The sequence below is a fragment of the Pseudophryne corroboree genome, chromosome 1 (assembly GCF_028390025.1).
Source record: "Pseudophryne corroboree isolate aPseCor3 chromosome 1, aPseCor3.hap2, whole genome shotgun sequence".
Classification (NCBI taxonomy): domain Eukaryota; kingdom Metazoa; phylum Chordata; class Amphibia; order Anura; family Myobatrachidae; genus Pseudophryne; species Pseudophryne corroboree.
The window spans coordinates 1,227,447,616-1,227,519,704 of record NC_086444.1 but is presented as its reverse complement, the minus strand read 5'-3'; the positions used below and the strand labels follow the sequence as shown (position 1 = coordinate 1,227,519,704).

General features: G+C 48.9%; 1 protein-coding gene across 1 annotated transcript; it reads left to right on the top strand.

The window, feature by feature from the left end:
- Window positions 1-29,356: 29,356 nt before the first annotated feature.
- Window positions 29,357-57,888, top strand: SMYD5 (SMYD family member 5). The gene is made up of 13 exons (XM_063925386.1): window positions 29,357-29,521; window positions 33,023-33,131; window positions 45,590-45,729; window positions 47,984-48,105; window positions 48,487-48,556; window positions 48,887-48,991; window positions 49,608-49,670; window positions 49,841-49,911; window positions 50,052-50,158; window positions 50,246-50,302; window positions 54,376-54,470; window positions 54,703-54,773; window positions 54,862-57,888. Exons 1-13 carry the CDS (start codon window positions 29,429-29,431, stop codon window positions 55,010-55,012), a joined length of 1,254 nt encoding a protein of 417 aa, XP_063781456.1. The 5' UTR covers window positions 29,357-29,428; the 3' UTR covers window positions 55,013-57,888.
- Window positions 57,889-72,089: the final 14,201 nt, after the last annotated feature.

Sequence of the window (72,089 nt, the reverse complement as noted above, 5' to 3'; positions counted from 1 at the left end):
ATTTAGATGCGTTCGGGTTTTAGCGAAGCGTAAAAGTAATACCAGGGTGATGAGTCTAAGGAGCGAGGACACTGTACTAACAACGACTAATTTGATGTATGACCCAACGATAGAGACAATGTTGTGATGAAAATGTGATTCCACAGTCCGTTTCTTTCACCCGTTTCTCCTTTGTTTTTCCTCCAAGGTACAAAGACATCCGCTTGGAAGAAGAATTTGACAACCTCTTTTATACAGACCATTGATGAACTATGCTACAAGCCCCCAATATCCCTAGTGACTTTAACTTTTACGATAGCCCAAATATTTTAGTAACTAACTTTCTGGACAATGGAAAAACTTTTGCCGTCATTTATAGCAAAAGCATCAGGAGACTACAGTCAACATGTACATCGAGACAAGACACAAGACAAGACCTCAATCAGCAAATGTATATTAAACTCACATAGTTTATGACTGCATTTACCATAATTGCTTCTTATCTTCATTTCTACAATCTTCAGGTAATGACACACATAGTCAATAGGGAATATAGGCACAGATATCAGCACTCACATATCCCCCCAATCATGTATCATCAACTAAAATGTGCTCCCCCATTTTGTTACAACTAAAAGCCGAAAAGAGCTCGGTAAAGTTTGACAGCCCATCCACAGACCCGTAATACGGGATAAGAAAGAATTCAAATGTATACTTCGCAATACCTCGAAGCTTGATCTAAAACACGTACGGCACGATGATACATGACCCCTCAAACATGGATTCATACACACATGCTTCTACTATCTCACTAGGTCATACCTTTTTCCCACCTGATCCTCTCCTCCCTTTACCCAATCATAAAATGGTATTTACATTATGACATATATTTTTTCTTTTTTGAACTGTTTTAGGAAGTGGCAGTTATTGATGACTGCCAAAGGGTGGACTGTTAAAGTCGGAAAAATATCATGCTACACGTTGCCATATATCCACTCTATGCGCGGGCCTGCTGCACGTGCACATTCTCTCCCGTGCGTGCGGATACTCGCAGCCGCGTGATGGCGCCTCGGCCATGCGCTCGAGCGCGTGGTATGTGCATTTACGGTAGAGTTTGTGTGCGTCTAGCGGGCGACTCAATTGTTAAATAATAAAACCAAATAGTATGTTTTATAGATAATGTTCCCCTTAATAATGACTGTAAGTTTGTTTTATGTAAATGGTCGCTGGACAGAGGAATTCCTCTTTGTATGGTACAAAGGGTCAGACAGGGTTTGAACAGCTGTGTCTGGTACCTAACTAAAGAACATTTTATTAGAAACAATCCGGTGCTGGTTAGGTAAAGATTAATCGCTCCAGCCCACCTCTTCAAACTAACCTATGACCTTTTGTTATGATGCAGGGAGACATTCCTGTGTCCAATGAACAATGAGATTGTAGGTTCCTTTGTAGTGTACTGTACGCAGTGTATATAAGATCAGCCAGCCTGGGCAGCTCTCTCACTCTCCACAAACGGTTTTCATCTTGACTAACTTGGAGCTGGTACCAGAAAGCTGCGCAGCGATCATTCCCAGTGTGTGTAAGTAATTCTCTGTAATCAACTTGTTCTCTGTTTGTATTGGCCATTCCCTCTCTCTCTGTTATAGTATAAGTTTGTGACGCTATTGTATATTTCTGTCTAGATATTCTGTTAGAATTATATGTTAGCTTGTAGTGTATGACTTGTGAACTATTTTCCCTTTTCGATATTACTAAAAGCTTGTTAGTAAAGGTGTTGGAACCTTAGCAAGGTATCGTGTGTTCATTACATTGCAGAGGGTAATAGGAGCGTCTCGATCGCTCAAAACAGCTTTAGTATTAACAAGGTTAAGCAGCGTTATATCGCTGCAATATTTCAGTACAAGGTTTACAGTATAAGAGTATCCTTTCGGTGTGTTACATTCAAGGTTTACTGATTGTCATCCTGTGAGCGTCTGCGCCGCTCGTGATCTCCTCGTGGTCTCGAGCGTCCGCTACGCTGGTAGCGTAGCATTACGGTAGTCAACCGCCTATAGCGTGCTCGACACCACGCATTAAGCTGTGAACGAGCGTGTCGCATGTGCGTCTCGATCACGGCCGAGCGTATGCTACGCTAAGTGCGTACCCTTACGGTACCCCATACGCCAATTGCGTACTGTGTCTCTTACCCATTTATTGTGAATATTATAAGATAAATAGTTAGCTTTATCAGGGTCAACTTGCACAATCGGTGGCTGTCCAAATACTTTTTTGCCCCACTGTATGTGTATGTATGTATATATATATATATATATATATATATATATATATATATAAAAAAAATAAGAATTTACTTACCGATAATTCTATTTCTCATAGTCCGTAGTGGATGCTGGGGACTCCGTAAGGACCATGGGGAATAGCGGCTCCGCAGGAGACTGGGCACATCTAAAGAAAGCTTTAGGACTAACTGGTGTGCACTGGCTCCTCCCCCTATGACCCTCCTCCAAGCCTCAGTTAGGATACTGTGCCCGGACGAGCGTACACAATAAGGAAGGATTTTGAATCCCGGGTAAGACTCATACCAGCCACACCAATCACACCGTATAACCTGTGATCTGAACCCAGTTAACAGCATGATAACAGAGGAGCCTCTGAAAGATGGCTCACAACAATAATAACCCGATTTTTGTAACAATAACTATGTACAAGTATTGCAGACAATCCGCACTTGGGATGGGCGCCCAGCATCCACTACGGACTATGAGAAATAGAATTATCGGTAAGTAAATTCTTATTTTCTCTAACGTCCTAAGTGGATGCTGGGGACTCCGTAAGGACCATGGGGATTATACCAAAGCTCCCAAACGGGCGGGAGAGTGCGGATGACTCTGCAGCACCAAATGAGAGAACTCCAGGTCCTCCTCAGCCAGGATATCAATTTTGTAGAATTTTACAAACGTATTTGCCCCTGACCAAGTAGCTGCTCGGCAAAGTTGTAAAGCCGAGACCCCTCGGGCAGCCGCCCAAGATGAGCCCACCTTCCTTGTGGAGTGGGCATTTACAGATTTTTGGCTGTGGCAGGCCTGCCACAGAATGTGCAAGCTGAATTGTACTACAAATCCAACGAGCAATAGTCTGCTTAGAAGCAGGAGCACCCAGCTTGTTGGGTGCACACAGGATAAACAGCGAGTCAGATTTCCTGACTCCAGCCGTCCTGGAACCATATATTTTCAGGGCACTGACAACGTCTAGCAACTTGGAGGCCTCCAAGTCCCTAGTAGCCGCAGGCACCACCAATAGGTTGGTTCAGGTGAGACGCTGAAACCACCTTAGGGAGAAACTGAGGACGAGTCATCAATTCTGCCCTGTCCGAATGGAAAATCAGATAAGGGCTTTTTCAGGATAAAGCCGCCAATTCTGACACGCGCCTGGCCCAGGCCAGGGCCAACAGCATGACCACTTTCCATGTGAGATATTTTAACTCCACAGATTTAAGTGGTTCAAACCAATGTGACTTTTGGAACCCAAAACTACATTGAGATCCCAAAGTGCCACTGGAGGCACAAAAGGAGGCTGTATATGCAGTACCCCTTTTACAAAACGTCTGAACTTCAGGGACTGAAGCTAGTTCTTTTTGGAAGAAAATTGACAGGGCCGAAATTTGAACCTTAATGGACCCCAATTTCAGGCCCATAGACACTCCTGTTTGCAGGAAATGTAGGAATCGACCCAGTTGAATTTCCTCCGTCGGGCCTTACTGGCCTCGCACCACGCAACATATTTTCGCCAATTGCGGTGATAATGTTTTTGCGGTTACATCCTTCCTGGCTTTGATCAGGATAGGGATGACTTCATCCGGAATGCCTTTTTTCCTTCAGGATCCGGCGTTCAACCGCCATGCCGTCAAACGCAGCCGCGGTAAGTCTTGGAACAGACAGGGTCCTTGCTGGAGCAGGTCCCTTCTTAGAGGTAGAGGCCACGGATCCTCCGTGAGCATCTCTTGAAGTTCCGGTTACCAAGTCCTTCTTGGCCAATCCGGAGCCACGAATATAGTGCTTTCTCCTCTCCATCTTATCAATCTCAGTACCTTGGGTATGAGAGGCAGAGGAGGGAACACATACACTGACTGGTACACCCACGGTGTTACCAGAGCGTCTACAACTATTGCCTGAGGGTCTCTTGACCTGGCGCAATACCTGTCGAGTTTTTTAATCATGTGGACGACTTCTGGGTGAAGTCCCCACTCTCCCGGGTGGAGGTCGTGCTGAGGAAGTCTGCTTCCCAGTTGTCCACTCCCGGAATGAATACTGTTGACAGTGCTATCACATGATTTTCCGCCCAGCGAAGAATCCCTGCAGCTTCTGCCCTTTGCCCTCCTGCTTCTTGTGCCACCTTGTCTGTTTACGTGGGTGACTGCCATGATGTTGTCCGACTGGATCAATACCGGCTGACCTTGAAGCAGAGGTCTTGCTAAGCTTAGAGCATTGTAAATGGCCCTTAGCTTCAGGATATTTATGTGAAGTGATGTATCCAGGCTTGACCCTAAGCCCTGGATATTCCTTCCCTGTGTGACTGCTCCCCAGCCTCGCAGGCTGGCATCCGTGGTCACCAGGACCCAGTCCTGAATGCCGAATCTGCGGCCCTCTAGAAGATGAGCACTCTGCAACCACCACAGGATGGATACCCTTGTCCTTGGTGACAGGGTTATCCGCTGATGCATCTGAAAATGCGACCCGGACCATTTGTCCAGTAGGTTCCACTGGAAAGTTCTTGCGTGGAATCTAACGAATGGGATTGCTTCGTAGGAAGCCACCATTTTTACCCAGAACCCTTGTGCATTGATGCACTGAGACTTGGTTCGATTTTAGGAGGTTCCTGACTAGCTCGGATAACTCCCTGGCTTTCTCTTCCGGGAGAAACACCTTTTTTCTGGACTGTGTCCAGGAACATCCCTAGGAAACAGAAGACAAGTCGTCGGAACCAGCTGCGATTTTGGAATATTGAAAATCCAATCGTGCTGCCTCAACACTACCTGAGATAGTGCTACACCGACTTCCAACTGTTCCCTGGATCTTACCCTTATCAGGGAATCGTCCAAGTAAGGGATAACTAAAATTCCCTTCCTTCGAAGGGATATCATTTCGGCCATTACCTTGGTAAAGACCCGGGGTGCCGTGGACCATCCCTACGGCAGCGTCTGAACTGATAGTGACAGTTCTGTACCATAACCTGAGGTACCCTTGGTGAGAAGGGTAAATTTTGACATGAAGGTAAGCATCCTTGATGTCCCGAGACATCATGTAGTCCCCTTCTTCCAGGTTCGCAATCACTGCTCTGAGTGACTCAATCTTGAATTTGAACCTCTGTATGTAAGTGTTCAAAGATTTTAGATTTTAGATTTAGAATCGGTCTCACCGAGCCGTCTGGCTTCGGTACCACAATAGTGTGGAATAATACCCCGTTCCCTGTTGCAGGAGGGGTACCTTGATTATCACCTGCTGGGAATACAGCTTGTGAATGGCTTCCAAAACTGCCTCCCTGTCAGAGGGAGACGTCGGTAAAGCCGACCTTTGGAAACGGCGAGGGGGAGACGTCTCGAATTTCAATATGTACCCTTGAGATATTACCTGAAGGATCCAGGGGTCTACTTGCGAGTGAGCCCACTGCGCACTGAAATTCATTGAGAACGGGCCCCCACCGTGCCTGAGCTTGTAAGGCCCTAGCGTCATACTAAGGGCTTTGCAGAGGCGGGAAAGGATTTCTGTTCCTGGGAACTGGGTAATCTCTTCAGCCTTTTTCCTCTCCCTCTGTCACGAGCAGAAAAGAGGAACCTTTTGTCCGCTTGCTAACAAAGGACTGCGCCTGATAATACGGCGTCTTATTTTGAGAGGCGACCTGGGGTACAAACGTGGATTTCCCAGTTGTTGCCATGGCCACCAGGTCTAAAAGACCGACCCCAAATGTCCCCTTTCAAAGGCAATACTTCCAAATGCCGTTTGGAATCCGCATCACCTGACCATTTTACTGGTAGAATTGGACAACGTACTTATACTTGATGCCAGTCGGCAATTATTCCGCTGTGCATCCTGCATATATAGAAATGCATCTTTTAAATGCTCTATAGGCAATAATATACTATCCTTATCTAGGATATCAATATTTCCAGTCAGGGAATCCGACCATGCCAACCCAGCACTGCACCTCCAGGCTGAGGCGATTGCTGGTCGCAGTATAACACCAGTATGTGTGTGAATACATTTTTGGATACCCTCCTGCTTTCTATCAGCAGGATCCTTAAGGGCGGCCATCTCATGAGAGGGTAGAGCCCTTGTTCTTACAAGCGTGTGAGCGCCTTATCCCCCCTAGGGGGTGTTTCCCAACGCACCCTAACCTCTGGCGGGAAAGGGTATACAGCCAATACTTTTTAAGAAATTATCAATTGTCATCGGGGGGAAACCCACGCATCATCACACATTTTATTTCTCAGATTCAGGAAAACTACAGGTAGTTTTTCCCTCACCGAACATAATACCCCTTTTTGGTGGTACTCGTATTATCAGAAATGTATAAAACATTTTCCATTGTCTCAATCATGTAACGTGTGGCCCTACTGGAAATCACGGGTGTCTCTTCACCGTCGACACAGGAGTCAGTATCCGTGTCGGCGTCTGTATCTGCCATCTGAGGTAACGGGCGCTTTAGAGCCCCTGACGGCCTATGAGACGTCTGGACAGGCCCAAGCTGAGTAGCCGGCTGTCTCATGTCAACCACTGTTTTTTTATACAGAGCTGACACTGTCACGTAATTTTCAACAGTACATCCACTCAGGTGTCGACCCCCTAGGTGGTGACATCACTGTTACAGACACTCTGCTCCATCTCCACATCATTTTTCTCCTCATACATGTCGACACAAACGTACCGACACACAGCACACACACAGGGAATGCTCTGATAGAGGACAGGACCCCACTAGCCCTTTGGGGAGACAGAGGGAGAGTTTGCCAGCACACACCAGAGCGCTATATATATACAGGGATAACCTTATATAAGTGTTTTTCCCCTTATAGCTGCTGTATAGTTAATACTGCGCCTAATTAGTGCCTCCCTCTCTTTTTTAACCCTTTCTGTAGTGTAGTGACTGCAGGGGAGAGCCAGGGAGCTTCCCTCCAACGGAGCTGTGAGGGAAAATGGCGCTTGTGTGCTGAGGAGATAGGCTCCGCCCCCTTCACGGCGGCCTTTTCTCCCGCTTTTTTAGGAAAACTGGCAGGGGTGAAATGCATCCATATAGCCCAGGAGCTATATGTGATGTATTTCTTTAGCCATATAAGGTTTAAACATGTTGTATTGCGTCTCAGGGCGCTCCCCCCCAGCGCCCTGCACCCTCAATGACCGGAGTGTGAAGTGTGCTGAGACCAATGGCGCACAGCTGCAGTGCTGTGCGCTACCTTATTGAAGACAGGAACGTCTTCTGCCGCCGATTTTTCCGGACCTCTTCGCTCTTCTGGCTCTGTAAGGGGGCCGGCGGCGCGGCTCCGGGACCCATCCAGGCTGAACCTGTGATCGTCCCTCTGGAGCTAATGTCCAGTAGCCAAGAAGCCCAATCCACTCTGCAGTCAGGTGAGTTCGCTTCTTCTCCCCTTAGTCCCACGATGCAGTGAGCCTGTTGCCAGCAGGTCTCACTGAAAATAACAAACCTAAACTAAAACTTTCACTAAGAAGCTCAGGAGAGCCCCTAGTGTGCACCCTTCTCGTCGGGCACAGAAATCTAACTGAGGCTTGGAGGAGGGTCATAGGGGGAGGAGCCAGTGCACACCAGTTAGTCCTAAAGCTTTCTTTAGATGTGCCCAGTCTCCTGCGGAGCCGCTATTCCCCATGGTCCTTACGGAGTCCCCAGCATCCACTTAGGACGTTAGAGAAATAAGAATTTACTCACCGGTAATTCTATTTCTCGTAGTCCGTAGTGGATGCTGGGGACTCCGTAAGGACCATGGGGAATAGACGGGCTCCGCAGGAGACTGGGCACTCTAAAAGAAAGATTAGGTACTATCTGGTGTGCACTGGCTCCTCCCTCTATGCCCCTCCTCCAGACCTCAGTTAGGGAAACTGTGCCCGGAAGAGCTGACACTACAAGGAAAGGATTTGGAATCCAGGGTAAGACTCACACCAGCCACACCAATCACACCGTACAACTTGTGATAACCTTACCCAGTTAACAGTATGAACAACAACTGAGCCTCAATCAACGGATGGCTCATAACAATAACCCTTTAGTAAGCAATAACTATATACACGTATTGCAGAAGAAGTCCGCACTTGGGACGGGCGCCCAGCATCCACTACGGACTACGAGAAATAGAATTACCGGTGAGTAAATTCTTATTTTCTCTGACAGCCTAGTGGATGCTGGGGACTCCGTAAGGACCATGGGGATTATACCAAAGCTCCCAAACGGGCGGGAGAGTGCGGACGACTCTGCAGCACCGAATGAGCAAACTCAAGGTCCTCCTCAGCCAGGGTATCAAACTTGTAGAACTTAGCAAATGTGTTTGAACCCGACCAAGTAGCAGCTCGGCAAAGCTGTAAAGCCGAGACCCCTCGGGCAGCCGCCCAAGAAGAGCCCACCTTCCTTGTGGAATGGGCTTTTACTGATTTCGGATGCGGCAATCCAGCCGCAGAGTGAGCCAGCTGAATCGTGCTACAGATCCAGCGAGCAATAGTCTGCTTCGAAGCAGGAGCGCCAACCTTGTTGGCTGCATACAGAATAAACAGCGAGTCAGACTTTCTGACTCCCGCCGTTCTGGAAACATAAATTTTCAAAGCCCGGACTACGTCCAGCAACTTGGAATCCTCCAAGTCCCTAGTAGCCGCAGGCACCACAATAGGTTGGTTCAAATGAAACGATGATACCACCTTAGGGAGAAATTGGGGACGAGTCCTCAATTCTGCCCTGTCCATATGGAAGATCAGATAGGGGCTTTTACATGACAAAGCCGCCAATTCTGACACACGCCTAGCCGAAGCTAAGGCCAATAGCCTGACCACTTTCCACGTGAGATATTTTAGCTCCACGGTCTTAAGTGGCTCAAACCAGTGGGATTTCAGGAAATCCAACACAACGTTAAGATCCCAAGGTGCCACTGGTGGCACAAAAGAAGGCTGAATATGCAGCACTCCCTTTACAAACGTCTGAACCTCAGGCAGTGAAGCCAGTTCTTTTTGAAAGAAAATGGATAGGGCCGAGATCTGAACCTTTATGGACCCTAATTTGAGGCCCATAGTCACACCTGACTGTAGGAAATGCAGAAAACGACCCAACTGGAAGTCCTCTGTAGGGGCCTTCCTGGCCTCACACCAAGCAACATATTTCCGCCATATGCGGTGATAATGCTTTGCTGTCACATCCTTCCTAGCTCTTATCAGCGTAGGAATTACATCATCCGGTATACCCTTTTCCGCTTGGAACAGACAGGGCCCCTGCTGCAACAGGTCCTGTCTGAGAGGCAGAGGCCATGGGTCCTCTGTGACCATCTCTTGAAGTTCTGGGTACCAAGTCCTTCTTGGCCAATCCGGAACAATGAGTATCGTTCTCACTCCTCTTTTTCTTACTATTCTCAGTACCTTGTGTATGAGAGGAAGAGGAGGAAACACATATACCGACTGGAACACCCACGGAGTTACCAGTGCGTCCACAGCTATCGCCTGAGGGTCCCTTGACCTGGTGCAATATTTTTTTAGCTTTTTGTTTAGGCGGGACGCCATCATGTCCACCTGTGGCCGTTCCCACCGATTTGCAATCTGCTCGAAGACTTCTTGATGAAGTCCCCACTCTCCCGGGTGGAGGTCGTGCCTGCTGAGGAAGTCTGCTTCCCAGTTGTCCACTCCCGGAATGAACACTGCTGACGGTGCTTGTACGTGATTCTCCGCCCAACGAAGAATCCTTGTGGCTTCCGCCATCGCCACCCTGCTTCTTGTGCCGCCCTGTCGGTTTACATGGGCGACTGCCGTGATGTTGTCTGACTGAATCAGCACTGGTTGGTCTCGAAGCAGGGGCTCCGATTGACTCAGGGCGTTGTATATGGCCCTTAATTCCAGTATGTTTATGTGCAGACGAGTCTCCTGACTTGACCACAGCCCCTGGAAGTTTCTTCCCTGAGTGACTGCCCCCCATCCGCGGAGGCTTGCATCCGTGGTCACCAGGACCCAGTCCTGCATGCCGAACCTGCGGCCCTCGAGAAGATGAGCACTCTGCAGCCACCACAGAAGAGACACCCTGGCCCTTGGGGAGAGGGCGATCAGCCGATGCATCTGAAGATGCGATCCGGACCACTTGTCCAACAGATCCCACTGAAAGATCCTGGCATGGAACCTGCCGAAAGGAATGGCTTCGTATGACGCTACCATCTTTCCCAGTACTCGCGTGCAGTGATGCACCGACACCTGCTTTGGTTTCAGGAGATCCCTGACCATGGTCACTAACTCCTGAGCCTTCTCCTCCGGGAGAAATACCTTCTTCTGTTCTGTGTCCAGAATCATGCCCAGGAAGGGCAGAAGCGTCGTAGGAATCAGCTGCGACTTTGGAATATTCAGAATCCAGCCGTGCCGTAGCAACACTTCCTGAGAGTGCGCTACGCTGACCAACAACTGCTCTCTGGACCTCGCCTTTATGTGGAGATCGTCCAAGTACGGGATAACTAACTCCTTGCTTCCGGAGAAGTACCATCATCTCCGCCATTACCTTGGTAAAGACTCTCGGTGCCGTGGATAGACCAAACGGCAACGTCTGGAATTGGTAATGACAGTCCTGTACCACAAACCTGAGGTACTCCTGGTGAGGCGGATAAATGGGGACATGCAAGTAAGCATCCTTGATGTCCAGAGATACCATAAAATCCCCCTCTTCCAGGCTGGCAATGACCGCTCTGAGCGATTCCCTTTTGAACTTGAACTTTTTCATGTAAATGTTTAAGGATTTTAAATTTAGAATGGGTCTTACCGAACCGTCCGGTTTCGGTACCACAAACAGTGTGGAATAGTAACCCCTTCCCTGCTGAAGGGGGGGTACCATTATTATCACTTGCTGGAGGTACAGCTTGTGAATAGCCGTCAGGACCATCTCCCTCCCCGTGGGAGAAGCTGGCAAGGCGGATTTTAGGTAACGGTGAGGGGGCGTCACTTCGAATTCCAGCTTGTATCCCTGAGATACAATTTGTATAGCCCAAGGATCCACTTGTGAGCGAACCCACTGGTTGCAGAAATTTCGGAGACGCGCCCCCACCGCTCCTGGCTCCGCCTGTGGAGCCCCAGCGTCATGCGGTGGACTTAGTGGAAGCAGGGGAGGACTTTTGTTCCTGAGAACTGGCTGCATGGTGCAGCTTCTTTCCTCTACCCCTGCCTCTGGCAAGAAAGGCTGCACCTTTGACTCTCTTGCTTTTTTGAGAACGAAAGGACTGCATTTGGTAATACGGTGCTTTCTTAGGCTGTGAGGAAACCTGTGGCAAGAAAGTCGACTTTCCAGCTGTCGCTGTGGATACGAGGTCCGAGAGACCGTCCCCAAACAATTCCTCACCCTTATAAGGCAAAACCTCCGTGTGTTTTTTAGAGTCGGCATCCCCTGTCCATTGCCGAGTCCATAAGACCCTCCTGGCAGAAATGGACATTGCATTTATTCGAGAGCCCAGCAGGCAAATGTCCCTCTGGGCATCCCGCATATATAAGACGACGTCTTTAATATGGCTAAGTGTTAGCAATACGGTATCCCTGTCCAGGGTATCCAACCCCTCTGACAGAGTATCTGTCCATGCTGCAACAGCACTGCACATCCAAGCTGAAGCAATAGCTAGTCTCAGTAGAGTACCAGAGTGTGTATACACAGACTTCAAGATACCTTCCTGCTTCCTATCCGCAGGTTCCTTTAGGGCGGCCGTATCCTGAGACGGCAGGGCCACTCTTTTAGATAAGCGCGTCAGGGCCTTGTCAACCCTAGGGGAGGATTCCCAGCGTAACCTATCCGTTGGCGGGAAAGGGTACGCCATTAGTATTCTCTTGGGAATCACCACTTTCTTATTAGGGGAAGACCACGCTTCTTCACATAACTCATTTAATTCATGTGACGGGGGAAAAGTCACTGGCTGCTTTTTCTCCCCAAACATATTTACCCTCTTGTCAGGGACAGGGTCAGCCTCTGAAATGTGTAATACATTTTTCATTGCAATAATCATGTATCGGATGGCCTTAGTCATTTTGGGCTGTAATAGTGCCTCATCCTCGTCGACGCTGGAGTCGGACTCCGTGTCGACATCTGTGTCAACCAACTGAGATAGTGGGCGTTTTTGAGACGCTGACGGCCTCTGAGGCGCCTGGGCAGGCCCGGGTTGAGAGCCCGGCTGTCCCCCGGCAGCAAGTTAGCAACATAATCAAATCTCTTATGTAATGAGTTTACATTGTCATTTAAGACCTTCCACATATCCATCCAATCAGGTGTCGGCAACGACGGGGGCGACACCACATTTATCTGCACTTGCTCCTCCTCCACGTAACCCTCCTCATCAAACATGTCGACACAGCCGTACCGACACACAGCACACACACAGGGAATGCTCTGACTGAGGACAGGACCCCACAAGGTCTATGGGGAGACAGAGAAAGAGTATGCCAGCACACACCAGAGCGCTAAATACACAGGGATACACACTACCAGAAGTGAATTTTTCCCAATAGCTGCTGTATCAATACACCTTTTGCCTAAATTTATGTGTCCCCCCCCCCTCTCTTTTTACCCTCTTAGTGCCAGGAGACTGCAGGGGAGAGCCTGGGGAGCGTCCTTCCAGCGGAGCTGTGAAGAGAAATGGCGCTGGTGTGCTGAGGAAGAAGGCCCCGCCCCCTCATCGGCGGGCTTCTGTCCCGCTGTTTCTGACTAAAAAATTGCGGGGGTTTTACACATATACAGTCACAGACTGTATTATTTGTCTTTTTTATGCCAAAGGCATTCTTATTGCTGCCCAGGGCGCCCCCCCCCCCCCCCCCCCCAGCGCAATGCACCCTACAGTGACCGGAGTGTGTGGTGTGCAGTGGGAGCAATGGCGCATAGCTGCGGTGCTGTGCGCTACCTCAATGAAGGCAGGAGTCTTCAGCCGCCGATTTCATCACCAACTTCTGATCTTCTGGCTCTGCGAGGGGGACGGCGGCGCGGCTCCGGGAACGGAGGACCTTTGCCTGTGTTCGAACCCTCTGGAGCTAATGGTGTCCAGTAGCCTAAGAAGCGCAACCTAGCTGTGAACAGGTACGTTTGCTTCTCTCCCCTTAGTCCCACGTAGCAGTGAGTCTGTTGCCAGCAGATCTCACTGAAAATAAAAAACCTAACATTACTTTCTTTACTAGCAGGCTCAGGAGAGCCCACTAGGTGCATCCAGCTCTGGCCGGGCACAGATTCTAACTGAGGTCTGGAGGAGGGGCATAGAGGGAGGAGCCAGTGCACACCAGATAGTACCTAATCTTTCTTTTAGAGTGCCCAGTCTCCTGCGGAGCCCGTCTATTCCCCATGGTCCTTACGGAGTCCCCAGCATCCACTAGGATGTCAGAGAAAGCCAGTGAGCCCAACTCTCCCACTGCAATCTCGTTACTGCGCCGGGTGCCCTCACATAACAGCTATACACATACTAGAATGGTGCGGCACTCCTGGCGGCTTAATAACAGGACTCTACACAGCATGCTGAAAAGACGACAATTCAATGCCCTTTATTGCGGCATTGTCCTCAGGTCAAACAAGACAAATACAAAGTGCTCACCTTATAACATACACCACGGTGCCCAAATGCCAATCCAGAAGGCAGATCACACGCCCGTCTCCGGCGGCGCATTTTCAGTGACGTCCGTCAAAGAAGTGTATCCCCATCACCACAAGTTACTATTTAAACAAAGCACTTCCTGCGGACACTAAAAAGAACAAATATTGCATATTAAAGCATATATCAACGTGCATACAGAATAATGGCCCTCATTCCGAGTTGTTCGCTCGCTAGCTGCTTTTAGCAGCTTTCTACACACTAAGCCGCCGCCTACTGGGAGTGAATCTTAGCTTTGCAGAATAGCGAACGAAAGATTCGCAAAATAGCGAATAGAATAGCGATCAGAAATTTCTTTGCAGTTTCCGAGTAGCTCGAGACTTACTCTTCCAGTGCGATCAGTTCAGTCAGTTTCGTTCCTGGTTTGACGTCACAAACACACCCAGCGTTCGTCCAGACACTCCCCCGTTTCTCCATACACTCCCGCGTTTTTCCCAGAAACGGCAGCGTTTTTCCGCACACTCCCATAAAACGGCCAGTTTCCGCCCAGAAAAACCCACTTCCTGTCAATCACACTCCGATCACCAGAACGAAGAAATTTCTTCGTTAAGCAGTGAGTAAAATACCAAACTTCTTAGCAAATTTACTTGGCGCAGGCGCGGTGCGAACATTGCGCATGCGCAGTTTGCGGAAAATCGCTGCGATGCGAAGAAAAATAACGAGTGAACAACTCGGAATGAGGGCCAATGTGTTAAACACAGGTACCATAAAGAATAAATATTCACTTATGTCATAATTAGCAGACTGTACATGAATAGTACCATAAGGTTAACGATTAAACCTATCATTATCTATACACGACAGCTACAGTTGGTCAGGGATCAAAACTATAGGGGTCTAGGATAGTACTATCCCCAGGCTGCATACCCCCATTAGAAATATGTTATAGGGCTAAATATTTACAAAAAGTTACTAAGACCTAGGTGATCATTAAGGCCCGTAGGGTATACTGTGTCCAGACGGTGAATCCATCTGGACTCCAGTTGCAGCAATTTGTGACCTCGATCACCCCCTCGTAGTGAGTCTGGTATGTGGTCAATCATCCTATAACTAAGTGACACCAACGAGTGGCGAGATTGATAAAAGTGCCTCGCCACTGGTTGGTCACTGCTACCTTTAGTGAGGTCCATCTTAATTGCTGACCTGTGGGATGCCATACGTTCTTTGAACATCCTCTCGGTTTTATCGATATATGACAGCCCACAGGGGCAAATCAATTGGTAGACCACAAATTTGCAACTGCAAGTTAACATTTGGTTGATAAAATAGGTATGTCCAGTGTGTGGGTGCTGGAACGTATTACCTGGTATTAAAAACTGACAGGTAGTACAAGGGCATCTAATGCAACCTAAGTTTTTACTTCTCAGTCTACCTAAATGTTTATCATAGTCAGTGACATCTGTTCTCACCGAAATATCTTGAAGATTTTGCCTACGTGTGTAACAGAGCATTAATTTGGTATTATGCAAGTTTAACTCCTTGTCACTCTGAACATTGGTGGTCATTCCGAGTTGTTCGCTCGGTATTTTTCTTCGCATCGCAGCGATTTTCCGCTAATTGCGCATGCGCAATGTTCGCACTGCGACTGCGCCAAGTAAATTTGCTATGCAGTTAGGTATTTTACTCACGGCATTACGAGGTTTTTTCTTCGTTCTGGTGATCGTAATGTGATTGACAGGAAGTGGGTGTTTCTGGGCGGAAACTGTCCATTTTATGGGTGTGTGTGAAAAAACGCTGCCGTTTCTGGGGAAAACGCGGGAGTGTCTGAAGAAACGGAGGAGTGTCTGGGCGAACGCTGGGAGTGTTTGTGACGTCAAACCAGGAACGAAACTGACTGAACTGATCGCAGTTGCCGAGTAAGTCTGGAGCTACTCAGAAACTGCTAAGAAGTGTCTATTCGCAATTCTGCTAATCTTTCGTTCGCAATTTTACTATGCTAAGATTCACTCCCAGTAGGCGGCGGCTTAGCGTGTGCAAAGCTGCTAAAAGCAGCTTGCGAGCGAACATCTCGGAATGACCACCTATGTGTCAAAGTTGTTTAGAGATGGAATGAATCCCAGAACTAGCTGGATTAAATTGACCAACCTATGGCATAATAGGTTGTGTAGTATTTGGTTTGGATACCTGTTTTAGTAAAGTCGCTCTATTACAGCTTAGAGCCTTGGCTTTGGCTTCTGCTAGTAAGTTAGCAGGGTATCCCCTAGCACTGAATTTGGCCAAAATCTTGTTCATTTGGTAGTCAGTTTGGACTGGATCCGACGTAATGCGCCTAATCCTAGGTAGTTGGGAATAAGGAAGTCCACATTTGGTTGATTTAGGGTGAAGGCTAGCGTATTGCAATAAGTTTTCTCTAACGTCCTAGAGGATGCTGGGGACTCCGTAAGGACCATGGGGATAGACGGGCTCTGCAGGAGACATGAGCACTTTAAGAAAGAATTTAGTTCTGGGTGTGCACTGGCTCTTTCCTCTATGCCCCTCCTCCGGACCTCAGTTTGATACTGTGCCCAGTGGAGACTGGGTGCTTTTCAGGAGCTCTCCTGAGCTTTCTGAGAGAAAGTATTTTGTTAGGTTTTTTTATTTTCAGGGAGCTCTGCTGGCAACAGACTCCCTGCATCGAGGGACTGAGGGGAGAGAAGCAGCCCTACTCTCTGAGTGCAAGGTCCTGCTTCTTAGGCTACTGGACACCATTAGCTCCAGAGGGATTGGTATGCAGTATCTCACCCTAGCCGTCCGTCCCAGAGCCGCGCCGCCGTCCCCCTCGCAGAGCCGGAAGATAGAAGCCGAGTGAGTATGAGAAGAAAAGAATACTTCAGAGGCGGCAGAAGACTTCATGATCTTCACTGAGGTAACGCTCAGCACTGCAGCTGTGCGCCATTGCTCCCACACACCTCACATACTCCGGTCACTGTAAGGGTGCAGGGCGCAGGGGGGGGGGCGCCCTGGGCAGCAATTTGGACCTCTTTTTGGCAAAAGTACAACATATATACAGCTGGGCACTGTATATATGTATGAGCCCCCGCCAAATTTTACAGTTTAAGCGGGACAGAAGCCCGCCGCCGAGGGAGCGGGGCTTCTCCCTCAGCACTCACCAGTGCCATTTTTCTCCACAGCACCGCTGAGATGAAGCTCACCGGACTCTCCCCTGCTTATACACGGTAGACAAAAGGGTAGAAAAGAGAGGGGGGGCATATAATTCGGCGCAAAATTACATACAGCGGCGCTACTGGGTTGACATTAAGTTACTGTGTTATTCCTGGGTTATATAGTGCTGGGGTGTGTGCTGGCATACTCTCTCTCTGTCTCTCCAAAGGGCCTTGTGGGGGAACTGTCTTCAGTAAGAGCTTTCCCTGTGTGTGTGGTGTGTCGGTACGCGTGTGTCAACATGTCTAAGGAAGAAGGCGATGTTAGAGAGGAGCGGGAGCAAATGAATGTGGTGTCTCCGCCGACAGCGTCGACACCTGACTGGATGGATATGTGGAATGTTTTAAATGATAATGTTAATTCCTTGCATAAAAGGTTAGAAAAAGCTGAAGCCTCAGGACAGTCAGGATCCCAACCCGTGCCTGATCCTATGTCGCAGAGGCCGTCAGGGTCTCAGAAGCGCCCACAATCCCAAATTGTTGACACAGATACCGACATGGATTCTGACTCCAGTGTCGATTACGATGATGCAAAGTTACAGCCAAAATTGGCTAAATCCATCCGTTATATGATTATAGCAATTAAGGATGTGTTGCACATCACAGAGGAAACCCCAGTCCCTGACAAGAGGGTGCATATGTATGGGGAAAAGAAGCCGGAGGTAACCTTTCCCCCCTCACACGAGCTAAATGAGTTATGTGAAAAGGCTTGGGAATCTCCAGATAAAAAACTGCAGATTTCCAAAAGGATTCTTATGGCGTATCCTTTCCCGCCAACGGACAGGTTACGCTGGGAATCCTCCCCTAGGGTGGACAAAGCTTTAACACGCTTATCCAAGAAGGTAGCCCTGCCGTCACAGGATACGGCTACCCTCAAAGATGCTGCTGATCACAAACAGGAGGTTACCCTGAAGTCCATTTATACACATTCAGGTACCTTACTAAGACTGGCAATTGCGTCGGCCTGGGTGTGTAGTGCTGTAGCGGCATGGACGGATACCTTATCTGAGGAGATTAGTACCCTAGATAAGGATACTATTTTATTGACCCTGGGGCATATTAAAGATGCTGTCCTATATATGAGAGATGCTCAAAGAGACATTAGTCTACTGGGTTCTAGAATAAACGCTATGTCGATTTCTGCCATAAGAGTCCTATGGACTCGGCAATGGACAGGTGATGCCGACTCAAAAAGGCATATGGAGGTTTTACCTTACAGGGGTGAGGAATTGTTCGGAGAAGGTCTCTCGGACCTAGTCTCCACAGCTACAGCTGGAAAATCAAATTTCTTGCTTTATGTTCCCTCACAGCCTAAGAGAGCACCGCATTATCAAATGCAGTCCTTTCGACCACAAAGAAACAAGAAAGCCCGAGGTGCGTCCTTTCTTGCCAGAGGTAGGGGCAGAGGAAAGAAGCTGCACAACACAGCTAGTTCCCAGGAACAGAAGTCCTCCCCGGCCTCTACAAAATCCACCGCATGACGCTGGGGCTCCACTGGCGGAGCACGTCTTCTAAGTTTCAGCCACATCTGGGTTCACTCCCAGGTGGATCCCTGGGCAATAGAAATTGTTTCTCAGGGTTACAGGCTGGAATTCGGAGAGGTGCCTCCTCACCAATTTTTCAAATCGGCCCTACCAGCTTCTCCCCAAGAGAGGGAGATAGTGTTAAATGCAATACAAAAGTTGTATCTCCAACAGGTGGTGGTCAAGGTTCCCCTCCTTCAACAAGGAAGGGGTTATTACTCGACCATGTTTGTAGTCCCGAAACCGGACGGTTCGGTCAGACCCATATTAAATTTAAAATCCCTGAACCAATACTTGACAAGGTTCAAGTTCAAGATGGAATCGCTAAGAGTGGTCATCGCAAGCCTGGAAGGGGGGAATTTTATGGTGTCTCTGGACATAAAGGATGCATACCTTCATGTCCCCATTTATCCACCTCATCAGGCCTACCTCAGATTTGCGGTACAGGATTGTCATTACCAATTTCAGACGTTGCCGTTTGGTCTCTCCACGGCCCCGAGGGTTTTCACCAAGGTAATGGCGGAAATGATGGTGCTCCTGCGGAAGCAAGGTATCACAATTACCCCGTACTTGGACGATCTCCTCATAAAAGCGAGATCAAGAGAGCAGTTGCTGAACAGCGTATCACTTTCACTGGAAGTGTTACAGCAACACGGCTGGATTCTCAATATTCCAAAGTCGCAGTTGGTTCCTACGACTCGTCTGCCTTTCTTGGCCATGATTCTGGACACGGACCAGAAGAGGGTTTATCTCCCGATAGAAAAGGCCCAGGAACTCATGACTCTGGTCAGGAACCTATTGAAACCAAAACAGGTGTCAGTGCATCACTGCACTCGAGTCCTGGGAAAGATGGTGGCATCATACGAGGCCATTCCCTTCAGCAGGTTCCATGCGAGGACTTTCCAATGGGACCTACTGGACAAGTGGTCCGGGTCACATCTACAGATGCATCGGTTGATCACCCTGTCCCCCAGGGCCAGGGTGTCACTCCTGTGGTAGCTGCAGAGTACTCACCTTCTAGAGGGCCGCAGATTCGGCATTCAGGACTGGATCCTGGTGACCACGGGCGCAAGCTTCCGAGGTTGGGGAGCAGTCACACAGGGAAGAAATTTCCAAGGTCTTTGGTCAAGTCAAGAGACTTGTCTTCACATCAACATCCTGGAGCTAAGGGCCATATACAACGCCCTGCGTCAAGCGGAGTCCTTGCTTCGCGACCAACCGGTTCTGATCCAGTCAGACAACATCACCGCAGTGGCGCATGTAAACCGCCAAGGCGGCACAAGGAGCAGAGTGGCGGTGGCGGAAGCCACCAGAATTCTTCGCTGGGCGGAGAATCATGTAAGCGCACTGTCAGCAGTGTTCATTCCGGGAGTGGACAACTGGGAAGCAGACTTCCTCAGCAGACACGACCTACACCCGGGAGAGTGGGGACTTCATCAGGAAGTCTTTGCACAGATTGCAAGTTGGTGGGAACTGCCACAGGTAGACATGATGGCGTCCCGCCTCAACAAAAAGCTACAGAGGTATTGCAACAGGTCAAGAGACCCTCAGGCAGTAGCTGTAGACGCCCTAGTGACACCGTGGGTGTTCCAGTCAGTCTATGTATTTCCTCCTCTTCCTCTCATACCCAAGGTGTTGAGGATAATAAGAAGAAGAGGAGTGAGAACAATCCTCATTGTTCCAGATTGGCCACGACGGACCTGGTATCCAGATCTGCAGGAAATGCTCACAGAAGATCCGTGGCCTCTTCCTCTAAGACAGGACCTGTTGCAACAGGGGCCCTGTCTGTTCCAAGACTTACCGCGGCTGCGTTTGACGGCATGGCGGTTGAACGCCGGATCCTAGCAGAGAAAGGCATTCCGGTTGCGGATATCCCTACACTGATAAAGGCTAGGAAGGACGTAAAGTCAAAACATTATCACCGTATATGGCGAAAATATGTTTCTTGGTGTGAGGCCATGAATGCTCCTACGGAAGAATTCCATCTGGGCCGTTTCCTTCACTTTCTACAAACTGGAGTGAATTTGGGCCTTAAATTAGGCTCCATTAAGGTCCAGATTTCGGCCCTATCCATTTTCTTTCATAAAGAATTGGCTTCTCTCCCAGAAGTTCAGACTTTTGTAAAGGGAGTGCTGCATATTCAGCCTCCTTTTGTGCCTCCAGTGGCACCTTGGGACCTTATCGTGGTGTTAAGTTTCCTAAAGTCACACTGGTTTGAACCACTTAAAACGGTGGAGTTGAAATATCTCACGTGGAAGGTGGTCATGTTATTAGCCTTGGCTTCGGCTAGGCGAGTGTCGGAATTAGCGGCTTTGTCACATAAAAGCCCCTATCTGGTTTTCCATATGGATAGAGCAGAATTGCGGACCCGTCCTCAATTTCTGCCAAAAGTGGTCTCGTCTTTTCATATGAACCAGCCTATTGTGGTGCCTGTGGCTACACGTGACTTGGAGGATTCCGAGTTACTTGATGTGGTCAGGGCTTTGAAAATTTACGTGGCCAGAACGGCTAGAGTCAGGAAAACTGAAAATAGGATTTTGGTACTTACCAGGTAAATCCTTTTCTTTGAATCCATAGGGGGCACTGGAGTACTCTTGGGATATGGACGGCTTAGCAGAAACAAAGGCACTGAATATTTAAATTTAGAACTCTCCACCCCTCCATATCCCCGAGTACCTCAGTGTAGTATCTCAGTGTTTTTTACTGAGCCGAACAGGAACTATAGAGAGGTTGACAATGGAGAATTCCTATAACATAACGGACAACAACAAAGTTGACACATAACGTTACTGACAACGAAACAGTTGACACCATAACCGATAGAACCTTATAATTGAACCAGTCGGTGAAAATGTGTTACCATAAGATCCCCTGAGCTTAATACAACCCAGGTAAAACTGCTCTGGGTGGGCGTCCAGTGCCCCCTATGGATTCAAAGAAAAGGATTTACCTGGTAAGTACCAAAATCCTATTTTCTTTTTCATCCACTAGGGGTCACTGGAGTACTCTTGGGACGTACCAAAGCTTCCCCCGTGGGCGGGAGAGCTGTTTGACACCTGTAACACTAGGCGGCCAAAGCTAGATGCTGATGCCGCAAACGTACCAAACTTGTAAAAGCGCACAAACGTGTGCACTGAAGACCATGTAGCCACACGGTCAAGCTGTGTCGTAGAAGCTCCACGACCAGCTGGCCATGACGTTCCCACAGAACCTGTGGGATGAGCTATTAATGATGTAGGCGACTGTAACTTAGCCTTAAGGTAAGCCTGACGTATAGTCAGTTTTATCCATCTGGATAAGGTCTGCTGAGAAGCTGGCCAACCCCACTTGGCAGCATCATAGAGAACAAACAACGTATCCGTATTACGAACTGTAGACGTTCGGGACATATAAACGCGTAATGCGCGTACCACATTCAGAATTCTAGAATGTACTGTCAACACAGGAACCACTATTGGTTGATTGATGTGAAAAGATGACACTAGCTTTGGTAAGAAATCGGAAATCGTCCGAAATTACGCTCTGTCATCAGGAAACACCAAATACGGTGGCTTGCAAGACAAGGCACCCAAATTTGAAAAACGCCTTGCCGAAGCTAAGGCTAGAAGAAAAAACGTTTTCCAAGTCAGAAACTTAATATCCACTTGCTGTAAGGGTTCAAAATTAGAGATGAGCGGATTCGGTTTTACTCGGTTTTACTCGGTTCTCAAAACCGAATCTTATTGGCTCACGGATGTCACGTGTTTTGGATAGCCAATAAGATTCGGTTTTGAGAACCGAGTAAAACCGAGTAAAACCGAATCCGCTCATCTCTATTCAAAATATGAAGACTGTAATAAATCTGAACCCAAATTCAAGTCCCATGGCGCTGTAGGTGGGATAAATGGAGGCTGTACTCTGAGGACACCCTGCAGAAAAATGTGTACCGACGGCAATAGAGCCAATCGTCCTTGAAAATAAATTGACAACACAGATACCTGCACCTTCAGTGTAGATAAACGCAGTCCTCCATCCAACCCCGTCTGTAAAAATAACAGAATACGGGTAACTTGAAAAATGATGTCGGAATCTTCCGAGCTTCACACCAACCTATATAGGCACGCCAAATTCTGTAATAATGAGCTGCCGTACCCGGCTTCCTAGCTCGTAACATGGATGGTATAACCGATACTGTAATGCCCTCTCTTTCTTCTGAAGAGGGCGGTCTCCACAACCACCTCGTCAACCGCAGCCGCGCTAAATAGGGGTAAAAGAACGGCCCCTGTTGTAACGTGTTGGACGTAGTATGAGCGGCCAAGGATCGTCTGCGAGTAGTCCTCGGAGATTTGAGAACCAAACTCTCCGAGACCCATGAGATATCACTAGTATGACTGTGACGGACTCTCTTATGATCCGTTTTAGCAACGGAGAGAACAGCGGAAAACGGTGGAAACAGATACACGAGGCTGTACGGCCACACGATTGTGAGAGCATCCACCGCCACTGCCCTTGGGAACTGTCGTTCTGGACACATACTGGGCGTTTGTAATTGTGGCGAGATGCCATCATGTCCACCTGAGGGTAACCCCACCTGTGGACCAACCTGTGAAACACCTCTGGATTTAATGCCCAGTCTCCTGGATGAAAATCCCGACGGCTGAGATCATCTGTCTAACAGATGTCCACTCCCGGAATGAACACAGTCTACAATATCACCTTGTGGTATTCTGGGCAATTGAGGATTCGAGCTACTTCCCGCATTGCCATGCGGCTTCTCGTTCCTCCCTGGTTGTTGTGTATGCGACTGCCGTCGCGTTGTGTGACTGGCCTTGGACAGTCTGAGAGCGAAGCATGTAGTGCATAGTAAATTGCACGGAGTTCCAGGACCTTTATAGACAGCAATCTGTCGTGATCCGTTTAGAAACCCTGTCGCTGACCATTTTAAACTACAACTCCCCAACCTCTGAGACTCTTGCCCAGAGTAGAGACACCCTCGCCCCCCTGTGGGATACGCGAGTGAAAACCTCCGAACTGAAGCGCTTCGAAAGCCCATCATTGTTCCTAATAGGCGAATACACCAATGTACCGATAGTGTGCGTGGCTTGAGCACTAATTGTACCAGATGGCGTATAATCTGTTCTTTCTGGTGTAGTAGGTAAATTCTTTGATTTACCGTATCTGGAATCATACCTAGGAATTGAAGTCGTTGAGACGGAATTAGATGCGATTGTTTTTGAACTTGACACTGCAACCGTGGTGTACGTTAGCAGCGCAAGTCGGAGGAGCATCTGTTGAGACGGAGCTCTTATGAGCAGATCGTCTAAGTATGGAACGATTGTCACTGCCAGGGATCTGAGATGAGCTATCATCACCAACATCACTTTGGTGAATACCCGAGGCGCTGACAAGAGGCCAAACGGTAGAACCTGAAACGGTTAATGGTTGTGGCGTATTGCAAAACGCAAGAACCTGTGATGAGGTGACCAAACCGGAATGTGTAAGTACGCATCCTGGAGATCAAGCACAATCATGCAATCTTGTGGCTCCAAATATGCAAATACTAACCGCAGAAAATCCATCTTCAATCTGTAGTAAGTGACTTGCTGATTGAGACTGCGACGGAGCCCTCCGGCTTCGGTACCACAAACAGACGGGAATAATAACCCTGATTTTGTTGGTGTACCAGGCCTGGAAATAAAAACTGCTGAAACCAGCAGAGACTGAATGGCAACGTGCCAAAACGCCTTATTTCGTCCGACAGAGGCAGTCCTGTCTTTTAACCCTAAATAGCGGATACATCCATGAGTGGATGGCTGGAAACCTGGCAAATGTAACGTGTAAAGGCGCACTCCCACAATTGGAAATTCGAGATGGGCTGAGAGCCCGTCAAGCCACTGGCTTGTTGTGACTTTAGCGCCCTGGCATTACAAGGCGTGACTGTTTTTGTACCACAGCCTTGAAAAGACTGAAGTCTAAAGGCTTTAAACGCCGGACCAGAGTATTTCCGGCTTGATACCGGAGGAGGCCATTTTGTCAAATTTAGGACCAAACAACTTCTGGCCTTGTCGTGCTGAAACTAGCGACGATGAAAAACGAGAAGCAAGGTAACAGGCGGCAGCAGACGCTGTACTGAGATACTCAGCAGCTTCTCATTAACGAGAAGTATAACGTGATCGTCATTGTTTCCATACACAGAGCGCCCTAGTGACCCAAATGTATCTTGGGTCTTTATAAGGTTTGACACAGACGAATTCACCAATGGCGGATTCTCCAATTTAGATGTCACTGTGTGGAAACGGGTAAATAGCCTTAAATCTTAGTAAGATATCCTAAATAAGAAAACCATTGAAGATCTGTCGTTTAGTAAATACAACGGATTAGATGTTAGAGGCTCCTTATTCTCTGTAAATTGAGATGTTAGAGCCTCCTTATTCTCTGTAAATTTCAGAGACTGACTCACTGGTCATTAGCAATGTATGGTTGTCAAAACCCGCACTATCTGACTGTTTAATGTGCCCTCCTCACTCGTATTTAGCACTGTGAGGTTTGACATAGAATTGTCAGGACTGCAACATAGAAAAAATGTTTAAATTATAAGACCAGTTAAATTAACACCCTGGTATCCAAAGTGAAATTGGACTGAGACTCTTCCGTTAAAGCCGGCAGAGTAACTTCCGAGACTCCGATCTTACCGCTCCTGTCGAGCGGAGTCAATTTGAATTGCCAATGCTTAACATAGGATCTGGGAATGAACCGGCTTCCGGAGTGGAAACCTACAAAACATACTGAACATGTGGTAGATTTATGTCCAGACTTTTGTTTAAAAGTATTTTTAGTCTGTGCTGGAGCCTTACTCCTTATGCCGACAGACAACACAATAGGCAAAGGACAGACACTTGCACGACTCAGTAAAATTATTACTTAAGGTGTGTAATATATATCTATCTATTTATGGCCGAAATGCAGTTCACATGGCCAGCCTATGTGAAACCTGAACCAAACTTCCCACTAACACCCCTGCGCCTCCGGTGGAGTAGTGATGTAGGGCAGGAATATTCTGGAATTACAAACTGGAAGAAACAGGAAGCATGGTTAAAATGGCCCCCATGCCATGCTTACACTGATAATCACAGTTACAATTGCTACAGTGTTAATATAGGCTGAATAGCCTATTATACAGTGAAAATCACAAGCAGGTTACAATACATGCTGTAGTGTTAATATAGGCTCAATAGCCTATTATACAGTGATAATCACAGGCAGACCACAATACATGCTGTAGTGTTAATATAGGCTCAATAGTCTATTACACAGTGAAAATCACAGGCAGTCTACAATACATGGATCCAGTATTAATATAGGCTCACTAGCCTATCACACATTAACTCTGCCTTTTATATAGGTATGGCAGCCCTTTACATTCCCTTGCCGCTGTAATCAGCCAGATTCCCCCCCCCCCTTCCCCCTGTACTCCCTGTAGCGCTGTGTCTCAGCGGGGAGCGCCGGGAAGTTGCAGGGAGGCGAGGGACACTTCTTGCCGAGCAGCGGAGGTCGGCTGGCTGGAGCGGCGCGTAGCGGCTTCCGGCGTCGCTAGCCGAGCTGCGGCGGTTCTCCCCCTCTCAGCGCTGGCACCAAGACAGCACTGACGCGGACGGTGCTGGGGCGGCCGGACGGAGCGGCTGGACGGAGCGGCTGGGGCGGCCGGACGGAGCGGCTGGGGCGGGCGGCTGTATGAGCGGCAGGAGCGGCGGCATTACAACAGTGACCCCACACAGCGGGGCGGCAGCCTGCGCTGACCGCCCCGTTTCCCCAGCATACCTTGTAGGGAGGCCTGCGACGGGCTTCTAAGCTCCGAGCTCTTCCGGTCATGGCTGCGACGGGGCTTCTATCTGTAAGCTCCGTCCAGCCCTTCAGGTCATGGCTGCGACGGGGCTTCTATCTGTAAGCCCCGTCTAGCTGTTGCAGGAGGCAGTGGGCTGTCTGTGGCTGTGAGGGTGCTCTTTGTGAGGACCGACACGCCATGCGCTGTCCGTGCAGCGGCACTATCCCGGACCCATGTTTTTCCAGAAACTGGGAAGGGATGTGCTAAGTGAAAAAAAAAAGTAAAAAGTAAAAGTAAAAATGAAAAATTAATAAAATCTTCCACCAAGTGTGGGAACTCCACACAAGCCTTGTTAGTGCTGTGAGCACAGAAAAAACACTAAGATACTATACTGAGGTACTCGGGGATATGGAGGGGTGGAGAGTTCTAAATTTAAATATTCAGTGCCTTTGTTTCTGCTAAGCCGTCCATATCCCAAGAGTACTCCAGTGACCCCTAGTGGATGAAAAAGAAACGCTGTTTGTCCTGTATGCAACCAACAAGATTGGTACCCCTGCTTCAAAGCAAACTATTGCTCGCTGGATTTGTAACACGATCCAGCAAGCGCATTCTACGGCTGGATTGCCGTTACCAAAATCGGTCAAGGCCCAGTCCACTAGGAAGGTGGGCTCTTCTTGGGCGGCTGCCCGAGGGGTCTTGGCACTACAGCTGTGTCGAGCTGCTACTTGGTCGGGTTCAAACACCTTTGCAAAATTCTATAAGTTTGATACCCTGGCTGAGGAGGACCTCATGTTTGCTCAATCGGTGCTGCAGAGTCATCCGCACTCTCCCGTCCGCTTGGGAGCTTTGGTATAATCCCCATGGTCCTTACGGAGTCCCCAGCATCCTCTAGGACGTTAGAGAAAATAAGATTTTAAACCTACCGGTAAATCTTTTTCTCGTAGTCCGTAGAGGATGCTGGGCGCCCGTCCCAAGTACGGACTACTTCTGCAATACGTGTATATAATTATTGCTTCGATACGGGTTATGTTATAGTTGCATCGGTCCTGAACTGATGCTATGTTGTTTTCATACTGTTAACTAGGTTGTTATCACGAGTTATACGGTGTGATTGGTGTGGCTGGTATGAATCTTGCCCTGGATTAACAAAATCCTTTCCTCGTACTGTCCGTCTCCTCTGGGCACAGTTTCTCTAACTGAGGTCTGGAGGAGGGGCATAGAGGGAGGAGCCAGTGCACACCCAGAACTAAATTCTTTCTTAAAGTGCCCATGTCTCCTGCGGAGCCCGTCTATCCCCATGGTCCTTACGGAGTCCCCAGCATCCTCTATGGACTACGAGAAAAATATTTACCGGTAGGTTTAAAATCTTATTATTACGATCCGTAGCCTTAGAAAACAATGAGGTACTGATCACCACATTATTGATAGTTTAATATCAAGATCGTTAATGCATTCATAACTGGTAGTATACGTTAGCTTAACAGGATGTTGCAGCTGATTATGTTTGTCAATTACTTGTGAATGCAGCCTCAGTGCTCTTCCAAAATATTAATAGGTCATCTATGCAACAACAAAAATACTATCATAGATGCAATTGTGGGATCCTCATAGAAAATTGTATGTTCGATCCCGAACATATATATATATATATATATATATATTGGAGTACGATGGGGCCACTGAGGACCCCATCGCACAACCAGTACGCAGTAGGTAGATATGCCCATCAAAAAAGAAAAACATTTTTTGTTAGAATCATATGTAGCAAATTGAGGCAGAAGTCTAACTGGGGACCCTCATAGGATGGATGACCATCCAGGAATTGTTTGACTGCCATCATTCCATCATCATGAGGTATGATGGTATATAGGCTCTGTACGTCTACACTACATAGCAATATCTCACAATCAAATTTAGGCAAGCCATCTATTTTTCTAAGCAATGTACTAGTATCCAGCAGATATCTAGGATGTGCCTGGATACATGGCTGCAAGAAATGAAATAAATACAAGGATGTCGGTTGGAATAATGACTTATTGGCCGAAATTATAGGCCTACCTGGAAGCCAGATAAGAGTTGTATGAATCTTGGGTGTAGTGTAGAGCACATAATGGTAGGATCCCTGGTCAACCTGCTATATGTATCATGGTCACTCAACTGACGAACTATCTCCTCTTTATAGTCCTGTCGATTCTGGATGACGAGGGCCCCACCCTTGTCTGCTGGCCTAAACACAACATGTTGCAAGGAGACTAGATGGTCTAATGCCTGTTTTTCAATGGTAGAAAGATTAGGGCGGACAGTAGGGAGAGAAGTAATGTACTGATCAGTACGTTCATCTAGTAGAGGCATAAATGTCCGTATAGACGCATTGTGCGTTTGTGGCTCAAAGTTGGATCTAGGCAAGATCTTTTTCATCTTAGGTGGAATTATAGATACCTCTCGATCCTGTGGTATGTTGTTCACAAAATGTTCTTTCAGCTTGAGCTGTCGGTGGAGTCGATATTTATCAACTTTCCACTGTAGGGGATGTGGGTATAAAAGACAATCCGCGTGACAAGACATTAGTTTCAGTTTAAGTTCATAGTCCGATAGATGAATTACTAGTGTTTCGGATTCTTTGGTGGCCGAGATAGATAGATAGATAGATAGATAGATAGATAGATAGATAGATAGATAGATAGATAGATACAGGTTGAGTATCCCTTAACTAAAATACTTGGGAGCAGAACTATTTCGGATATCGGATTTTTCTGTATTGTGGAATAATTGCGTAACATAATGAGATATCATGAACGCATTTGTTTCATATACTCCTTATACACACAGCCTGAAGGTAATTTTAGCCAATACTTTTAATAAATTTGTGTATTACACAAAGTATCTGTACATTGAGCTATCACTCCAAAAATTCTGTATTTAGGAATGTTTAGATATGGGGGGGGGGAAATAATAATTATATATATAATAGCCAGGCCTCTGTGGTGTATGGCCCTGTCACTGCACACATGCTCCAGCCCCGCACTGAGTCGCACACAGGGGCCTCTCTGTCATGTATGTAACATGCCGCAGCACGCGCCCGGCGGTCACACGTGGCCGCTCCGCCAGCTGCTTCCGGGTCACAGGTCATGTTACTCCCATCATGGCGGCCTCCATGTGCGACGTGTTCTCTTTCTGCCTGCAGCCGGCGCCGGCCCGGGGGGTGCTGGAGATCCGCCACATCGGCGGCGGCAAGGTATCCCCTGTATATACCCCCTATATATCCTGTGTGTACCCCGATATGGCCTGTATATATGTTACATACACACCTATATACCCCTCATATACTGATAACTGCACTGTATACATATATGCTGTACCTATATATCCTAATAACTGCTATATACCCTGGCTATATATCCTGCACACTGCTCTATATACATATATACCTTGCTTAGATATCCCAGTCACTGTACATACTATACACTGCTATATACCCTGCTTATATATATGTGTGCACTGCCCACTACTATACAGTGGTATTCCCTGCCTGCCTGTGTGTGTGTGTATATGTGTGTGTGTATGTATATATATATATATATATATATATATATATTCATGTGATTACTCTCAGCAGCATAGGTACTATGAGGCATCTTGTACTTCAGGCTTGGACGGGATCCGGACTAAAAGTCGACAATGTCTAGGTCGACAGTAACTAGGTTGACAGGGTCTTTAGGTCGACATGTTCTAGGTCGACAGGTCAAAAGGTTGACATGAGTTTTTCACAATTTCTTTTCTTTTTTTGAACCTTTTCATACTTAACGATCCACGTGGACTACGATTGGAACGGTAATCTGTACCGAGTGAAGCGGTAGCAGAGAGAAGGCACCATGCCCGAAGCATGGCGAGCGAAGCGAGCCATGGGAGGGGACGTGGTGCACTAATTGGGGTTCCCGATCACTCTACGAAGAAAACGACACCAAAATAACATGGAAAACTCATGTCGACCTTTTGACCTGTCGACCTAAAGACCCTGTCGACCTAGACACCCTTTCGACCTAGTTACTGTCGACCAATAGTGGTCGATCTAGACATTGTCGACCTAGTTACTGTCGACTTTCAATACCACACCCGGCTTGGACGGCTGGCCACCATAATACATGGCTCTCTGTAATTGTGAGTTTGTCTGTGCAAATGTTTCCAGAAAAGAGGCCGGCAGTCACACATCCCGGCGTAGTGCAGTGGTGCTGGCGGGAATATGCGTGGTATGTACAAAGAGGCCGGCAGTCACACATCCCGGCGTAGTGCAGTGGTGCTGGCGGGAATATGCGTGGTATGTACAGAGAGGCCGGCAGTCACACATCCCGGCGTAGTGCAGTGGTGCTGGCGGGAATATGCGTGGTATGTACAGAGAGGCCAGCAGTCACACATCCCGGCGTAGTGCAGTGGTGTGGGGCTGGCGGGAATATGCGTGGAATGTACAGAGAGGCCGACAGTCACACATCCCGGTGTGGTGCTGGCGGGAATATGCGTGGTATGTACAGAGAGGCCGCCAGTCACACATGCTGGCGTAGTGCAGTGGTGCTGGCGGGAATATGCGTGGTATGTACAGGGAGGCCGGCAGTCGCACACCCCGGTGTAGTGCGGTGCTGGCGGGAATATGCGTGGAATGTACAGAGAGGCCGGCAGTCACACATCCCGGTGTAGTGCGGTGCTGGCGGGAATATGCGTGGTATGTACAGAGAGGCCGCCAGTCACACATGCTGGCGTAGTGCAGTGGTGCTGGCGGGAATATGCGTGGTATGTACAGAGAGGCCGGCAGTCGCACACCACGGTGTAGTGCAGTGGTGCGGTGCTGGCGGGAATATGCGTGGAATGTACAGAGAGGCCGGCAGTCACACATCCCGGTGTAGTGCGGTGCTGGCGGGAATATGCGTGGTATGTACAGAGAGGCCGGCAGTCACACATCCCAGTGTAGTGCAGTGGTGCGGTGCTGGCGGGAATATGCGTGGTATGTACAGAGAGGCCAGCGTAGTGCAGTGGTGTGGTACGGGATGTAGTCATGCCAAGTTAGGCTGAGGAACCCACCCCGTGTGTTACGGCTAGTGGGTGCTGGCAGGAGTATGCGTGGTATGTACAGCAGCTATTAGGACAACACCGGAGTGCTGCAGAATGTCGGCATTACCATTAGGGTTAGATTTAAAGCTTAGGACTTGCCTACAAAACAGTGGCGACATTCTAACCGGAGTTAACATCCTTGCATCGTCCTTTTCAGTGGTGACCTAAATATACTGAACTCAACAGTGACCTTTTTAATGCTGACTGTTCTGAGATTTCTTTGCAATGTGAAATAAATAACACATAGAAATCATTGGAATTCGTCCTTCCAAATGGACCTTTCCAAACACTCTTTTAAGTGGTGCCATACATGTAACGTTACATGCACTCTGTAATATCCTGCAGGCTGTTCGGGTATTCCAGCGAGTCTAAACGCATTTCTAAAGCGCCAATCATTTATACCTCTTTCAGGCTGCCTGAGGCGGGTAGCACCCGGGAGCCGTACATGGGTGCTTCCCGGGTGTGATCCACCTGTGCCCCTTGTGAGCCGCTGTCCCCAACCCGGCATATTACTTGGTTGGAGACGTCAGCGGTGACGCATCTGATCTCCGAGCGCCCCCATCCACACACATCCATCGCATTCACACAGCACAGCGAACCGGGTTGAACATGTGTTTAACCCAGGTCGCTACCCAAGTTGAAATACCCTTTCAGACCACACAGCATCATGGGTTGTGCTCGCACATGTGCAATAACCTGTGTTAAAAGCTGGCAGTCTGAAATGGGTATTTCAAGGCAAAACCAACCTGGTTTAGCCTTGTAAATGATTGGCCCTTTAAAAATAAGGGCAGACTCGCCAGAATTCCCAAACAGCCTGCACCTCGCAGGCTATTACATAGTGCCCTTAATGTCATTATTTTTTTTTATGTGGATGCGGAACTCATCCAACCAGAACATGTTAAACTTTGAACCCTCTTGAATACCGCTATCTTGTGCTGTAAATCCACGTGCTTCCCCATAAGAACAGGTCCAAAGATAGGTGCATGACTCTGGCTAGGATGCTGCTAAAGGTAGTGGTGCACAGATCTATTGCTCCTATACTGACACATTGTAATCAGTGGCGCTTGTTCACTCTGCGTGCTGCAATCACCGGGTCTAATTCTGCGATGAGAGCGGTTTCCCTGCTCAGAGTTTGGGTATTTTTTGCCAGGCGCCTCCAGTGGGATTAATCAGAGTGTCTTGGGTGTGGGGAGAGTGAAGGCGTGGATGGCTCCTCTATATTCCTCTTGCCCTGCACTAGGGAAACCATTTTTGGGGAACAGAGCAGTTAAATACTATACATAATATTTGTGTAAGGCGGTCCTGTGTCCTCACACAGTGGAACCCTACGCACACGCCCCAATGGCTCCCACTGCGAGAGAGGCAGGACAGCCATAGAAGAATAGAACCACTACCGGGGAAATTACAGGAGTGAGGAAGGGGGTGGAGACCTAGTAGTGATGGGGGCGGGATCAGTCAGAGAGGGGGCGGAGACTGGGGTGACCTGGCATATGCCGGCTTTGTTAAACTAGTATAATGTAAATTGATGCTTGGCTGTAATTGACTGACCGCTCCCCCTACTTGTACCATGAGCCCTTTCTCTGATCTGGAAGCTTTCATTATAACACTGTAATTATGGTGACTTTTCTTCATCCAGGGAAAGGGGCTGTTTGCGACCCGGGGTATACGAAAAGGAGAAACAATATTTCAAGAGAAGCCTCTGGTGTCCTCTCAGTTCCAGTGGAACGCGCTATACCGGTACAGAGGTAAGATGGCCGCCGGTTAGTCTCTGTAGGGCTGATGATGGATGTGAGGTGGCCTGGATGTCCTCTTACTCCATACCATGGAATATAACTAACCAGTGGTTTTGTTCTTACACCCTGTTACGTTGCCACCCACTGCCCATGGTGCTGCCCACATTGCTCCATAGGATGTCTTGCTCCAAATCACCAGTCTGTATCTGACTGGCACATGTGCCCGATTTGCTCCATTACGCCTCCTGAAACTCCTGCCCATCCGCTTAGCATTTATATAAATTATTTTGTTTATCTGTTCTGTTCATCTCCCCATGGGCTCGTTTACTGCTCCCGTCTACTGGTGGGGCCAGGAAGCGCCTGTTCCTCTGAGAATGTATTTTGTCCTCTGCTTTCCAATTTTACTTCCCGAATTGCCCATTGACTAGTAATTTCTCTATCGTCCTAGTGGATGCTGGGGTTCCTGAAAGGACCATGGGGAATAGCGGCTCCGCAGGAGACAGGGCACAAAAAGTAAAGCTTTAGGATCAGGTGGTGTGCACTGGCTCCTCCCCCTATGACCCTCCTCCAAGCCTCAGTTAGATTTTTGTGCCCGGCCGAGAAGGGTGCAATCTAGGTGGCTCTCCTAAAGAGCTGCTTAGAAAAGTTTAGCTTAGGTTTTTTATTTTACAGTGAGTCCTGCTGGCAACAGGATCACTGCAACGAGGGACTTAGGGGAGAAGAAGTGAACTCACCTGCGTGCAGGATGGATTGGCTTCTTTGGCTACTGGACATTAGCTCCAGAGGGACGATCACAGGTACAGCCTGGATGGTCACCGGAGCCTCGCCGCCGGCCCCCTTGCAGATGCTGAAACAAGAAGAAGGTCCAGAATCGGCGGCATGAAGACTCCTCAGTCTTCTTAAGGTAGCGCACAGCACTGCAGCTGTGCGCCATTTCCTCTCAGCACACTTCACACGGCAGTCACTGAGGGTGCAGGGCGCTGGGAGGGGGGCGCCCTGGGAGGCAATGAAAACCTATTTTTGGCTAAAAATACCTCACATATAGCCTCCGGGGGCTATATGGAGATATTTAACCCCTGCCAGAATCCGTTAAGAGCGGGAGACGAGGCCGCCGAAAAAGGGGCGGGGCCTATCTCCTCAGCACACAGCGCCATTTTCCCTCACAGAAAGGCTGGAGGGAAGGCTCCCAGGCTCTCCCCTGCACTGCACTACAGAAACAGGGTTAAAACAGAGAGGGGGGGCACTAATTTGGCGTTAGAAATATATAAAAAAGATGCTATAAGGGAAAACACTTATATAAGGTTGTCCCTATATAATTATAGCGTTTTTGGTGTGTGCTGGCAAACTCTCCCTCTGTCTCTCCAAAGGGCTAGTAGGTCCTGTCCTCTATCAGAGCATTCCCTGTGTGTGTGCTGTGTGTCGGTACGTGTGTGTCGACATGTATGAGGACGATGTTGGTGAGGAGGCGGAGCAATTGCCTGTAATGGTGATGTCACTCTCTAGGGAGTCGACACCGGAATGGATGGCTTATTTAGGGAATTACGTGATAATGTCAACACGCGCCAAGGTCGGTTGACGACATGAGACGGCCGACAAACAATTAGTACCGGTCCAGACGTCTCAAAAACACCGTCAGGGGTTTTAAAACGCCCGTTTACTTTAGTCGGTCGACACAGACACAGACAGGGACAGGAATCCAGTGTCGACGGTGAATAAACAAACGTATTCCTTATTAGGGCCACACGTTAAGGGCAATGAAGGAGGTGTTACATATTTCTGATACTACAAGTACCACAAAAAAGGGTATTATGTGGGATGTGAAAAAACTACCGTAGTTTTTCCTGAATCAGATAAATTAAATGAAGTGTGTGATGATGCGTGGGTTCCCCCCGATAGAAAATATGGGCGGTATACCCTTTCCCGCCAGAAGTTAGGGCGCGTTGGGAAACACCCCTTAGGGTGGATAAGGCGCTCACACGCTTATCAGAACAAGTGGCGGTACCGTCTATAGATAGGGCCGTCCTCAAGGAGCCAGCTGACAGGAGGCTGGAAAAATATCATAAAAAGTATATACACACATACTGGTGTTATACTGCTACCAGCGATCGCCTCAGCCTGGATGTGCAGAGCTGGGGTGGCTTGGTCGGATTCCCTGTCTAAAAATATTGATACCCTTGACAGGGACAGTATTTTATTGACTATAGAGCATTCAAAGGATGCATTTCTATATATGCGAGATGCACAGAGGGATATTTGCACTCTGGCATCAAGAGTAAGTGCGATGTCCATATCTGCCAGAAGATGTTTATGGACACGACAGTGGTCAGGTGATGCAGATTCCAAACGGCACAAAGGTGTATTGCTGTATAAAGGAAGAGGAGTTATTTGGGGTCGGTCCATCGGACCTGGTGGCCACGGCAACTGCTGGAAAATCCACCGTTTTTACCCTAAGTCACATCTCTGCAGAAAAAGACACCGTCTTTTCAGCTTCAGTCCTTTCGTCCCTATAAGAGTCATATCTGCCCAGGGATAGAGGAAAGGGAAGAAGACTGCAGCAGGCAGCCCATTCCCAGGAACAGAAGCGTTCCACCGCTTCTGACAAGCTCTCAGCATGACGCTGAGACCGTACAGGACCCCTGGATCCTACAAGTAGTATCCCAGGGGTACAGATTGGAATGTCGAGACGTTTCCCCTGCGCAGGCTCCTGAAGTCTGCTTTACCAAGGTCTCCCTCCGACAAGGAGGCAGTATGGGAAACAATTCACGAGCTGTATTCCCAGCAGGTGATAATTAAATTACCCCTCCTACAACAAGAAAAGGGGTATTATTCCACACTATATTGTGGTACTGAAGCCAGAAGGCTCGGTGAGTCCTATTCTAAATCTAAAAAAATTTGAACACTTACAAAGGTTCAAATCAAGATGGAGTCACTCAGAGCAGTGATAACGAACCGGGAAGAAGGGGACTATCTGGTGTCCCGAGACATCAGGGATGCTTACCTCCATGTCCCAAATTTGCCCTTATCACTAAGGGTACCTCAGGTTCGTGGTACAGAACTGTCACTATCAGTTTCAGACGCTGCCGTTTGGATTGTCCACGGCACCCCGGGTCTTTACCAAGTGTAACACTGTAGGGGTGCAAGGCGCCTTTTCCTGGGGAATATGGCCGCACGCAGCAGCTGAGGAACAACACAAGTCCAGTTTCTGGTACAACTGACCCCGGCCAGTTTTATTGAAACAGAAAATAAAACAAACCCCAAAATAAAAATACCTTGCCTGTCCGGCACTAACTAAACATAAGATATTCCTAACTGTCACTAAACAAAACACAGAGTTCTTCAGTACATACTGTATAGCTTACTTGCATCAGAAAGCGTGTCTCTCACACACAGATCCTGCAGCCTTCCCAGGCAGTCGGCCCATACTAATCAGGTTAGAAGCACTATAACACTCTTACACAGCTGAAACCCTGATTAGCCCTCTGTGAGGCCAAAGACCCGAACTGGGCCCAATGTCTAGAACTCGCCTTATCTCTCTCTCAGAGCCTTTACCCAGCTTTTACAGCAAACTGAAAAGGTTCAGACAAAACAAAAAGCATTTTTCCTAGAAGTTAACATTTTCTAAAACATGTAAGACAAGAACCTGGGACAAATATACCTGCCCTCAAACACTATCCCAGTGTTCTTGTCACATATCCCCCTCCCCTGTTTCGACCTAGGGGCCGGAACACTTGTAGCCCCCAAACAGAAGATGCGAGACAATGCATCTGCGTTGGCCAATTGTGTTCCCGGTCTATGTTCAACAGTAAACTTAAAATCCTGCAACGCTAGAAACCATCTAGTTACCCGAGCATTCTTGCCTCTATTTACATACATCCATTTTAAAGGGGCATGATCCGTCACTAGTCTGAATTGTCTACCCAAGAGGTAATATCTCAAGGTATCTAGTGCCCACTTAATGGCCAAAGCCTCCTTTTCCACAATGGCATACCTTTTTTCATGCTCATTGAGTTTCCTACTCAAATAAATGATAGGGTGTTCGTCCCCATCTCTGGTTTGGGACAGCACAGCACCTATCCCTACCTCTGAGGCATCTGTCTGTACCACAAATTCTTTTGAAAAATCTGGTGTTATCAACACCGGTTGTGAACACAAAGCCACTTTTAACGCTTGGAACGCCTTTTCTGCATCAGGGTTCCATTTCACCACATTTGACTGCTTCCCTTTGGTAAGGTCTGACAACGGCACCGCTGTGGTCGCAAAATTGGGAATAAACCGTCTATAGTACCCAGTAATTCCCAAAAAAGCCCTTACCTGTTTTTTATTCACTGGACGAGGCCAGTTTTGAATAGCATCAACTTTATTCAATTGGGGCCTAATCAGACCTCTGCCTATGGTGAAGCCCAAGTATTTGACCTCCTCCATTGCGAGGCAGCACTTCTTTGGGTTAGCAGTTAACCCTGCCTCTCTGAGTCCAGTACTGCTTGTACTTTAACCAAATGGGACCCCCAGTCTTTACTGTGAATTACCACATCATCCAAATAGGCAGCTGCATATTTTCTATGGGGCCTCAAAATTTTATCCATCGCCCGTTGAAAGGTTGCTGGAGCCCCATGCAACCCAAAGGGTAACATCTTATACTGGTACAGCCCCTCCGGAACCGAAAAGGCTGTTTTTTCTTTGGCGCTATCAGATAAAGGTATTTGCCAGTAACCTTTGGTCAGGTCCAATGTGGTGAGAAACCTGGCTGTTCCCAGCCTTTCTACAAGCTCATCCACACGGGGCATGGGGTATGCGTCAAACTTGGACACCTCATTTAACTTACGAAAGTCATTACAGAAGCGTATGCTACCGTCGGGCTTCGGGATGAGCACTATGGGACTGGACCACTCACTGTTAGACTCCTCTATGACTCCAAGTTCTAACATGGTTTTAACTTCTTTAGAAATAGCTTCTCGCTGAGCTTCAGGAATCCTATATGGCTTTAAATGAACCCTGACCCCTGGTTCTGTGACAATGTCATGTTTTATTATGGTCGTTCGGCCAGGCAGCTCTGAAAATACCTCCCTATTTTGGATGAGAAATTCTTTAACCTGATTGTTCTGATCAGCTGATAATGTCTCTGACACCTTCACTGCGGGAAGCAACCGGGGTGAAGACACCGAAGGGCAAGGCTCCGCTGACAGAGACAACCTATCTTTCCAGGGTTTGATTAAGTTAACATGGTAGATCTGTTCGGGTTTTCTCTTTCCCGGCTGGTATACTTTGTAATTAACCTCATTCACTTTTTCCCTAATCTCAAATGGACCCTGCCATTTAGCTAGGAATTTGCTTTCCACAGTGGGTACCAAAACAAGAACTCTATCTCCAGGAGCAAATTCCCGTATCTTGGCACTCCGGTTATAGACCCTCTGTTGAGCACTTTGGGCCTGTTCCAAGTGCTCTCTGACAACAGGTACCACGGCTGCAATCCTATCCTGCATTTGTGTTACATGCTCAATAACGCTTCTATAAGGAGTGGGCTGTCCTTCCCACGTCTCTTTGGCAATATCCAACAGCCCTCTGGGGTGTCTACCATACAACAAATCAAATGGAGAAAACCCCGTAGAGGACTGAGGAACTTCTCTGATGGCCATTAACAAGTAGGGCAACAAACAATCCCAGTTTTTCCCATCTCTCTCAACAACCTTTTTTAACATACTTTTTAATGTTTTATTAAACCTTTCCACCAACCCGTCAGTTTGGGGATGGTAGATGGACGTCCTGAGGTGAGTGACCTTAAATAACTTGCACAATTCTTTCATGATCCTTGACATAAATGGAGTACCTTGGTCAGTCAAAATTTCTTTTGGTATTCCCACTCTACTAAATACCTGCACCAGCTCCCTAGCTATCGCCTTGGTTGTGATAGTGCGTAAAGGGACAGCCTCAGGATATCGAGTGGCATAGTCCATAATTACCAGGATATACTGATGGCCCCGAGCAGACTTTAACAAGGGCCCCACGAGATCCATGGCTATTCTGTCAAACGGGACCTCTATAATAGGCATGGGAACTAGTGGGCTCCTGAAATGGGGTCTAGGGGCATGATACTGGCATTCAGGACAGGAAGAACAATATTCAGACACTTCTTTATAAACCCCTGGCCAAAAGAACCTTTGTAAAACTCTTTCAGTGGTTTTTTCTGCCCCTAAATGTCCTGCGGTAACGTGACTATGAGCTAAATCTAGTACCGTTCTCCGATAAGGCTGGGGAACTACCAACTGTTCCACCACATCCTCACCCCTTTTGACAATGTGGTACAAGAGCTCATTACAGATGGCCATGTGGGGATACGTAACCCTGTCACCTGGTACCACAGGTTCCCCATTAACAATCTTAACATTCTCTCTAGCCTTTATTAAGGTAGGATCCTTTAACTGTTCAGACGCAAACAGATCCTTCTTTACCTCCAGGTCAGGCACGCTTTCAGTTCTAACTACTATGTCTCTGTTCCCAGCAAGAGGGTCCTCACTGGACTCCCCATCTGTCACTTCCCCAGCCAAACTAGCAAAAGGCAAAGGGCCAGAAAGTTCCGAAGACCCACGTACATCCATAAAATCACCGGTATTATCAACTGGCTTTTTACTTCTCACATCTGTAGATAACCGTGATTCCCACAGTTTCCAAAAATGAGGAAAATCCCTCCCTATTATGGCCTCATGCACCAAGGTAGGGACCAGTCCCACTTTAACTATTGCTGACCCACAACAAGTTTCTATATTCACCTCAGCAGTGGCATAATGTTGGGTATCCCCATGTATGCAAGTTACCCCAATAGGTATTTGCTGGACCTTTAAGGGGTTCACTAACCCAGCTTTCACGAGGGTAACTAAACTTCCTGAATCTAGCAAGGCCTCTACCCGGTTACCCTCTAAGAACACATCACACATTTGTTTTTCCAGCTCAGGTGAAGGTACCACAGTACAGGCTAACCTAGCAAAGAAAGACATTCTGCGACATTCAAAGGCAGCATCACATTGCATGGGTTCTTGCGTGACTGGGCAATTGGCAATAACATGACCTGGCATACCACACCTAAAACATTTAATCACACGATTATCAACCCGTTTGGGCAGCATAGACCGTTCTAGCCCCATTGGCCTGTTTCCAGGGCCAGTGTTTACAGTCTCTCCAGCCTTGCGTTCTCTTAACCGCCCAGCAACGTTTTCCCACGGAACAGTCTTACCAGTCTTTACTGAAGGGCGCTGTCGAGGATCTATGGGTTGCTGGGTGGTCATCAGTAGTTCCTCTGCTGCCAAATACCTCTCTACCATGTCCACTAATTGGTCAGCAGTACCCGGGTTTCCATGGCTCACCCACTTGCGCAGGACCATGGGCAAAGATCTCAAGTAGCGGTCCATGACGACTCTTTCCACCATCTGGGGACCAGTTAATGTCTCTGGCTGTAGCCATTTTTTTGTTAGCTGAATAAGGTCGTGCATCTGGGAGCGCGGAGGCTTCTCCATGGCGTACAGCCAACAGTGCACCCGTTGTGCTCGTACTGACAGCGTGACTCCCAGGCGGGTCAGGATCTCAGTCTTTAGTTTATCATAGTCCCGAGCCTCAGCAGGGCTTAAATCAAAGTAAGCTTTTTGGGGCTCACCTGACAGGAAAGGTGCCAGCAGACTGGCCCACTGTGCTTTCGGCCAGTTCTCACGCTCGGCAGTCCTTTCAAACGTGGTCAGATAGGCCTCCACATCATCAGCCTCTGTCATTTTCTGCAGGAAGTGACTGGCCCGTATAGAACTAGAGCTGGTTGGAGCACTGACGGCCACATCTCCAACCCGAGCTGCAAGTCTCTGCACCACTTCTGCTAAGGCCTCTCTATCCTGACGCTGTTGCCTGTAAAGTTCATCAACAACTGCCTGCTGTTGTCTCTTATTTTCCTCCATTGCCACCTGCTGCTGTCTGTTGGCCTCCTGCTGTAGTCTCCAATTTTCCTCCATTGCCACCTGCTGTTGTCTCCTATTTTCCTCCATTGCCACCTGCTGCTGTCGGTTGGCCTCCTGCTGAGCCGCTGTAGCTTGCAGCAAGGCTTTAAGCAGATCCTCCATGTCGACAGATTTTTCAGGCGGCTTTGTAGCTGCTTTCACCCAGGACATATATCAAACCCTCAGGGGTGAGTCTCAGTAACTTCACACTGGGCTGTATCTGCATAAACCACCGTTTTCTGCAGGCCTCACAAAGCTGCTGCTTTCACTTATGCGCAGAACGGTGTGCTCGCATTCTCCACCAAGTTGTAACACTGTAGGGGTGCAAGGCGCCTTTTCCTGGGGAATATGGCCGCACGCAGCAGCTGAGGAACAACACAAGTCCAGTTTCTGGTACAACTGACCCCGGCCAGTTTTATTGAAACAGAAAATAAAACAAACCCCAAAATAAAAATACCTTGCCTGTCCGGCACTAACTAAACATAAGATATTCCTAACTGTCACTAAACAAAACACAGAGTTCTTCAGTACATACTGTATAGCTTACTTGCATCAGAAAGCGTGTCTCTCACACACAGATCCTGCAGCCTTCCCAGGCAGTCTGCCCATACTAATCAGGTTAGAAGCACTATAACACTCTTACACAGCTGAAACCCTGATTAGCCCTCTGTGAGGCCAAAGACCCGAACTGGGCCCAATGTCTAGAACTCGCCTTATCTCTCTCTCAGAGCCTTTACCCAGCTTTTACAGCAAACTGAAAAGGTTCAGACAAAACAAAAAGCATTTTTCCTAGAAGTTAACATTTTCTAAAACATGTAAGACAAGAACCTGGGACAAATATACCTGCCCTCAAACACTATCCCAGTGTTCTTGTCACACAAGGTAATGGCCGAAATGATGGTTCTTCTTCGAAGAAAAGGCGTCTTAATTATCCCTTACTTGGACGATCTCCTGATAAGGGCAAAGTCCAGGGAACAGTTGGAGGTCGGAGTAGCACTATCTCGGATACTGTTACAACAGCAGGGGTGGATTCTAAATATTCCAAAATCGCAGCTGATCCCGACAACAAGTCTCCTGTGCTTAGGGATGATTCTGGACACAGTCCAGAAAAAGGTGTTTCTCCCGGAAGAGAAAGCCAGGGAGTTATCCGAGCTAGTCAGGAACCTCCTAAAATCAGTGCATCATTGCACAAGGGCCATGGTAAAAAAATGGTGACTTCCTTCGAAGCAATTCCAGTCGGCAGATTTCATGCAAGAACTTTTCAGTGGGATCTGCTGGACAAATGGTCCGGATCGCATCTTCAGATGCATCAGCGGATAACCCTATATCCAAGGACAAGGGTGTCTCTCCTGTGGTGGTTACAGAGTGCTCATCTTCTAGAGGGCCGCAGATTCGGCATTCAGTTTTGGATGTTGGTGACCACGGAGGCCAGCCCGAGAGGCTGGGGAGCAGTCACACAAGGAAAAAATTTCCAGGGAGTGTGATCAAGTCTGGAGACTTTTCTCCACATAAATATAGCTAAGGGTAAATTTATAATGCTCTAAGCTTAGCAAGACCTCTGCTTCAAGGTCAGCCGGTATTGATCCAGTGGGATAAAACATCACGGCAGTCGCCCACGTAAATAGACAGGGCGGCACAAGAAGCAGGAGGGCAGTGGCAAAAACTGCAAGGACTTTTCGCTGGGCAGAAAATCATGTGATAGCACTGTCAGCAGTGTTTCATTCCGGGAATGGAAACTGGGAAGCAGACTTCCTCAGTAGGCACGACCTCCACCCGGCAGAGTGGGAACTTCATGGGGAAGTTTTCCACATAATTGTAAACCGTTGGGAATTACCAAAGGTGGACATGATGGCGTCCCGTCTGAACAAAAAACGGGACAGGTATTGCGCCAGGTTAAGAGACCCTCAGGCAATAGCTGTGGACGTTCTGGTAACACCGTGGGTGTACCAGTCGGTGTATGTGTTCCATCCTCTGCTTTTCATACCTAAGGTACTGAGAATTATAAGACGTAGAGGAGTAAGAACTATACTCATGGCTCCGGATTGGCCAAGAAGGACTTGGTACCCGGAACTTCAAGAGATGCTCACAGAGGACTTATGGCCTCTGCCGCTAAGAAGGGACTTGTTTCAGCAAGTACCATGTCTGTTCCAAGACTTACCGCAGCTGCGTTTGACGGCATGGCGGTGGAACGCCGGATCCTAAGGGAAAAGGCATTCAGGAAGAGGTCATTCCTACCCTGGTCAAAGCCAGAAAGGAGGTGACCGCACAACATTATCACCACATGTGGCGAAAATATGTTGCGTGGTGTGAGGCCAGGAAGGCCCCACGAAGAAATTTCAACTCGGTCGATTCCGGCATTTCCTGCAAACAGGAGTGTCTATGGGCCTCAAATTGGGGTCCATTAAGGTTCAAATTTCGGCCCTGTCGATTTTTCTTCCAGAAAGAATTGGCTTCAGTTCCTGAAGTCCAGAAGTTTGTCAAGGGAGTATTGCATATACCCTTTTGGGAGTATTGCAAGGGAGTATTGCATATTCCCCTTTTGTGCCTCCAGTGGCACTGTGGGATCTCAACGTAGTTCTGGGATTCCTCAAAACACATTGGTTTAAAACCAGTCAAATCTGTGGATTGAAGCATCTCACATGAAAAGTGAACATGCTCTTGGACCTGGCCTGGACCAGGCGAGTGTCAAATTGGTGTTTTTTTTCTCAAAAAAGCCCATATCTGTTTGTCCATTCGGACAGGGCAGAGCTGCGGACTCGTCCCCAGTTCTCTCCCTAAGGTGGTGTCAGTGTTTCACCTGAACCAGCTTATTGTGGTGTCTTGCGCCTACTAGGGACTTGGAGGACTCCAAGTTGCTAGATGTGGTCAGGGCCCTGAAAATATAGGTTCCAGGACGGCTGGAGTCAGGAAAACTGACTTGCTGTTATCCTGTATGCACCCAACAAACTGGGTGCTCTTGCTTTTAAGCAGACTTTTGCTAGTTGGATGTGTAATACAATTCAGCTTGCACATTCTGTGGCAGGCCTGCCACAGCCAAAATATGTAAATGCCCATTCCACAAGGAAGGTGGGCTCATCTTGGGCGGCTGCCCGAGGGGTCTCGGCTTTTACAACTTTGCCGAGCGGCTATTTAGTCAGGGGCAAACACGTTTGTAAAATCCTACAAATTTGATACCCTGGCTAAGGAGGACCTGGAGTTCTCTCATTCGGTGCTGCAGAGTCATCCGCACTCTCCCGCCCGTTTGGGAGCTTTGGTATAATCCCCATGGTCCTTTCAGGAACCCCAGCATCCACTAGGACGATAGAGAAAATAAGAATTTACTTACCGATAATTCTATTTCTCGGAGTCCGTAGTGGATGCTGGGCGCCCATCCCAAGTGCGGATTATCTGCATTACTTGTACATAGTTACAAAAATCGGGTTATTATTGTTGTGAGCCATCTTTTCAGAGGCTCCGCTGTTGTCATACTGTTAACTGGGTTCAGATCACAGGTTGTACAGTGTGATTGGTGTGGCTGGTATGAGTCTTACCCGGGATTCATAAATCCTTCCTTATTGTGTACGCTCGTCCGGGCACAGTATCCTAACTGAGGCTTGGAGGAGGGTCATAGGGGGAGGAGCCAGTGCACACCACCTGATCCTAAAGCTTTACTTTTTGTGCCCTGTCTCCTGCGGAGCCGCTATTCCCCATGGTCCTTTCAGGAACCCCAGCATCCACTACGGACTCCGAGAAATAGAATTATCGGTAAGTAAATTCTTATTTTTTTTGGCTCGTGTCCCGTATCTCCATGACTATTCCCTGGAGTGCAGCGGATCTGTGGGATCATTTTTGGTTTCTCTTCATGGAAGTGACCCCTTTTCATGTGAATACATTGTGTCCCTTACAGCTACTTACCTCTGTCATGTCTGACTCAGCATCTTCCGTTAATCCCCAATGGTAAATCTGTTATTTCCCCCCATTCAGGGCCTGCTCAGTGAATATTTCTGTACCCCATCTTCCATCATCTCTGCACTTACTGCTGGCCATACAAGCAGCTAATATCCCTGACCGTATCGGAAAATTCACTCATTATTACAAGTCCAGGCCCCAGTACATTCCAGTACTATTTAGATGGTTCCAATCTTCTGTGTATGCTTGTAGCTGTAGTCCACAGATGTCTGTGTGTTATCTACAGTGGATATTAACAGCCACCAATGATCTTATGCGTCGCTTCAGTCCCTGGATTGGCCACTTGTGTCCTTGTAGAAATTAGAAGATTGTGCCATTTTTTACCCTGACCTAGGGTACTGTGTTGCCCATTTCAGGACAAATTTTTGTAATCTCAATATTCGGACAATTTACGTTCTCAGTCTGTCAGTGTATGCTGATGATTAATACACGCCGTGCGTTACCCAACTCATACCAGATAAGTGTCTGATGTTAGGGCGGTTATCCCTATCTTACAGCAGGGTAGTCCCTCTCATTTTAGGATGATAATGATGATCCCCTTTCTTTTTGCAGCCTGTGACCACTGCATGCGATCTCTGGAGACGGCGAGAGAGAATGCACAGAGACTTTCCGGAAATGTCCATGTGGTTCTCCCATATCCGGAACTTTGCACAATCCAAAACGGGCTCCACCAGCAATGCCCGCAGTGCCAGGTAACGCAAGGTGGTTATGGGGCGTCATGGGTTAGATAGACTAAAGAGACCTCACAGAACATACAGCAGGTTACACACTGGTTGGGGTATACGGCATCTGTACATATTGGGGATTTGTGCTTTCATTACCCATATTGGTTAGGTGTTCCTCATATAGTCACTAGTTCTTGGAACAGGCTCTCTTTTTCCTTCTATCGGCACATTGCAGTATTGTATGTGAAATGTGTTATCTACCTTCCAGTTTGTCTCCAGTGGTCCTATATGTGCTCTAGATCAGGAATATAACTGTATCCTCCTGTCATGGAGTCTTACAGTGAGAGAGAGCATAGACCGTTCCCGGTGTTTCAGATAGTGGGTTCCTGCATACATCAGTTCCATATGTTCCGGATAGTGGGATCCTGCAGACACCGGTTCCAGATAGTGGGATCCTGCATACATCAGTTCCATATGTTCCGGATAGTGGGATCCTGCAGACACCGGTTCCAGATAGTGGGATATTGCATACATCAGTTCCATATGTTCCGGATAGTGGGATCCTACAGACACCGGTTGCAGATGATCTGGATATTGGGATCCTGCAAACATCTGTTCCCGGTGTTTCAGATAGTGGGACCCTGCAGACACCACCTTTTTGTTTGTTTGAGGTTTTTTTTGTTTTTTATTTAATTGTAATGTGTGACATATGTTTTATCACTGCCCTCATCCTTCCTTAATTACCCACATGAACAGCACCTTGTTAACACCCCATTTGGAACAATGAAATTAACATCCAGATCATCTGCATATCCCAAGTCCTGCAGGCAGACAAAGCTGAGCACCTATTCTGTCCACCTTATCTAGGGCAGGTGGGAGGTGTCAGATACAGGGGGAGGAACACATGGCATCTAGCAATCAGGCTAGAGCTAGGGATGAGCTTAGTATTTATACGACCTGTGTGACCTGTGATAATGGGCAATCTAATCAACAGTTGGTCAGGGTTGAACAGTCAAAATACCGAATACGTTGTGGGCATCCTCTTGGATCTGTCTGTGTCATACAATTAAATCGTCCAATTTCAAATGAGCAGCAGTTTTGTGGACCAAATACCTAAGTTAGGGAACATGGCCAGCAGGAAGAATTGCAACACAGTCAAATACTTCACAATATTTATGTCCTGCCCAAAATTTTTTCTTGTATTTAATTATTTTGTGGCATCCTGGTGATTTGTTCTCAGTCATTTTCAATGTCCAAATTGCGTTGATCATTGGGCAAACTAGTTCTGGTTTCATTAGAAAACTAGATTAGGTAAGAGGGCTCTAGTTTTGGAGTGAGAACTAGGTTAGGAAGGGGGCTCTGGTTTTGGAGTGAGAACTAAAATTAGTTTGGGGGGGCCCTGGTTTTGAAATGATTTAGGACTAGGTTAGGTAAGGGGGCTCCTCTGGGTTTGGAGTGAGAACTAAATTAGGAAAGGGGGTTCTGGTTTTGGAGTGAGAACTAGGTTAGGTAAGGGGGCTTTGGGTTTGCAAGGAGAACCATGTTATCAAAGGGGGTTCTGGTTTTGGAGTGAGAACTATGTTGGGTAAGGAGGCTCTTGCTTTTGAGTGAGAACTAGATTAGGTAAGAGGGTTCTAGTTTTGGAGTGAGAACTAGATTGGGTGAAAGGGTTCTGGTTTTGGAGTGAGAACTAGGTTAGGTAAGGGGTGCTTTGGGTTTGCAAGGAGAACTATGTTATTTAAGGAGGCTCTGGGTTTGGAGTGAAAACTATGTTATGTAAGGGGGGCGCTGGTTTTGAAGCGAGAACTAGGTTACATAAGGGGGGCTCTGATTTTGGTGGAAAAACTAGGTTAGCTAAGGTAGTAAGGAGGTTCTGGTTTCGAAGTAAGAACTAGGTTAGGTAATGAGGGCTCTGGTTTTGGAGTGAGACCTAGATTAGGTAAGGGGGTTTTGGAGTGAGAACTATGTTAGGTAAGGAGGCTCTTGCTTTTGAGTGAGAACTAGATTAGGTAAGAGGGTTCTAGTTTTGGAGTGAGAACTAGATTGGGTGAAAGGGTTCTGGTTTTGGAGTGAGAATTAGGTTAGTTGACCAAGTTCTGGTTTTGGAGTGAGAACTAGGTTGGGTAATGGGGTTCTGGTTTTGGTGTGAGAACTAGGTTAGGTAAAGAGGTTCTGGAGTGAGAACTTGATTAGATAAGGGGGTTCTGGTTTTGAGATTATTTAAGGTGAGACATCGCACCAAAATGTACAATGTCATAACAGTAGTGTCCTTAATGTGCAGGTATCCTACTGCAGTGCCGACTGCCTGAAATCAGCCAAGGAGCAATACCACCAGGTCCTGTGTCTCGGGTCTGCTAGGGACAACCCTGCACATCCCCTCAACAAACTGGAGGAAGCTTGGCGGTAAGAGACTGAGGAATATCTACTAGGCCATGGTAGAGCCATGTTCATACTCTGCATCATTCTTGTAATAATAACCAAATGGAGTGATCAGTTTCTGTATGTTGTCAGCATGTTCCTGTTGGTTAAAACCTGATTCCTGCTAAATTAGTAATTTAGAGGTTATGTTCATTATCGCATGGGTGTAGTACTATCACCATGCCTGTTGGTGGCACTGTTCTGTCTCATGATGATGTTGCTGTCATCCATAAGTAACTTTACGTAAAGTTCCGTATTGTGTGATACAATCCGCCACCTAGACTGCCGGAGGTTCTCTGTGTGACACCAAGCGTTATTACACAACTACACAAGTTTCTCTTATCTGTGACCTCTCCCTCCATCCAGGAACATCCATTACCCTCCGGAGACAGCTAGCATTATGCTGATGGCGCGGATGGTGGCTACCATTAAACAGGTGTGTGGGGTTATGTTTCCTTTAGTAGAAGTGTGAGGGGTCCGTATGCGGGTCTTACGCTGTGACTGGGGCATATATAATACAGAATGCATGGGGCATGGGGGGTTATGGCTCCTTTAGTAGAAGTGTGAGGGGTCTGTACTCGGGTCTTATGCTGTGACTGGTGCATATATAATGCAGAACGCATGGGGGGTTATGTTTCCTTTAGTAGAAGTGTGAGTGGTCCGTACACGGGTTTTGTGCTCTGACAAGTGCAGTGAATGGGATAATTACAGATGGGGTGTATAATAAAAACCTCACCCTCCGTTCTCACCCCTTACAATACAACAGGCCAAGGACAAGGACCTGTGGCTACAACTCTTCTCTCAGTTCTGTAACAAAACCGCCAACGAGGAGGAGGAGATTGTCCACAAGCTGCTCGGAGACAAGTTCAAGGTGAGTGAAACGCATGACCCCCTCTCCTGCAGTCCTGCAATCCCCACTCTCACGTGGCGTCCAGTCTTTGTCATTGACAGGAACACTGCATCCGTCTATGTTTCATTATTTCCTGACATAACGTATCTTACCCCTGGTTATGTCCTGTCAGAGACACGATGAACAGTGCAGATCTGATTCCACGGTTCCAGCTGCGCTATCCTGTCATGTTATTTCCTGCGGGACTTTTCCTGACGTGTCCTTTATCTACCAGTAGTTGCATGTAACTTACCCATATACAGAAGGGGGGTAATAGGGGTTGTGGTGCAGATTGAAATGGGCGTTATGTCTGTATGGGGGCTGTGTAAAGGAGGGGGCGCGCTATGTGTCTATTCCGCTGTTTATTCATTGACACCACACACAAGTTTTTGAACATTCACCGGGCTCTTAGTTGTACCATATAGTGAGGTGTAACTGTTCTCAGTCCCGGCTGCTGGTATGTTGGGAATCTGCTCCGGGCCTGAACGTTGTTGGTGTGCATGGGGGAGTGTTGGGGGTGGGGGGCTGGGGGGGCTATAGGACATGGGTTTTTTGTTGCTGACATCATACAATCATCCTGTCTCCCCTCGTCTTCCAGGGGCAGCTGGATCACCTGCGGCGCCTGTTTACAGAAGCGCTGTATGAGGAGAGAGTGAGTCGGGTAAGAGAAGCACCACAGGATGGCAGCACTTTCTTTACTAATTGAGAGGTGGTCTTCTCGTCCGTGGCCTTCAGTCCATGTGTGGGTCCAGCTTCCTGTGGCCCCTCTCTGGAGACCTGTGGCCTGCTGTTACTCGGCTTGTGCTTGACCTGACTCTCTCTCCCTTGCAGTGGTTTACCCCCGAAGGCTTCCGATCTTTATTTGCTCTTGTTGGAACCAATGGACAGGGGATTGGCACAAGGTGAGTGGGTGCAGGATGGACATAGAACCGTCTATTCCCGGGAGTGTGTAGAACCTGCATAATGTGCCTGAGACGTACTTCTATGTGTGCTCATCCTGGTCCTCTGGTACGCTGTGATCGCCCATATCTTGTTCTTCCAGCTCTTTGAGCCAGTGGGTCCACGCGTGTGATGCTCTGGAGCTCCCGGCACAAGAGAGAGAGCGGCTGGATGCCCTGATAGACCAGCTGTACAAGGACATAGAGAAAGGTGACCCCGGGGTGTTATTACCATATGTCACACGTGACAGGGACACAGAACCTCTCTGATAATAAGATGTATGACCTCTCTCTGCAGAGACCGGGGAGTTCCTGAACTGTGAGGGTTCCGGCCTGTACATGCTGCAGAGCTGCAGTGAGTCCTGCCTGATCGTCTGATATTTGCTCATCTCTGTATGCACTGGAGCTGTTGGTCTGCTTCTGCTGTATATCCACGTTCTGCTGCTATTCTAAAGCCCCCTCTGCTGCCGCTGCTCTATACCTCCTATCCTGCCGCTGCTCTATACCTCCTATCCTGCCGCTGCTCTATACCTCCTATCCTGCCGCTGCTCTATACCTCCTGTCCTGCCGCTGCTCTATACCTCCTGTCCTGCCGCTGCTCTATACCTCCTATCCTGCCGCTGCTCTATACCTCCTATCCTGCCGCTGCTCTACACCTCCTATCCTGCCGCTGCTCTATACCTCCTATCCTGCCGCTGCTCTATACCTCCTATCCTGCCGCTGCTCTATACCTCCTATCCTGCCGCTGCTCTATACCTCCTATCCTGCCGCTGCTCTATACCTCCTATCCTGCCGCTGCTCTATACCTCCTATCCTGCCGCTGCTCTATACCTCCTATCCTGCCGCTGCTCTATACCTCCTATCCTGCCGCTGCTCTATACCTCCTATCCTGCCGCTGCTCTATACCTCCTATCCTGCCGCTGCTCTATACCTCCTATCCTGCCGCTGCTCTATACCTCCTATCCTGCCGCTGCTCTATACCTCCTATCCTGCCGCTGCTCTATACCTCCTGTCCTGCCGCTGCTCTATACCTCCTGTCCTGCCGCTGCTCTATACCTCCTGTCCTGCCGCTGCTCTATACCTCCTGTCCTGCCGCTGCTCTATACCTCCTATCCTGCCGCTGCTCTATACCTCCTATCCTGCCGCTGCTCTATACCTCCTATCCTGCGCTGCTCTATACCTCCTATCCTGCCGCTGCTCTATACCGCCTATCCTGCGCTGCTCTATACCTCCTATCCTGCCGCTGCTCTATACCTCCTATCCTGCCGCTGCTCTACACCTCCTATCCTGCCGCTGCTCTACACCTCCTATCCTGCCGCTGCTCTACACCTCCTATCCTGCCGCTGCTCTACACCTCCTATCCTGCCGCTGCTCTACACCTCCTATCCTGCCGCTGCTCTACACCTCCTATCCTGCCGCTGCTCTATACCTCCTATCCTGCCGCTGCTCTATACCTCCTATCCTGCCGCTGCTCTATACCTCCTATCCTGCCGTTGCTCTATACCTCCTATCCTGCCGCTGCTCTATACCTCCTATCCTACCGCTGCTCTATACCTCCTATCCTGCCGCTGCTCTATACCTCCTATCCTGCCGCTGCTCTATACCTCCTATCCTGCCGCTGCTCTATAATCTCCTATCCTGCCGCTGCTCTATACCTCCTATCCTGCCGCTGCTCTATACCTCCTATCCTGCCGCTGCTCTATACCTCCTATCCTGCCGCTGCTCTACACCTCCTATCCTGCCGCTGCTCTACACCTCCTATCCTGCCGCTGCTCTACACCTCCTATCCTGCCGCTGCTCTACACCTCCTATCCTGCCGCTGCTCTACACCTCCTATCCTGCCGCTGCTCTATACCTCCTATCCTGCCGCTGCTCTATACCTCCTATCCTGCCGCTGCTCTACACCCGCCACCCTCCCCTGCTGCTGGTCTACATCCCCATCCCATGCCGCTGCTCTACACCCCCTTATGCCTCTGCTATACTCCGCAGTCTGCTGCTGCTCCTCTACAGCCCCTACACTACACCCATGCCCACTGCTGCTGCTCTACACCCACTTATGCCTCTGTTATACTCCCCATTCTTCTGCCGCTGCTCTACACCCCTGCTGCCCTACACCCATGTCCACTGCAACTGCTCTACACCCCCTTTTGCCTCTGCTCAACCCCACCCACACCTCCCTTCCTGCGGTCACTGCTCTAATTCCCCCCTCTCCCCATGTGGCCACTGCTCTACACCCCCCTGCTCTACATCCATGTACACTGCTGCTGCTCGACAACGCCCGCCACTGCTGCTGCTTTACATCCCACTGCTACTACTATATAACCTTGTCCCTTACTATTGCTACTATATACCTCTGTTTCCTGCTTTTGCTACTGTATACCCATGTCCCCTGCTATTGCTCTTCTGCTGTCATGTGCTACCTTATACTGACTGATAGCGTAAACTTTGTATTATATTATGTACACTGATTTTAAATGACCTCCCCTCCTCTGGCTGTAGTGATTGCATACCTCCCCTCCTCTGGCTGTAGTGATAGCATACCTCCCCTCCTCTGGCTGTAGTGATTGCATACCGCCCCTCCTCTGGCTGTAGTGATTGCATACCTCCCCTCCTCTGGCTGTAGTGATTGCATACCTCCCCTCCTCTGGCTGTAGTGATTGCATACCTCCCCTCCTCTGGCTGTAGTGATTGCATACCGCCCCTCCTCTGGCTGTAGTGATTGCATACCTCCCCTCCTCTGGCTGTAGTGATTGCATACCTCCCCTCCTCTGGCTGTAATGATAGCATACCTCCCCTCCTCTGGCTGTAGTGATTGCATACCTCCCCTCCTCTGGCTGTAGTGATTGCATACCTCCCCTCCTCTGGCTGTAGTGATTGCATACCTCCCCTCCTCTGGCTGTAGTGATTGCATACCTCCCCTCCTCTGGCTGTAGTGATTGCATACCTCCCCTCCTCTGGCTGTAGCGGTTGCCTAACCCCCACTCCACTGTCTGTAGCGGTTGTATACCTCCGCTCCTCTGGCTGTAGCGGTTGTATGCCTCCTCTGTCATTAGCGGTTGCCTAACCACCTCCTCTGGCTGTAGCGGTTGCGTACCTCCTTTCCTCTGACTGTAGCGTTTACCTCCTTCCCCTCCTCTGGCGGTAGCGGTTGCGTACCTCCGTTCCTCTGGCGGTAGCGGTTGCCTACCTCCCCTCCTCTGGCGGTAGCGGTTGCCTACCTCCCCTCCTCTGGCGGTAGCGGTTGCCTACCTCCCCTCCTCTGGCGGTAGCGGTTGCCTACCTCCCCTCCTCTGGCGGTAGCAGTTGCTTACCTCCCCTCCTCTGGCGGTAGCGGTTGTATGCCTCCTCTGTCATTAGCGGTTGCCTAACCCCCTCCTCTGGCTGTAGCGGTTGCCTATCTCCCCTCCTCTGGCAGTAGCATACATCCCCTCCTCTGATTGTAGAGGTTGCCTACCTCCCCTCCTCTGGCGGTAGCGGTTGCTTACCTCCCCTCCTCTGGCAGTAGCATACATCCCCTCCTCTGACTGTAGCGGTTGCCTCCCTCCCCTCCTCTGACTGTAGCGGTTGCCTCCCTCCCCTCCTCTGACTGTAGCGGTTGCCTCCCTCCCCTCCTCTGGCGGTAGCGGTTGCCTCCCTCCTCTGGCGGTAGCGGTTGCCTCCCTCCTCTGGCGGTAGCGGTTGCCTCCCTCCCCTCCTCTGGCGGTAGCGGTTGCCTCCCTCCCCTCCTCTGGCGGTAGCGGTTGCCTCCCTCCCCTCCTCTGGCGGTTGCCTCCCTCCCCTCCTGTGGCGGTTGCCTACCTCCCCTCCTGTGGCGGTTGCCTACCTCCCCTCCTGTGGCGGTTGCCTACCTCCCCTCCTGTGACGGTTGCCTACCTCCCCTCCTGTGGCGGTTGCCTACCTCCCCTCCTGTGGCGGTTGCCTACCTCCCCTCCTCTGGCGGTAGCGGTTGCATATCTCCCCTCCTCTGGCAGTAGCATACCTCTCCTCCTCTGGCGGTAGCGGTTGCCTCCCTCCCCTCCTCTGGCGGTAGCGGTTGCCTCCCTCCCCTCCTCTGGCGGTAGCGGTTGCCTCCCTCCCCTCCTCTGGCGGTTGCCTCCCTCCCCTCCTGTGGCGGTTGCCTACCTCCCCTCCTGTGACGGTTGCCTACCTCCCCTCCTGTGGCGGTTGCCTACCTCCCCTCCTGTAGCGGTTGCCTACCTCCCCTCCTCTGGCGGTAGCGGTTGCATATCTCCCCTCCTCTGGCAGTAGCATACCTCTCCTCCGGTGGCTGTAGCGGTTGTATCTATATCTAGCTCTGGAAATGGCATGTCCTGATAAGTTTCCCTCCCTCACCCCGACATCTCCCACCACTGCTCAGGGCATAGAGGGAAGACGGACACAACTAGGGTAAGTGGGATGGGGCTGACTGTTGTTAGTTTATTCCCCCAGGTAATCACAGCTGTGTGCCCAATGCTGAGGCCTCCTTTCCTGATAATAACTTTCTCCTGCACCTGACTGCTGTGGAAGCGATCCAGCCTGGAGAGGTAGGTAGATGCATTGTATAAAGGGATTACTGTTTAGTTCCTGATCCCAGCAGTCATTGTTACCCTCACGCAGCTGACTGAGGCCCAGACTTACGGCAGTCTCCGTTGTCCCATAGATATCGGAGTATACCCTGACCATTCTGTCCACTGTGGTATTACATGTGAAACCCCCCTGTTGTGCATCCTGCTCTGTTACCTCTCGCTGACCCCCTGTAATCGTCTGGTCTTTCAGGAAATTTGCATTAGTTACCTGGACTGTTGCCAGCGAGATCGGAGCCGCCACACCCGACACAAGATTCTCAGGTAAAGGGGCGGGACTTGTTGTGTCGCCGTAACTATCTATAGCCCGGGTACATGCTGTTTAATAATATCCGTTCGCGTCTCTCTGCAGGGAGAACTATCTGTTTGTCTGTTCCTGCCCTAAGTGCCTGTCGCAGTCTGAGGACCCGGATGTGACCTCGGAGGAGGAAGAGGAGGAGGAGGAAGAGCTGGAGGGCGAGGCGGATGATGCGGAGCTGGAGGATGAGATGACGGATGTGTGATGAGCCTTAACGTCACGCATGTCTGTGACGCCCTCCTTCACGCCCGTCTTACTGCCTCATCCCAGCCGCCTTCACGCCCCGTTTGCCCAATATGAAGCACTTTGATTGGCTGCGCCTGTTGCCTCGGGAACGCTGTTCATGCTAGCTCCTTTCTGCATAATTAACTGGTGGCGGCAAAGCTGCATAATTAGCTGGTGTGCGGCTGTACCCCGGGATCTGATGGAGGAGACCGGTCCGTGGGCGCCAGATGTTTACATTTTCCTTCATACTCTCCACCTTATCATCAAGCGAAAGAATCGGCAATCCACGCACTGAATGATTTATTTGCAGCCTTCCTGTACCAATCGTGTTTGACGGTCTTGCGCAGCCGGCATGTATTGCGGCTATTCACCGTTGTCACCTGACGCCCTGGCAGTGACGTCTTCACCCAAATCCTTGGAATCCCCTCCCCCCCATTACCGCTGCTCTGATATTTCCATATATATATACATCAAACCCGGCTTCTCACCTCTAAAGTGCGCTCGTCACCTGCCACATCAGGAGACGGCACGTGGAGTGTTTTGTGATGTCACCAGCTCCTAGGGGAGTGATTGGATCAATTCCCGATTTGGCAAACCACAAGACGAACACTGTGACGGGTGCACTTTAATTAGAGAGGTGCGTGGTGAGTGGGGGCTGCATGTTTTATCTACTGCCCCCTAGTGGTGGATTACATCTGAGAAGTGATGTTGGAGCTTTTCCGTCTTGGAGGGGTGACTCCGCCGTCCCCCACGTCCCAATTTTATATTTAATAATGAATTGTAAACATTTCCTCTAATTCATAGAAATCCCAGGTTTATGCAGGGTGTTTGCACCCGTGTTCGGTGCCTTTACAGGAACATTCTCCCGCCCCTCCTTCCACAGCTGTTCTTGTGTAGGATGGAAGAATCCTTTTCTTCCACGGTCTCTGTTTAGCAATTAGGATAGAAGTATTCACGTAATTCAGCAGCATGACTTGTAATCCAGCTCTGGTCACCTTGGTTCTGGAGAATGCTCTTTGGTACATTATCACACAGTAAATCTAGACCTGTGAGCATACACTCATTATGTGCAGCGTATGCTGTCATGGTTTGTTATACTAGGACTGTTCCTTTCATATCTGGTTTGTGGATCGCTACTGGTCCTGCCATTACCTTATTAGCCACATGGTGGCAGTAGCACTCATCCTGTTGTTCTGCTGATGCATTACAGAACTTCCCCTGCTACATGGTAACGTGCTGTATGGGGGTACGGTAGTGTTAATATCGCAAGCAGCGCCATACAGTACTACTCATCAGCTGACACAACCAGCTAATGGGCTCCGTAATGCTGTGATCACATAGACACCCCCTGTGCGTAATCTATTTAATTAAACCATCCTCCGTATGGGACAGGGGTGTAGAAATGAATTATGGGTACAGAGCTCATTTGTACGTGTCCGTTATGGGATGGACAATGGGAGTAACTGCAGACTGGGGATGCAGAAACGGCAGCATCACTTCAATGATCAAATCCCGCAGGTGCCGCTGTCTGTAACCACAGGGGTGGATCACCGTGTGCGACACGGGGGTATATTTACTACGGTGCGGGTTTATAGAAGTGCAAATGTTGCCTATAGCTACCACCCAGATTCTACATATCATTTCTCTAATACCTTCTAGACGATAACAGCTAGAATCTGATCCACTTTTATAAACCCACACCTTCGTAAATACACCCCCGAGTCTCAGAATTACCGTTGTAGCCAGGAAAGGTTTTGTCCTCTGTAGTTAGGAAGAAATAGGAGAACCGGTAAGAAAAGTGATGTAGTAATTTATATACAGTATGTACTAGCGATTTATAAGCTGGTGGGGACTCCTAACACAGGAGCAGGTACTACGCTGTAATTGTCTCCCCAGTGTCTGCATGCTGGTCTGGACCCTGCTAGTGATTAGGCTCCGTCTTGAGATTGTTTGATTTGTGTAATTCTGTGTATGTTAGACATGAGTAGGTTATCTATAAAACTGCGTAATAATCACAATATTACACTATAGGAAGAAGACTTTATCCATGTGGGAAAAATCCAGCTTTACCTTATGGAGAACCCAACATTGAAACTCCTAACCCCGTCCCCCCCGATCTCTAAGTCATTCAGATCTCGGGTGGAGAGCAATCTGGCTTGGTTGGGGCCTGCCACTCTTCTAGTCTACAACACTCCCCCCCCCCCCCCCACACACACACACACATTTACCATGCCCCATGGACCACTTATCTCTCTGCGCTACTCTCCAGTCTGATAAAGACATAGCCAAGTGCTCAGTCCTATCAACTCCATGGTTGATCTGGATCGATAGTACAGCACCAGGTATAGTAGGTTCTAGACCAGTTTTTCTCTACTGCAGTTCCATGCATCCTCGAACAGGAAATATCTTCAGGACTTCAGTCTGTGCGGAGAGAGGACAATCGCTGACAAAGCAGAGCGGACTTGTCCAGGCAAGTCGATGATCCCCTTTGTGTGATTACTCGAATCCTGAAAAGCAAAGCTGTTTGGAGTGCATGAGGACTGGAGTAGAGGAACACTAATCTAGCATGTGTGCCTATTCTCCAGTATTCTTGGTGCTGTACCCAATGTCCTCTGGCACATTCAGACTCCCTCCGTTCCTTTGCCTCCCTCCACACCACCTCTTCTCTAAGCTTTGCATCGCACCACTGTCTATCCAGCCCTCTTGTCCTCTGAGCACTACTACGTTGTCTCTCCAGATCACACCCAGCCTAAGGCCCTGTAGGACTGGAGGTTGTACTGTGATTCTAGACCCTGTTGCACTTGTATACATGACACCTACAACTATGCAAGCAATAAAGACATCTGTGAGACCGGCTTGTGGTGTTCTCTCTCCATTGACCACAGCACTGTGGAAAGATAAATGTAGATGTATTTCCACGTGAGATTCTGTTGCAGCAGTGATCTGCGATGGTCCCAACAATTCTCAGGCCACGTGTTCCTTTGCATCAGATCTATTACCCCAGCAAGGGCAGATGGAGACCTCCCTATGTGACCTTTGTATGAGGAGAGCATGTACATGTTGCTCAGATTATATTGTCATGTCTCTGATCTCTAACCATAGACGCAGTAGGGCAATGCTTCCCAAACTCCGGTCATCAAGGCTCACTAGCAGACCAGGTTTTAAGGATATCCATGCTTGATGGGAGGGGGACTGCCAACATTGATTTAAAAAAATTGTCTTAATGGTAAAATGATGGGGTCTTGTACATACAAGGCCTGGCCTTCTGAAGTGAAGCAAAAATAATAATTTCTCATACGTCCTAGAAGATGCTGGGGTCACTTCAAGAACCATGGGGTATAGACGGAATCCGCAGGAGACATGGGCACTTTAAGACTTTCAAAGGGGTGTGAACTGGCTCCTCCCTCTATGCTCCTCTTCCAGACTCCAGTTTAGAATCTGTGCCCAGGCAGACTGGATGCACTCTGAGGAGCTCTACTGAGTTTCTCTGAAAAGACTTTGTTAGGTTTTGTTATGTTCAGGGAGAACTGCTGGCAACAGTCTCCCTGCTTCGTGGGACTTAGGGGAGAGAAGTCAGATCTACTTCTGTGAGTTTAAAGGCCCTGCTTCTTTGGCTACAGGACACCATTAGCTCCGGAGGGTCTGATCGCTAGGTACGCCTAGATGCTCGTTCCCAGAGCCGGCCGTCACCCCCCTTGCAGAGTCAGAAGACAGGTGAGTAGAAGAAGATCAGAAGACTTTAGTGACGGCTTTGAGGTACCGCACAGCGATCGCAAGCTGCGCGCCATGCTCCCACTACACAGTGGCACTACAGGGTGCAGGGCGCGGAGGGGGGCGCCCTGGGCAGCATATCTACCTCAATAACTACCTGGCAAGAGCGGACTAAGTGCCAGGGCACTGTCCGGACCCCCGCCAGTATACATTTTTTTTTTAAAAAGAGCGGGTCTGAAGCACGCCATTACGGGGGTGGAGCTTAGCCCAAACAGCCCGGCGCCATTTTCTCTACACAAGGCTTCAGAGACGCTGGTCCTTCCTCACACTACTGTACAAGTAACAGGGTGCAAAACGGGGGGGGGGGGGGGGGGCGCGCACAGTTATTTTGGTGCTTTATATGTAACTTATAAAAGCGCTGCAGGTCTGGGACATTTTCTGTGGTGTTTTCAGACCGGGATTGGGCGCTGGGGTGTGAGCGGGCAATATCTCCCTCTGTGTCTCTGACAGGCTTTACTGTGGGTCTGTCCCCTATGGGCCCAGTGTGTCTGCGTGTGTTGGGTGCACGTGTGTCGGCATGTCTGTGGCGGAGTGTTCTTCCCAGGAGGAGACTGTTAGGGACACAAACGGCTGCGGGAGTGACCCTGTCGGCACCGCCGACACCTGATTGGGTAAATGTGTTGAGTGCTTTGAATGCTAATGTGGCTCTGATAAATAAGAGATTGGATAAATCTGAGTGTCAGAACCAGGCATGGAAGAAATCCGTAGAGGATGTGTTTCAAGTCCAGACCCCCTCAGGGTCACAAAAATTTTAATTTGCCCAGCTGGCTGACACGGATACCGACACTCGACACTGACTCAAGTGTCGACTAGAGTGCCAGATTAGATCCAAAACTGTCAAAGAGCATTCAGTACATGATTGTGGCAATAAAAGACGTATTACATATCACTGAGGACCCTACTGTTCCTGATACTAGGGTCTGTATGTATAAAGGAAAGAAACCTGAGGTAACGTTTCCTCCCTCTCATGAACTGAACACGCTTTGTGAAAAGGTTTGGGAAAATCCTGACAAAAGGTTTCAGATTTCCAAAAGGATTCCAGTGGCGTATCCATTTTCCTCTGGGGATAGGGAAAAATGGGAGTCACCCCCCATTGTGGACAAAGCTCTATCTCGGCTGTCCAAAAGGTGGCTCTTCCGTACCCTGACACGGCAGCCCTAAAGGATCCTGTGGAACGTAGGCAGGAAAATACATTGAAATCCATTTGTGTCACCACGGGTACGCTACTCAAACCAGCCACTGCATCTGCGTGGGTGAGCAACGCTATCGAAAAATGGGCAGATAGCTTGTCATCTGATATAGATTCCCTGGACAGGGATAGTGTGCTTTTGACTCTGGGTCATATCAAGGACGCTGCAGTCTACCTAAAGGAAGCTGCGAGGGATATTGGCCTCTTGGGATCAAGGGCTAATGCCATGGCTGTCTCAGCTAGGAGAGCATTGTGGATTCATCAATGGAACGCTGATGCTGACTCTAAGAAAGCTATATAGTCTCTACCGTATAAAGGTGGTGTATTATTTGGTGACGGCCTCGCTGATTTGGTATCTACGGCTACCACGGGTAAGTCATCATTTTTACCTTATGTGCCTGTACCACAAAAGAAACACCACTATCCGATGCAGTCCTTTCGGCCCAATAAATACAGAAAAGGCCGAGGATCTTCCTTCCTTGCTAATAGAGGAAAGGGAAAAGATCACCGGCTGTGGCCGGTTCCCAGGAACAGAAGTCCTCCCCGGCTTCTGCCAAATCCACCGCATGACGCTGGGGCTCCTCTGCGGGAGTCCGCACCGGTGGGGGCACGTCTCAAGCTCTTCAGTCAGTTCTAGGCTCGGTCGGCCCTGACCCATGGGTTTTAGAAATAGTGTCCAGGGGTACAAACTGGAGTTTCAAGACGTTTCCCCTCACCGATTTTACAAATCGGCCTTACCAGCTTCTCTTCCGGACAGGGAGGTGGTATGCCCTCAATACAAAAATTGTGTCACAATCAAGTCATTGTCGGGGTTCCCCTGTCGCAACAGGGAGAAGGCTTTTACTCAAGCCTGTTCGTGGTCCCCAAGTCAGACTGCTCAGTCAGACCAATCCTGAACCTCAAACCCCTACCTAAGGAAATTCAATTTCAAGATGGAATCTCTCCGGGCAGTGATCTCCAGTCTGGAGGAGGGGGATTTTATGGTGTCGGTAGACATAAAGAATGGCTACTTACATGTTCCCATTTTTCCTCCACATCAGGCTTACCTGAGGTTTGCAGTTCAGGATTGTCATTACCAATTTCAGACGTTGCCGTTTGGTCTGTCCACGGCTCCGAGGATTTTCACCAAAGTAATGGCCGAAATTATGGTTCTCCTGCGCAAGCAAGGGCTCACAATTATCCCGTACTTGGACGATCTCCTGATAAAGGCGAGGTCCAAGGACCAATTACTGCAGAAAATTACACTCTCCCTGACAATTCTGCAGCAACATGGTTGGCTCCTAAACTTGCCAAAAATCACAGTTGGTTCCGACGAGACGGCTGTCGTTTTTGGGAATGATTCTGGACACAGAATTACAGAGAGTTTTTCTTCCAGTAGAAAAGGCGCTGGAAATTCAGAACCTGGTCAAACAAATTCTGAAACCAGCAAAAGTATTGCTCCATCAATGCACTCGGTTGCTGGGGAAGATGGTGGCGGCCTACGAGGCCATTCAGTGTGGCAGATTCTATGCCAGAGTGTTTCAGTGGGACCTGTTGGACAAGTGGTCCGGGTCCCATCTGCACATGCACCGAAGGATAATCCTGTCTTCCAGGACAAGAATCTCACTCCTTTGGTGGCTGCACAGCTGTCACCTCCTAGAGGGACGAAGGTTTGGTATCCAGGACTGGATCTTAGTGACCACGGATGCGAGTCTCCGAGGCTGGGGAGCAGGGAAGATGGTCAAGCCAGGAAATTTGTCTACACATAAACGTTCTGGAGCTAAGGGCCATTTACAACAGCCTTCTGCAAGCGGAACATCTTCGCAATCGGCCTGTCTTGATTCAGGCGGACAACATAACAGCAGTAGCGTACATAAACCGCCAGGGCGGAACAAAAAGCAGAGCGGCAATGGCAGAGGCCACAAAGTTGCTCCGTTGGGTGAAAAGGCATACAAGTGCTCTGTCAGCGATCTTCATTCCAGGAGTGGACAACTGGGAATCAGACTTCCTCAGCAGACACGATCTCCATCCAGGAGAGTGGGGTTTTCATCAAGAGGTCTTTGCAGAAGTGACAAGTCTTTGGGGAATTCCTCAAATAGACATGATGGCGTCTCGTCTCAACAAGAAACTTCAGAGATATTGTTCCAGGTCGAGAGACCCTCAAGCAATAGCGGTGGACGCCCTAGTGACACCGTGGGTGTTTCGGTCGGTGTACGTGTTTCCTCCGCTTCCACTCATTCCAAAAGTGATAAAGATCATAAGAAGAACAAAGGTTCAAGCGATCCTCATTGTTCCAGACTGGCCAAGGAGGGCTTGGTATCCGGATCTTCAGGAATTACTCATAGGAGATCCCTGGCCTCTTCCTCTGAAGAAGGATCTGTTACAGCAGGGGCCGTGCGTGTTCCAAGACTTACCGCGACTTGGTTTGACGGCTTGGAGGTTGAACGCCGTATCCTAGCCTGAAAGGATATTCCCGAGGAGGTCATCCCCACTCTTGTTCAGGCCAGGAAAGGAGTAACGTCTAAACATTACCACCGTATTTGGAGAAAATACGTGTCTTGGTGTGAATCCAAGAAGGTTCCTACGGAAGATTTTCAGTTAGGACGTTTTCTCCATTTTCTGCAAGCCGGTGTGGATGTGGGCCTAAAGTTGGGCTCCATTAAAGTACAAATTTCTGCCTTATCGTTTTTTTTCCAAAAACAATTGGCTTCCCTTCCAGAAATTCAGACCTTTGTGAAAGGCGTGTTGCACATCCAACCTCCCTTTGTGCCCCCTGTGGCACCATGGGATCTTAACGTGGTGTTGCAGTTCCTTCAATCTCATTGGTTTGAACCTTTACAAAAGGTGGAGTTGAAATTCCTCACTTGGAAAGTGGTCATGCTGTTGGCCTTGGCATCCACCAGGCTGAATTGGCGGCCTTGTCTCACAAGAGCCCTTATTTGATCTTTCATGAAGATAGAGCAGAGTTGAGGATTCGTCAGCAGTTTCTGCCAAAAGTGGTTTCGTCGTTCCACTTAAACCAACCTATTGTGGTGCTAGTGGCTACTGACGCCTTGCTGGAATCGAAGTTTCTTGACGTAGTCAGAGCTTTGAAAATTTATGTGGCCAGAACGGCTCAGTTTAGGAAAATGGAGGCTGTTTGTCCTGTATGCTCACGACAAAATTGGGGCTCCTGCTTCCAAGCAGACTATTGCGCGCTGGATCTGTCATACGATTCACCAGGCTCATTCTACGGCTGGATTGCCGTTACCGAAATCTGTGAAGGCCCATTCTACCAGAAAGGTGGGCTCGTCTTGTGCGGCTGCCCGGGGGGTCTCGGCATTACAACTTAGCCGAGCAGCTACTTGGTCGGGTTCAAACACCCTTGCGAAGTTCTACAAGTTTGATACCCTGGCTGATGAGGACCTCATGTTTGGTCAATCGGTGCTGCAGAGTCATCCGCACTCTTCCGCCCGTTCTAGAGCTTTGGTATATACCCCATGGTTCTTGAAGTGACCCCAGCATCCTCTAGGACGTATGAGAAAATAGGATTTTAATACCTACTGGTAAATCCTTTTCTCTTAGTCCGTAGAGGATGCTGGGCGCCCGTCCCAGTGCGTACTCTATCTGCAGTTATTAGTTGTGGTTACACACATGTTGTGTTACGTTTATAGTCAGCCTGTTGCTGATGTTGTTTATGCCGTTGACTTGCGTTGTGTTGAATGCCATGTTGTACGGTGTGTTTGAGGTGTGAGCTGGTCTGTATCTCACCTTAGTTTAACAATAAATCCTTTTCCTCTAAATGTCCGTCTCCCTGGGCACAGTTCCTATAACTGGAGTCTGGAGGAGGGGCATAGAGGGAGGAGCCAGTTCACACGCCTTTGAAAGTCTTAAAGTGCCCATGGTTCTTGAAGTGACCCCAGCATCCTCTATGGACTAAGAGAAAAGGATTTACCGGTAGGTATTAAAATCCTATTTCTCTGACGTCCTAGTGGATGCTGGGAACTCCGTAAGGACCATGGGGAATAGACGGGCTCCGCAGGAGACCGGGCACTCTAAAAAAAGATTAGGTACTATCTGGTGTGCACTGGCTCCTCCCTCTATGCCCCTCCTCCAGACCTCAGTTAGAATCTGTGCCCGGCCAGAGCTGGGTGCTCCTAGTGGGCTCTCCTGAGCTTACTAGAAAAGAAAGTATTTATTAGGTTTTTTATTTTCAGTGAGCTTCTGCTGGCAACAGACTCACTGCTACGTGGGACTAAGGGGAGAGAAGCAAACCTACCTGCTTGCAGCTAGCTTGTGCTTCTTAGGCTACTGGACACCATTAGCTCCAGAGGGTTCGAACACAGGCACCTGTCCTCGATCGTCCGTTCCCGGAGCCGCGCCGCCGTCCCCCTTGCAGAGCCAGAAGAACAGAAGCTGGAAGACGACGAAATCGGCGGCTGAAGACTCCTGTCTTCATTAAGGTAGCGCACAGCACCGCAGCTGTGCGCCATTGCTCCCAGCACACTTACACACTCCGGTCACTGCAGGGCGCTGGGGGGGGGGCGCGCCCTGGGCTGCAATTGAGGTACCTTTGGCACAAAAGCATACATATACACAGTCTAGCACTGTATATATGTAAAAACCCCCACCATTTTTTACATGAAATGCGGGACAGAGGCCCGCCACTGAGGGGACGGGGCCTTCTTCCTCAGCACACCAGCGCCATTTTCCCTTCACAGCTCCGCTGGAAGCAGCTCCCCAGGCTCTCCCCTGCAGTATCCAGGTACAAGACGGGTTAAAAAGAGAGGGGGGGCACATAAATTTAGGCGCAAATCAATACAATCCCCTAGGGTGGACAAGGCGCTGACGCGCTTATCTAAAAAGGTGGCCCTGCCGTCTCAGGATACGGCCGCCTTAAAGGAGCCTGCGGATAGAAAGCAGGAAGCTATCCTGAAGTCAGTGTATACACACTCTGGTACTCTACTGAGACCTGCTATTGCTTCAGCCTGGATGTGTAGTGCTGTAGCAGCGTGGACAGATACTCTGTTAGACGACATAGATTCCCTCGACAGAGATACTGTTTTGCTAACCCTGGGCCATATCAAAGACGTCGTCTTATATATGCGAGATGCTCAGAGGGACATTTGCCTGCTGGGCTCTAGAATTAATGCTATGTCCATTTCTGCCAGGATGGTCTTATGGACTCGGCAATGGACAGGAGATGCTGATTCTAAAAAACACATGGAGGTTTTGCTTTATAAGGGTGAGGAGTTGTTTGGGGATGGTCTGTCGGACCTCGTGTCTACAGCGACAGCTGGAAAGTCCACTTTCTTGCCTCAGGTTTCCTCACAGCCTAAGAAAGCACCGTATTATCAAATGCAGTCCTTTCGTTCCCAAAAAGGCAAGAGGGTCAGGGGTGCATCCTTTCTTGCCAGAGGCAAGGGTAGAGGTAAGAAGCTGCACCATGCAGCAAGTTCCCAGGAACAAAAGTCCGCCCCTGCTTCCACTAAGTCCACCGCATGACGTTGGGGCTCCACAGGCGGAGCCAGGTGCGGTGGGGGCGCGTCTCCGAAACTTCAGCAGCCAGTGGATTCGTTCACAGGTGGATCTCTGGCCTATACAAATTGTATCTCAGGGATACAAGCTGGAATTCGAAGCGACCCCCCCCCCCCCCCCCCCGCCGTTACCTCAAATCAGCCTTGCCAGCTTCCCCCATGGAAAGGAAGGTAGTGCTGGCGGCAATTCACAAGCTGTACCTCCAGCAAGTGATTGTCAGGGTCCCCCTCCTTCAACAGGGAAATAAAGAAATTCAAGTTCAAAATGGAATCGCTCAGAGCGGTTATTGCAAGCCTGGAAGAGGGGGATTTTATGGTGTCGCTGGACATCAAAGATGCTTACTTGCATGTCCCCATTTACCCACCTCACCAGGAGTACCTCAGATTTGTGGTACAGGACTGTCATTACCAGTTCCAGACGTTGCCGTTTTGCCTGTCCACGGCACCGAGAATATTTACCAAGGTAATGGCCGAAATGATGATACTCCTTCGGCAGAAGGGAGTTATAATTATTCCGTACTTGGACGATTTCCTCATAAAGGCGAGGTCCAGGGAGCAGTTGTTGTTCAGCGTAACACTCTCTCAGGAAGTGTTACTACAGCACGGCTGGATTCTGAATGTTCCAAAGTCGCAGCTGATTCCTACGACGCGTCTGCTCTTCCTGGGCATGATTCTGGACACAGAACAGAAGAAGCTGTTTCTCCCGGTGGAGAAGGCCCAGGAATTAGCATCTCTGGTCAGGGACCTCCTGAAACCAAAACAGGTATCTGTGCATCACTGCACGCGAGTCCTGGGAAAGATGATGGCTTCATACGAAGCCATTCCCTTCGGCAGGTTCCATGCAAGGATCTTTCAGTGGGATCTGTTGGACAAGTGGTCCGGATCGCATCTTCAGATGCATCGGCTGATCACCCTGTCCCCCAGGGCCAGGGTGTCTCTTCTGTGGTGGCTGCAGAGTGCTCACCTTCTCGAGGGCCGCAGGTTCGGCATACAGGACTGGGTCCTGGTGACCAGGGATGCAATCCTCCGAGGGTGGGGGGCAGTCACTCAGGGAAGAAACTTCCAAGGACTGTGGTCAAGTCTGGAGACTTCTCTACACATAAATATACTGGAATTAAGGGCAATTTACAACGCCCTGAGTCAAGCAGAGCCCCTGCTTCGAAACCGGCCAGTGCTGATTCAGTCAGACAACATCACGGCGGTCGCCCATGTAAACCGCCAGGGCGGCACAAGAAGCAGGATGGCAATGGCGGAAGCCAAAAAGATTCTTCGATGGGCGGAGAATCACGTGCAAGCACTGTCTGCAGTGTTCATTCCGGGAGTGGACAACTGGGAAGCAGACTTCCTCAGCAGACACGACCTCCACCCGGGAGAGTGGGAACTTCATCAGGAAGTCTTCCAACTGATTGCAAACCGATGGGAACTGCCACAGGTGGACATGATGGCGTCCCGCCTCAACAAAAAGCTAAAAAGATATTGCGCCAGGTCAAGGGACCCTCAGGCGATAGCTGTGGACGCCCTAGTGACACCGTGGGTGTACCAGTCGGTATATGTGTTTCCTCCTCTTCCTCTCATACCAAAAGTACTGAGAATAGTAAGAAAGAGAGGAATAATAACAATACTCATTGTTCCGGACTGGCCAAGAGGGACTTGGTACCCGGAACTGCAAGAAATGCGCACAGAGGACCCATGGCCTCTGCCTCTCAGACAGGACTTGCTGCAACAAGGGCCCTGTCTGTTCCAAGACTTACCGCGGCTGCGTTTGACGGCATGGCGGTTGAACGCCGGATCCTAGCGAAAAAAGGCATTCCGGATGAAGTTATTTCTACGCTGATAAAAGCTAGGAAAGACGTGACAGCAAAACATTATCACCGTATATGGCAGAAGTATGTTGCTTGGTGTGAGGCCAGGAAGGCCCCTACAGAGGAATTCCAGCTGGGTCGATTCCTGCACTTTCTACAGTCAGGGGTGACTATGGGCCTAAAATTGGGGTCCATAAAGGTCCAGATTTCGGCCCTATCCATTTTCTTTCAAAAAGAACTGGCTTCACTGCCTGAGGTTCAGACATTTGTTAAGGGAGTGCTGCATATTCAGCCCCCTTTTGTGCCACCAGTGGCACCCTGGGGTCTTAACGTTGTGTTGGATTTCCTGAAATCCCACTGGTTTGAGCCACTTAAGACCGTGGAACTAAAGTATCTCACGTGGAAAGTGGTCATGCTGTTGGCCTTAGCATCGGCTAGGCGTGTGTCGGAATTGGCGGCTTTGTCATGTAAAAGCCCTTATCTGATCTTCCATATGGACAGGGCAGAATTGAGGACTCGTCCCCAATTTCTCCCAAAGGTGTTGTCATCGTTTCATTTGAACCAACCTATTGTGGTGCCTGCGGCTACTCGGGACTTGGAGGACTCCAAGTTGCTGGACGTAGTCAGGGCTTTGAAAATATGTTTCCAGAACGGCTGGAGTCAGGAAGACTGACTCGCTGTTTATCTTGCATGCACCCAACAAGCTGGGTGCTCCTGCTTCAAAGCAAACTATTGCTCGCTGGATCTGTAGCACGATTCAGTAGGCTCATTCTGCGGCTGGCTTGCCGCATCCAAAATCGGTAAAAGCCCATTCCACAAGGAAGGTGGGCTCTTCTTGGGCAGCTGCCCGAGGGGTCTCGGCATTACAGCTTTGCCGAGCTGCTACTTGGTCGGGTTCAAACACATTTGCAAAGTTCTACAAGTTTGATACCCTGGCTGAGGAGGACCTTGTGTTTGCTCATTCGGTGCTGCAGAGTCATCCGCACTCTCCCGCCCGTTTGGGAGCTTTGGTATAATCCCCATGGTCCTTACGGAGTTCCCAGCATCCACTAGGACGTCAGAGAAAATAAGAATTTACTCACCGGTAATTCTATTTCTCGTAGTCCGTAGTGGATGCTGGGCGCCCGTCCCAAGTGCGGACTCTCTGCAATACGTGTATATAGTTATTGCTTAAAATAAGAATTTACTTACCGATAATTCTATTTCTCATAGTCCGTAGTGGATGCTGGGAACTCCGAAAGGACCATGGGGAATAGCGGCTCCGCAGGAGACTGGGCACAAAAGTAAAAGCTTTAGGACTACCTGGTGTGCACTGGCTCCTCCCCCTATGACCCTCCTCCAAGCCTCAGTTAGGATACTGTGCCCGGACGAGCGTACACAATAAGGAAGGATTTTGAATCCCGGGTAAGACTCATACCAGCCACACCAATCACACCGTACAACTTGTGATCTGAACCCAGTTAACAGCATGATAACAGAGGAGCCTCTGAAAAGATGGCTCACAACAATAATAACCCGATTTTTGTAACAATAACTATGTACAAGTATTGCAGACAATCCGCACTTGGGATGGGCGCCCAGCATCCACTACGGACTATGAGAAATAGAATTATCGGTAAGTAAATTCTTATTTTCTCTGACGTCCTAGTGGATGCTGGGAACTCCGAAAGGACCATGGGGATTATACCAAAGCTCCCAAACGGGCGGGAGAGTGCGGATGACTCTGCAGCACCGAATGAGAGAACTCCAGGTCCTCCTCAGCCAGGGTATCAAATTTGTAGAATTTAGCAAACGTGTTTGCCCCTGACCAAGTAGCTGCTCGGCAAAGTTGGAAAGCCGAGACCCCTCGGGCAGCCGCCCAAAATGAGCCCACTTTCCTTGTGGAATGGGCTTTTACAGATTTTGGCTGTGGCAGGCCTGCCACATAATGTGCAAGCTGAATTGTACTACAAATCCAACGAGCAATAGTCTGCTTTGAAGCAGGAGCACCCAGCTTGTTGGGTGCATACAGGATAAACAGCGAGTCAGATTTTCTGACTCCAGCCGTCCTGGAAACATATATTTTCAGGGCCCTGACTACGTCCAGCAACTTGGAATCCTCCAAGTCCCTAGTAGCCGCAGGTACTACAATAGGCTGGTTTAAGTGAAACGCTGAAACCACCTTAGGGAGAAATTGAGGACGAGTCCTCAATTCTGCCCTGTCCGTATGAAAAATTAGGTAAGGGCTTTTATAGGATAAAGCTGCCAATTCTGAGACACGCCTGGCTGAAGCCAGGGCTAACAGCATTACCACTTTCCATGTGAGATATTTTAAGTCCACAGTGGTGAGTGGTTCAAACCAATGTGATTTTAGGAACCCCAAAACTACATTGAGATCCCAAGGTGCCACTGGAGGCACAAAAGGAGGCTGTATATGCAGTACCCCCTTGACAAACGTCTGAACTTCAGGAACTGAAGCTAGTTCTTTCTGGAAGAAAATCGACAGGGCCGAAATTTGAACCTTAATGGACCCTAATTTTAGGCCCATAGACAGTCCTGTTTGCAGGAAATGCAGGAAACGACCCAGTTGAAATTCCTCTGTAGGGGCCTTCCTGGCCTCACACCACGCAACATATTTACGCCAAATACGGTGATAATGTTGCACAGTTACTTCCTTCCTGGCTTTGATCAGGGTAGGGATGACTTCATCCGGAATGCCTTTTTCTCTGACGTCCTAAGTGGATGCTGGGGACTCCGTCAGGACCATGGGGATCAGCGGCTCCGCAGGAGACAGGGCACAAAAGTAAAAGCTTTAGGATCAGGTGGTGTGCACTGGCTCCTCCCCCTATGACCCTCCTCCAAGCCTCAGTTAGATTTTTGTGCCCGGCCGAGAAGGGTGCAATCTAGGTGGCTCTCCTAAAGAGCTGCTTAGAGTAAAAGTTTGTTAGGTTTTTTATTTTCAGTGAGTCCTGCTGGCAACAGGCTCACTGCTACGAGGGACTTAGGGGAGAGAAGTGAACTCACCTGCGTGCAGGATGGATTGGCTTCTTAGGCTACTGGACACCATTAGCTCCAGAGGGAGTCGGAACACAGGTCTCACCCTGGGGTTCGTCCCGGAGCCGCGCCGCCGACCCCCCCTTGCAGATGCCGAAAAGTGAAGGTCCAGAAACGGCGGCAGAAGACTCTTCAGTCTTCATAAGGTAGCGCACAGCACTGCAGCTGTGCGCCATTGTTGTCAGCACACTTCATAGCAGCGGTCACTGAGGGTGCAGGGCGCTGGGGGGGGGCGCCCTGGGCAGCAATGATAGTACCTTATTCTGGCTAAAAATACATCACATATAGCCCCTGGGGGCTATATGGATGTATTTAACCCCTGCCAGGTTGTCAGAAAAACGGGAGAAGAAGCCCGCCGAAAAGGGGGCGGGGCCTATTCTCCTCAGCACACCGCCATTTTCCCTCACAGAACTGCTGGTGGGAAGGCTCCCAGGCTCTCCCCTGCACTACAGAAACAGGGTTAAAACAGAGAGGGGGGGCACTTATTTGGCGATATGTATATATATATTAAAATGCTATAAGGGAAAAACACTTATATAAAGGTTGTCCCTGTATAATTATAGCGTTTTTGGTGTGTGCTGGCAAACTCTCCCTCTGTCTCCCCCAAAGGGCTAGTGGGGTCCTGTCCTCTATCAGAGCATTCCCTGTGTGTGTGCTGTGTGTCGGTACGTGTGTGTCGACATGTATGAGGACGATGTTGGTGAGGAGGCGGAGCAATTGCCTGAAATGGTGATGTCACTCTCTAGGGAGTCGACACCGGAATGGATGGCTTATTTAAGGAATTACGTGATAATGTCAACACGCTGCAAGGTCGGTTGACGACATGAGACGGCCGGCAAACAAATTAGTACCTGTCCAGGCGTCTCAAACACCGTCAGGGGCTGTAAAACGCTCATTTACCTCAGTCGGTCGACACAGACACGGACACTGACTCCAGTGTCGACGGTGAAGAAACAAACGTATTTTCCTTTAGGGCCACACGTTACATGTTAAGGGCAATGAAGGAGGTGTTACATATTTCTGATACTACAAGTACCACAAGAAGGGTATTATGTGGGGTGTGAAAAAACTACCTGTAGTTTTTCCTGAATCAGATAAATTAAATGAAGTGTGTGATGATGCGTGGGTTTCCCCCGATAGAAAATTATTGGCGGTATACCCTTTCCCGCCAGAAGTTAGGGCGCGTTGGGAAACACCCTTTAGGGTGGATAAGGCGCTCACACGCTTATCAAAACAAGTGGCGGTACCGTCTCCAGATAGGGCCGCCCTCAAGGAGCCAGCTGAGAGGCTGGAAAATATCCTAAAAAGGTATATACACACATACTGGTGTTATACTGCGACCAGCGATCGCCTCAGCCTGGATGTGCAGCGCTGGGGTGGCTTGGTCGGATTCCCTGACTGAAAATATTGATACCCTTGACAGGGACAGTATTTTATTGACTATAGAGCATTTAAAGGATGCATTTCTATATATGCGAGATGCACAGAGGGATATTTGCACTCTGGCATCAAGAGTAAGTGCGATGTCCATATCTGCCAGAAGATGTTTATGGACACGACAGTGGTCAGGTTATGCAGATTCCAAACGGCACATGGAAGTATTGCCGTATAAAGGAGTTATTTGGGGTCGGCCCATCGGACCTGGTGGCCTCGGCAACAGCTGGAAAATCCACCTTTTTTACCCCAAATCACATCTCAGCAGAAAAAGACACCATCTTTTCAGCCTCAGTCCTTTCGTCCCCATAAGGGCAAGCGGGCAAAAGGCCA

Coding starts and splice junctions, on each gene's coding strand:
- SMYD5 (XM_063925386.1), top strand. CDS start 29,429: ATGGCGGCCTCCATGTGCGACGTGTTCTCTTTCTGCCTGCAGCCGGCG. Junction 49,912..50,051: donor GGACAGGGGATTGGCACAAG/GTGAGTGGGTGC, acceptor TTGTTCTTCCAG/CTCTTTGAGCCAGTGGGTCC. Junction 54,471..54,702: donor AAGCGATCCAGCCTGGAGAG/GTAGGTAGATGC, acceptor CTGGTCTTTCAG/GAAATTTGCATTAGTTACCT.